Raw genomic sequence first — 72,089 nt, 5'->3', positions numbered from 1 at the left:
CGTAGAGACTGTCCAGTTTGGCCAATGTACATGGCAGAGGGGCATTGCTGGCACATGACGGCATATATCACGTTGGTAGATGTGCAGGTGAACGAGCCTCTGATAGTGTGTCTGATGTGATTAGGCCCTATGATGGTGTCTCCTGAATAGATATGTGGACACAGTTGGCAACGGGCTTTGTTGCAAGGATAGGTTTCTGGGTTAGTGGTTCTGTTGTGTGGTGTGTGTGGTTGCTGGTGAGTATTTGCTTCAGGTTAGGGGGCTGTCTGTAAACAAGGACTGGCCTGTCTCCCAAGATCTGTGAGAGTGATGGGTCGTCCTTCAGGATAGGTTGTAGATCCTTGATGATGCATAGGAGAGGTTTTAGTTGGGGGCTGAAGGTGATGGCTAGTGACGTTCTGTTCTTTTCTTTGTTGGGCCTGTCTTGTAGTTGGTAACTTCTGGGTACTCTTCTGGCTCTGTTAATCTGTTTTTTCACTTCAGCAGGTGGATATTGTAGTTGTAAGGATGCTTGGGGAAGTGTACCAGATTGCATTTGGGGATCTTCGCTTTGCATCTGGTACACTTTCCCATAAGAGTCCAAACAGTTCAGAGATGAAGGATCTTTCCTTGAATCTATACTTATAGCTTCTTCTTGCAGAAAACAAGCTGACAGGGTCATTTCCCATGTGGGCTTTCCCTTTGATGACAGAGAGTGAGGAATGCATTTAGAGTCTTTGACCTCCAATCATGACACACAACGGCCACTTGCTTTGAAATCAGCACTTTTCTGTTGAAGTTCTTCATTCGCATTCCACAAGGCTCCTTCTGCATTTGATGGGTTATTTAATTACAGGGGTACACACAGTATAAATGTTTGCAGTACATTATGACTGGATATAGATAAGTGATAACAATGCATTTAACATCTCATCATAAAGTTTAAACATGCTTATACATTTAACTATTACTTTGATCTATACTAATATACAAGTGAATTGACCTGGAGCTTTGTCATGAGCTGACACTTGGACTGCCAGTGTCACAGGTTTTTCAATCCAAAAACATGGCAGCATAACTTTTAGCAGTGCCTGCATGTTCACTGGGAAGGTGTGTTGTCATGAGTTCCATGGCACTGATGAAGTCCTGAAGACTGAGGAGAGTGCCAGCTGCAAACAGCACAATTGGGCCAGGAGAAGCTACTAGTGGATTGATGAGGGCCAAGAACAGTAGTGGGATAACGGAAGACAAGATATAGCTAGGGAAGTTTTATTTGTCTAAACTTCTAGCACAGCTAAGCACCTTGCAGTTTTCTGAACACAACATAAAATAAATAATTATTAGCGCTAGAGAGGTCTTGTGGAGGAATTGCATCTGCACACATGAAACTCATTAGAGAGAACTTCCTGTCCCTGAATAACCCTGCATAAGACACTGAAAAGGGGAATGAAACTGGCCGCTGTGAGTTACACTTAATGTGACAGAAGTGAGATTATTATCTCAGTTAATTATCTGGCATTTAGGATCATTTAACCTTTTTATGTATTTGCACTCTTTTGGGGGCTATCCTAGCTAACCAACCCAGAGATTCAATTGATTCAGAGTGAAGCAGCTCATCTTCTGATTGGGGTGAACTACTCCAAGCACAAAATACACCATTGTTTTGTGTTCAGGACTGGATCTGTTCACTTATGGAGCAGTTCAAAGCTGTAGTAACCTGCATGTAATCTAGAGGGAAGTGTTTGGAGGAGTTACCGGGACGCTGGTCTTTGCGCACGTGGCTGGAATGCTAGCTGCAGTTGCAGTGTATCTGTAAACAGTTCTCCTTAAGAGCCAGTCTGGTTTTAGAAACATAGAATCCTCTCATGTTGTTACCCAGCACAAAGAACAGGAAACAAAAGGCATGATGATCTGGGATACAATTATCCAAGGGATCATTTCCCCCTCTGTTCCCCATGGAGATGGCAATTGAGATATGCACTATCAATTCTCAGACTAAAGCTTTAAGGATGGTTGAACAGAATGGCCTGCTCCTAAAAAGACCAGGAGGCCTGGACCTAACCATCCATGTTCAATTAGCTTCCTCACAGCTAATGGGGGCAGGACTAACTGGGCCTCATAAAAAGGCAGAGAACATAGTTTAGAGGAGGAGCAACAGGGAGCAATTTAGGCTTCTGAGGCCTAGAAGGCAAGCCTGGAACCTGCAGGGGGACTCCTGGGAAGGAGATTAGAAGTCAGTGCAGAGACACTGGAAGGGTGCCCACAGGGTGGGCTGAAGAGGAGCCCAAGCAGGGTAGAAGAACCTTTTGTTTGTTTGAACTTCTCTTATTCTGGAAGGGGATTGACCTCTCAGAGAGACCCAACAAAGGGCCAGGAGACATGGAAAACCCTGGTGAGGGAAAACTGAGGCAGGGAGGGTTGTTTGTGTTTTCCTTCTCTTTGGCCCAATGAGTGGTCTACTATAAATACTTAAATAGCCATTGGACTGGAGAGAGAGAGAATGATGGTTGTCCAGTGTTTGGGGCACCCATCTGAGAGGAGGGGAACCCTGGCTCTGGCCGCCTTTTCCTTTCATTATTTATCCACAGTGGAACAGCTTCAGCAGGAGAGTGAGCTTGAGGGAGCCCCCACATCAGAATATCCTATAGCTGAGTGATTAGAGCACTTTCTAGTGAGGTGGGAGACCCCTATTCAAATTTTTCTTCCCCTGGGAAGAAACTGAACTTCATATCCCAGGTGTGTGCTGTAACCACTGAGCTGAAAGATATAAGGTGGGCACCACCAACTCCTCCCTCTAGTCTTGCTGGGGCCCATTCTGGTAGGCAGCCCCTGAGTACATCTACTGGATTGGGCTATGCACTTGACTTAGGTTTTCAGCTGCCTATGTTCCCCAGTTCATGAATCACTTTGGGGCCCGGGTGGGAGATGGGCATCCAGATGCCTGGAGGGAGGCAGAGGCTGAAACATAGGTATCTAGGGAATGTTTACCCTGAAAACTTTGGTGCTGAGTGAGTTTAGGATGGTGCCTACAGGGTTCAGCAGGAATTTTGTGGCTCACCGTGGAGCCATAACTGGGACTTAGGCGTCTAACTACCTTTGTGGATTTCACCCAGAGTGTCGTGCTCAGCCAGGAAGGGGCACTATGGGGCTGCTATGCCTGTGACAGATGACATTTGGAAATGCACTTTGTATTTGGCCTAACTTGGCTCCCATTAATTCAGTGGGGTTGGATCATTAAGAATAAGAATGAGGTCAACAGTGAGCACTTCTGGAAATCTTACTCCAAAAGACTAGAAGCAGGTTAACAGCTAAGCATATGAGCCAATACAATCAACTTTCCCCTCAGCAGTTCATCAAAGCCTGAATCTGGCAAGTTTCACTGTATGGTGTATGTTTGTTCCACATAACCATAATTTTGAACATATTTGAGTTGTCTGGGTATCCTTGGAAGATCATGTTAAAGGGGTAATATTTTAATGAAGTCAGTTGCATGAGCATCATGATATTTTTCATCTGGTTGCTTTAAACTGACTGCGAGATAGTCTAAAACTACAGTAATGATTTTGTTGCTACTAAAGCACAGCTTTTGGCTGATGTATAAGTGTTTGCCTCATTATGGATGCTCCCAGCTCTGATAAGGCATGCTGTATTCAGAGGTCTCGAGACACGGAAACTACTCAAGAAGAGTGAGACTCAGAAAACTCTCCCCACTGTTGTATTTTTAGGCAGGAAAAGTGTTATGAGTGTAGGAAGTCCAGGAGCTGGAGTTTTTCAGGCAACCAGTCCCAACTGATTGTTTATAAAGCTGAAAGGCTAAGTAGACTGCTGCTCTTAAGGTCAGTGTGAGATAATATGTTTATTTTAGGGATTTATTTGTAGCCTTCCCAGAAGAGAAGAACTTTATTTGGAGACTACTTGTTCCTGAGAGGAGAATGGAAGAGCCCACATTATGACTTTTCCTACACTTGACTCTCCATGTTTGTGGAAGTCTACATTGTGAGTTTCTGTGCAATTATATACCTGCTTCTGCTTCCATCAATCTTGCCCCTTCCATGAGTACTAACTTCAATTAAAAATAAACCTGATAAAACCATACATTCAAAGTGGTATGAATGACACACACAGCCCTTACAACAGGATTGAAAAGGTATTCATTTCTGCAAAAGGTACCTATTTAGTGTTCCTTACTGAAGCTGTAAGTGTTCTATAAGTTCCTGCATTCCTTTCCCCTGAAAATTCCCTGCTCAGCTTAAAGCAAGAGGTGAAATGTCTCTAACTATTTTTATTGCACTGTGTTTGCATAGTTTTTTTTTTTTAATTTCATCCTTCTCCACCGTTGGAGATCAATCTGTGCTTTAAATTTGAATTAAAGGCGAAAGCAATCTCCCAGGCAACCAACTGTATAATGTTTGCCTTCTGGAAAAGAAAAGAAACCATCCTTTGAATCTCTTGCTCTCACAAAAAATACAGTGTTCATTGTTTATACAAAGATGCCTGTGGTGTTCAACTCTACTTCAGAAAAATTTTCTTCACTGGCTACAGGAAATGCTTTATCAGCTGCACTTGGGAAATATGATAAAAGAGGTCGGCACAAAAAAGGCTGTATGCCTAAGATTAAAAAAAAAAAAACACAGTGCTTCCATTTTTCTTCCTGTTTGACTTTTCTTTCTCTGCAATATGATGTACTTGTGTACACTTCTCTTTCTAATAAACTTCTTCCTTCCAGCTAACTTCTCTCATAGTCTAATAGCTATATATTTAATGCTGAATTTGCCATGGCAAAAAGATAATATAAAATATTTCTGTATAGAAGGCAAATCTTCTTGGTGAGGGGCGGGTGGAATTGTTCTGAACTTCAGTTCTAACCTCTCAGGTTAGAAAAAGTTCATTATTTAAACAAATAAAGACACACCCCTTTTCTCCCCCAACTCCCTGCCCCCTTTCTGAAATCCATCACAGTGTGTCACAAGATCTGGCCATCTATTATAGCTCAGATCCTTGCTTTCCTGCCATGAGTACAGGGGACTGGACTAAATGACGTCTCAAGGTCCCTTCCAGTCCTACAGTTCTATTATTAAGATTTTCAGGGGAGATGCTCTTGGGTGAATTGCACTGGACTAGGAATCAGGAGATATGGATTCATTTCTAGGCTCTGTCAGAGACTTCCTCTGTGATCTTAGTCAAGTCACTTAATATCTCAGTGCCTCAGTCCCCATGAGGATAACAATACTTGAGCTTCTAATGTCTTTGGGGCAGGGATCTTCTCATGTGTGTATACACCGGGCCTAAAATGGGGCTCTGATTTCATCTGTAATTTTTAGATACTACTGTAATACAAATAAAACATTTTGTGAGTTCTTTAAGTTTAGGGATAATTAGGCATTTTGAGATGATGTTTTAAGCAAATGAAGCCCAGCAGCAAAAGACAGTTAAATAGAGCAACCGACCAGAAAAATCATAATAGGAACTGAAACAATCATCCACTTTAGCTCTGTTAGGACGTTTTTTGCTACTGCTAGTTTTTAGAAATGACCTGGAATGGAAAAGCTTTGCTGCCAACATTTTTTCCCAAGGTTTTAATTTTTTTTTTTGCTGCAAAACCACACAAAGTTGAAAGCAATACAGTCCTGGCCAGCTGGTGAACTGATCCTAGGGATACAGACAAGCTTCTACATCCAGAAACTCATTACCTGCCTGCAAATACATTAAACCTCAGAAACAGGAAGGTAACACTGGAGCCAATTTTAAAATAACATTTCCTCAAGTTGTTTTAACATTATCAAGCATAGCATTTTAGGGTCCTGTATGTTAGTGTTCAACTGCACCATACAGATCTGACAATGAAACAAAGATTTATCATACCTTCCTTTTATCATAGAATCATAGAATCATAGAATATCAGGGTTGGAAGGGACCCCAGAAGGTCATCTAGTCCAACCCCCTGCTCAAAGCAGGACCAAGTCCCAGTTAAATCATCCCAGCCAGGGCTTTGTCAAGCCTGACCTTAAAAACCTGTAAGGAAGGAGATTCTACCACCTCCCTAGGTAACGCATTCCAGTGTTTCACCACCCTCTTAGTGAAAAAGTTTTTCCTAATATCCAATCTAAACCTCCCCCATTGCAACTTGAGACCATTACTCCTCGTTCTGTCATCTGCTACCATTGAGAACAGTCTAGAGCCATCCTCTTTGGAACCCCCTTTCAGGTAGTTGAAAGCGGCTATCAAATCCCCCCTCATTCTTCTCTTCTGCAGACTAAACAATCCCAGCTCCCTCAGCCTCTCCTCATAAGTCATGTGCTCTAGACCCCTAATCATTTTTGTTGCCCTTCGCTGGACTCTTTCCAATTTATCCACATCCTTCTTGTAGTGTGGGGCCCAAAACTGGACACAGTACTCCAGATGAGGCCTCACCAGTGTCGAATAGAGGGGAACGATCACGTCCCTCGATCTGCTCGCTATGCCCCTACTTATACATCCCAAAATGCCATTGGCCTTCTTGGCAACAAGGGCACACTGCTGACTCATATCCAGCTTCTCGTCCACTGTCACCCCTAGGTCCTTTTCCGCAGAACTGCTGCCTAGCCATTCGGTCCCTAGTCTGTAGCGGTGCATTGGATTCTTCCATCCTAAGTGCAGGACCCTGCACTTATCCTTATTGAACCTCATCAGATTTCTTTTGGCCCAATCCTCCAATTTGTCTAGGTCCTTCTGTATCCTATCCCTCCCCTCCAGCGTATCTACCACTCCTCCCAGTTTAGTATCATCCGCAAATTTGCTGAGAGTGCAATCCACACCATCCTCCAGATCATTTATGAAGATATTGAACAAAACCGGCCCCAGGACCGACCCCTGGGGCACTCCACTTGACACCGGCTGCCAACTAGACATGGAGCCATTGATCACTACCCGTTGAGCCCGACAATCTAGCCAGCTTTCTACCCACCTTATAGTGCATTCATCCAGCCCATACTTCCTTAACTTGCTGACAAGAATGCTGTGGGAGACCGTGTCAAAAGCTTTGCTAAAGTCAAGAAACAATACATCCACTGCTTTCCCTTCATCCACAGAACCAGTAATCTCATCATAAAAGGCGATTAGATTAGTCAGGCATGACCTTCCCTTGGTGAATCCATGCTGACTGTTCCTGATCACTTTCCTCTCCTCTAAGTGCTTCAGGATTGATTCTTTGAGGACCTGCTCCATGATTTTTCCAGGGACTGAGGTGAGGCTGACTGGCCTGTAGTTCCCAGGATCCTCCTTCTTCCCTTTTTTAAAGATGGGCACTACATTAGCCTTTTTCCAGTCATCCGGGACTTCCCCCGTTCGCCATGAGTTTTCAAAGATAATGGCCAAGGGCTCTGCAATCACAGCCGCCAATTCCTTCAGCACTCTCGGATGCAATTCGTCCGGCCCCATGGACTTGTGCACGTCCAGCTTTTCTAAATAGTCCCTAACCACCTCTATCTCCACAGAGGGCTGGCCATCTCTTCCCCATTTTGTGATGCCCAGCGCAGCAGTCTGGGAGCTGACCTTGTTAGTGAAAACAGAGGCAAAAAAAGCATTGAGTACATTAGCTTTTTCCACATCCTCTGTCACTAGGTTGCCTCCCTCATTCAGTAAGGGGCCCACACTTTCCTTGGCTTTCTTCTTGTTGCCAACATACCTGAAGAAACCCTTCTTGTTACTCTTGACATCTCTTGCTAGCTGCAACTCCAGGTGTGATTTGGCCTTCCTGATTTCACTCCTGCATGCCCGAGCAATATTTTTATACTCTTCCCTGGTCATATGTCCAACCTTCCACTTCTTGTAAGCTTCTTTTTTATGTTTAAGATCCGCTAGGATTTCACCATTAAGCCAAGCTGGTCGCCTGCCATATTTACTATTCTTTCGACTCATCGGGATGGTTTGTCCCTGAAACCTCAACAGGGATTCCTTGAAATACAGCCAGCTCTCCTGGACTCCCTTCCCCTTCATGTTAGTCCCCCAGGGGATCCTGGCCATCTGTTCCCTGAGGGAGTCAAAGTCTGCTTTCCTGAAGTCCAGGGTCCGTATCCTGCTGCTTACCTTTCTTCCCTGCGTCAGGATCCTGAACTCAACCAACTCATGGTCACTGCCTCCCAGATTCCCATCCACTTTTGCTTCCCCCACTAATTCTACCCGGTTTGTGAGCAGCAGGTCAAGAAAAGCGCCCCCCCTAGTTGGCTCCCCTAGCACTTGCACCAGGAAATTGTCCCCTACGCTTTCCAAAAACTTCCTGGATTGTCTATGCACCGCTGTATTGCTCTCCCAGCAGATATCAGGAAAATTAAAGTCACCCATGAGAATCAGGGCATGCGATCTAGTAGCTTCCGTGAGTTGCCGGAAGAAAGCCTCATCCACCTCATCCCCCTGGTCCGGTGGTCTATAGCAGACTCCCACCACTACATCACTCTTGTTGCACACACTTCTAAACTTAATCCAGAGACACTCAGGTTTTTCCACAGTTTCGTACCGGAGCTCTGAGCAGTCATACTGCTCCCTTACATACAGTGCTACTCCCCCACCTTTTCTGCCCTGCCTGTCCTTCCTAAACAGTTTATAACCATCCATGACTGTACTCCAGTCATGTGAGTTATCCCACCAAGTCTCTGTTATTCCAATCACGTCATAGTTCCTTGACATCACCAGGACCTCCAGTTCTCCCTGCTTGTTTCCAAGGCTTTGTGCATTTGTATATAAGCACTTGAGATAACCTGTTGATCGCCCCTCATTCCCAGTATGAGGCAGGAGCCCTCCCCTCACTGACATTCCTGCCTGTGCTTCCTCCCGGTATCCCGCTTTCCCACTTACCTCAGGGCTTTGGTCTCCGTCCCCCGGTTTTAGAACAATGGTTTAAAAATAGATAAATCCTCTTCCCTTGCCTGCAAAATCAATGTTGTCTCAAATACCCTGGCTATGCACCTCCTTCTTTTCCTTTTTAAAGCTTTCTTCCATGCTGGTATGTTTGTAACCCACATGTGTGCATTGCAGCATTAAGCGGTATAAACATGAGAAGAAACAGTAGAAGGTCGCATAGTTCTTGTTATTGGTTTGGGGGCCTCTGTGTGCCTACAGCGGTTCTAGAGACAGGTTGGATGACTACTGCATGGGCCAGAATCATCCACAAATTGGGTGTGGTGCTCATTAGGCATGCTCATTAGGGATGGTCGTGAGGCACGCTCCTTTGAAGCGACTTAGGTGATTTCTATTGTTTGCAAGCAGCCTGGCAGGATGCACCCAGGGTCACTCTTAGGGCAGGTCGACACTTAAAATGCTGGAGCAGTGCAGCTACTGCAGCGCTTCAGTGAAGATGCTACCATGTCAATGGGAGAGCTTCTCCTGTCCGCATAGTTAATCCACTTCCGTCTACACTTGGGGTTAGGTTGGTATCACTGTGTTGCTCTGGGGTGTGGATTTTCCACACCCCTGAGTGATGTAGTTATAATGATGTAAGTTTATAGTGTAGCCCTGGCCTGAGATTGGAACCAATGGGAACTCAAGGGGAGGGGGAGGAGCTTATAAATAGGAGGAGTGGGAGCCAGGCTAAAAAACTCAGCAGTGGAACATCTTTGCAAATTGCAGACTGTATTGCAGAGACTCAAAAGGAATTTGAAGACTGAGTTTATCATTTGTTTACCAGACTTTAAGGAGCTAGTGTGCCCTACTGAGGGCTTGGCCACCATTCCACAGAGACCTAAAAGGATAAATCCTCCCAGAGAAGAGCCCTAGGAAAGCATATGCGTGTAATTATATTTTGCATTTGAACTTGTGATAGTAACAAGCACTAATCTTGGTGGAAAAAACTCTGGCAGTGTCTTTAAAAGAGTTATTGACAATATTAATGATTGTTCCAAGGATTATAAGTAAACTTTTGTATAGTAAAGGTTTTCCTTCAGAGATTGTCGCTGTTCTTCTATCAGAGCTTTAACTCTCTGTATACAAAAAATAGACTCACAAAGTTCTGAAAAGAGTAAACTCTGGTCTCTACGACAGCAGTAGGGGAAAGAAATATTATAGCTGACCTTGGAATATTGCTTTCCCCAAACCCATCACACGTGGAGGGACTCCCCGCCCCAGAGAGCACAGCCCCAGGATGTGCAGAAATCATTGTCTTCTTTACCATGAATGCCACATCCTGAGCAGTGTGCAGCAGAACCTCTCACACTTGACTTTTGAGAGGGGTTCTCAGGCCTCCAAGCCCCTCAGTTTTTTAGTGAGTACTGGTATTAAGCAATTTATCATCTGTCTGGATGAATGTCCACAGGGTTCTGGTTGCATCTGTTGCTGTTCATTTGTGTCTATATAGCTGTTATTAAGGGTTACAGCCTGAGCCAGCACATGCAGAAGTCTATGGGAAGACTGCCACTGGCTGATCAGGTGCTTACGGATGAAATATGGGCTGCAGTATATTCAGTATGCAGAAGACATCCGGCTTTGTATCTCCGTCTCATCTAAATTGGTTGGTACACTGGAAAGATATATCCAGTTTCTGTAGAGATTAATGAATAGGTGATAGCTTGGTGGGTGAGGCTTAACTTAGACAAAAGTGAAGTAATATAAATGCTTACCAGTTGAGGGAAGTTATCAGACGAATTAAGAGAGGTTCGTTCAACACCGATTGGGGAAACTTTCACACCATTTATGACACAGGCTCACAACCTGGGGTGACTTGCCTCATGGATATCCTAGAAGCAGCCTTTGCCAAGAGCATGTGTTCATCTGCACTTAGATAAGAGGTGTCAAGGTTCCTCCCCCACTCTGAACTCTAGGGTACAGATGTGGGGACCTGCATGAAAACCTCCTAAGCTTACTTTTACCAGCTTAGGTTAAAACTTCCCCAAGGTACAAATTAATTTTATCCTTTGTCCTTGGAATATCCACTGCCACCACCAAACTCTAACTGCGTTTACTGGGAAATGTAGTTTGGACACGTCTTTCTCCCCAAAATCCTTCCAACCCTTGCACCCCACTTCCTGGGGAAGGTTTGGTAAAAATCCTCACCAATTTGCATAGGTGACCACAGACCCAAACCTTTGGATCTGAGAACAATGAAAAAGCATTCAGTTTTCTTACAAGAAGACTTTTAATAGTAAATAGAAGTAAAGGAATCACCTCTGTAAAATCAGGATGGTAGATACCTTACAGGGTAATTAGATTCAAAACATAGAGAATCCCTCTAGGCAAAACCTTAAGTTACAAAAAAGACACACAGACAGAAATAGTCATTCTATTCAGCACAATTCTTTTCTCAGCCATTTAAAGAAATCATAATCTAACACATACCTAGCTAGATTACTTACTAAAAGTTCTAAGACTCCATTCCTGGTCTATCCCCAGCAAAAGCAGCATATATACAGACACAGACCCTTTGTTTCTCTCCCTCCTCCCAGCTTTTGAAAGTATCTTGTCTCCTCGTTGGTCATTTTGGTCAGGTGCCAGCGAGGTTACCTTTAGCTTCTTAACCCTTTACAGGTGAGAGGATTTTTCCTCTGGCCAGGAGGGATTTTAAAGGGGTTTACCCTTCCCTTTATATTTATGACAAGAGGTTATGACCTTTTTATTTTGGATGTGGAATGTAGTATAGTTATCCTTCCCTTTGTTAAGATGTATCACTGCAATACAGCCTGTGTGGCCAATACCAGAAGTCTCTCTTGAAACAATACGTATTGCTGAATGAGGTTACTCACTTTCACAGTGGTATTTTCCACAGACTATTACACCTGCACTCCATGATCTGTACTACCTGCCAACTCATTACACAGGGCATTTCAAGGTGCTGGTGTTAATTTACAAAACCCCAGATGTGGGATTTTCAACAGCACTTAATATTGGCCTGCTGCTGGTTCCATTGAAAAGTCAATGGAGTTTTCCCATTGATTTCAGTGCAAGCATAGTTAGGCCAATACTGAGTTCTATTGAAAATCTCACCCAAAATGTTTTGGATACTGGCTACCTCAGAAACTGTCCCTTCAACAGGTGCTTCTGCTGCAGTTGAGATCAGCTGAGGTGCTCAAGTTTGCATACTGATGTGTTAATAGGTGGGGGGGTGCTGACAAAACATTGTCAGTGAAGCATCCTCAGCTCTGGAAGTTATTTTGCCTTTTAGGGCATGTCTACACAGTTTGTACTATGGAGGGTATGAAAAGCAGTATGCACCAAAAGGCTGTGCTGTTACTCCCCTGTGTGGATGCAGTGGGTGGAAACTAAAAGGTTCCTAGTTTGCATTAAAATAGTCGTCCTTGGACAGGAGGCAGTATAGACATGCCCTTAGTCTGAACTTCAGAAGACATTGCAAGACCTGTCTGTTTTCTCAAGGTGTGATGGGGTTTATTAACCCTGCACCAGATTAAGCAGCTGGTCTGGGCCCAGGCAGCCCCACCCTGCCACACCTGGGACACATCTGGCTTGGAGGAGGAGCTGAAAAAGAGAGCAGGCCAGTTCGGTGGAGGTAAACAATAGAAGGGAACAGAACTGTGCTTTTAGCAAGGAGTACTACAGGAGCTTTTGTTCCCTGAGGCTGGTCAATACTGAGCTGACCAAGCCCACAAAGGATGAAGTGCTGATTGTTCCTGAATGTCAAAAACTTGGTTTTGTGTTGCATTCTTTAATATACTCTGTGGGGAAAAGCAGACTGTGGGAGAAAGTGATTCAGAGAGGCAGCTGCTTAGCACCCAAGATTCATGACTTATCTCCCCTCCATTGGGCTCTGGTTTGGAGCCCGGTGGGTCCAGGCTGTCCTAGCAACCTCTAAAGAGGAGGCAAGGATAGGTGGGGAACCAAGCTGGGAAAGGTTCTGAATGGACAAAGATCCAGACTACAAGTCCCCGACCTAAAGAAAAAGCTCTAAAATCCTGGCAGGCATCTGAAGACTTTGCCATTATTGGACTTTCTTTTGTGTACCCTGAAATGGGTGGACTAGAACATGTGACCTGGCTGGAAGGCTGAGCCATGGAAGGACTAGATCACAGCATGATCAGTGAGGCTATCAACAAGGGTGCCAGAAAAGAAGAGGACCTGTCCTCCCCTGCCTGACCACTGCATGGTTTCTGCAGTGAATGATCGACCTTCACACTTTGCTTTCAAGAACGAGATGGGTTAAGGAAGATATAAGTCGGGATTAAAATGAGCAATATATATGAATCCTTAGGGTATGTCTACACTACGAAATTAGGTCAAATTTATAGAAGACGGTTTTCTAGAAAGCGTTTTTAATACAGTCGATTGTGTGTGTCCCCACACAAATGCTCTAAGTGCATGTAGTCGGCGGAGTGTGTCCACAGTACCGAGGCAACCGTCGACTTCCGGAGCATTGCACTGTGGGTGGCTATCCCACAGTTCCTGCAGTCTCCGCAGCCCATTTGAATTCTGGGTAGAAATCCCAGTGCCTGATGGGGCTAAAACATTGTCGCGGGTGGTTGTGGGTACATATCGTCAGGCCCCTGTTCCCTCCCTCCCTCCGTGAAAGCAAAGGCAGACAATCGTTTTGCGCCTTTTTTCTTGAGTTACCTGTGCAGACGCCATACCATGGCAAGCATAGAGCCCGCTCAGCTAACTGTCACCGTATGTCTCCTGGGTGCTGGCAGACATGGTACTGCATTGCTACACAGCAGCAGTTTATTGTCTTTTGGCAGCAGACAGTGCAGTATGACTGGTAGCCGTCATCAACGTAGTCCTGGGTGCTCTTTTAGCCGGGCGCCTGGGCAAACATGGGAGTGACTCAGCCGGGTCATTTCCTTTGTTTTGTCTCATGGCGATTGAGTCCTACTGGCAGTGCACTGTCTTTTAATCTGCAGCCTGGAGAAGATGGCCAGTAGTCATACTGCACCGTCTTCTGCCAAGCACCTAGGAGATGACGATGGCTAGTGGTCGTACTGCACAGTCTGCTGCCAACAAGATGTATAAAGATAGATGAAGTGGCTCAAAACAAGAAATAGACCAGATTTGTTTTGTACTCATTTTCTCCTCCCTCCCTCTGTGAAATCAACGGCCTGCTAAACCCAGTTTTGAGTCCTATCCTTGAGGGGGCCATTCAGTTTCTCACAAAGCCACCCCCTTTGTTGACTTTAATTCCCTGTAAACCAACCCTGTAAGCCATGTCGTCAGTCGCCCCTCCCTCCGTCAGGGCAATGGCAGACAATCGTTCCGCGCCTTTTTTCTGTGCAGACGCCATACCATGGCAAGCATGGAGCCCGCTCAGATCACTTTGGCAATTAGGAGCACATTAAACATCACACGCATTAGCCAGCAGTATATGCAGCACCAGAACCTGGCAAAGCGATATCGGGCGAGTAGGCGACGTCAGCGCGGTGACGAGAGTGATGAGGACATGGACACATACTTCTCTCAAAACACGAGCCCTGGCAATGTGGGCATCATGGTGCTAATGGGGCAGGCTCATTGGAATGCCGATTCTGGGCCTGGGAAACAAGCACAGACATGTGGGACTGCATAGTGTTGCAGGTCTAGGACTATTCCTAGTGACTGCGAAACTTTTGCATGCATAAGGGCACTTTCATGGAACTTTGTGACTTGCTTTCCCCTGCCTTGAGGTGGTGCAAGAATACCAAGATGAGAGCAGCCCTCACAGTTGAGAAGTGAGTGGCTGTAGCCCTGTGGAAGCTTGCTACGCCAGACAGCTACCGGTCAATCGAGAATCAATTTGGAGTGGGCAAATCTACTGTGGGGGCTGCTGTGATGCAAGTAGCCAACGCAATCAAAGATCTGCTGATATCAAGGGTAGTGACCCTGAGGAATGTGCAAGTCATAGTGGATGGCTTTGCTGCAATGGGATTCCCTAACTGGTGGGGTCATAGACGGAACCCATATCCCTATCTTGGCACCGGAGCACCAAGCCACCGAGTACATAAACCGCAAGAGGTACTTTTCAATAGTGCTGCAAGCACTGGTGGATCACAAGGGATGTTTCACCAACATCAACGTGGGATAGTCGGGAAAGGTACATAACACTCGCATCTTCAGGAACTCTGGTCTGTTTCAAAAGCTGCAGGAAGGGACTTTCTTCCCAGACCAGAAAATAGCTGTTGGGGATGTTGAAATGCCTATAGTTATCCTTGGGGACCCAACCTACCCCTTAATGCCATGGCTCATGAAGCCGTACACAGGCAGCCTGGACAGTAGTCAGGAGCTGTTCAACTACAGGCTGAGCAACTGCAGAATGGTGGTAGAATGTGCATTTGGATGTTTAAAGGCGCGCTGGCGCAGTTTACTGACTCGTTTAGACCTCAGCAAAACCAATATTCCCACTGTTATTACTGCTTGCTGTGTGCTCCACAATATCTGTGAGAGTAAGGGGGAGACGCTTATGGCGAGGTGGGAGGTTGAGGCAAATCGTCTGGCTGCTGGTTACACACAGCCAGACACTAGGGTGGTTAGAAGAGCACAGGAGGGCGTGGTGCGCATCAGAGAAGCTTTGAAAGTCAGTTTCATGACTGGCCAGCCTACGGTGTGAAACTTCTGTTTGTTTCTCTTTGATGAAACCCCCCGCCCCTTGGTTCACTCTGCTTCCCTGTAAGCTAACCACCCTCCCCTCCTCCCTTTGATCACTGCTTGCAGAGGCAATAAAGTCATTGTTGCTTCACATTCATGCATTCTTTATTCATTCATCACACAGATAGGGGGATAACTACCAAGGTAGCCCAGGAGGGGTGGTGAAGGAGAGAAGCACCAGGAACGGTGGTGGAGGAGGGAAGGACAAGGCCACACAGCACTTTAAAAGTTTAAAAGTTTAAAACTTATTGAATGCCAGCCTTCTGTTGCTTGGGCAATCCTCTGGGGTGGAGTGGCTGGGTGGCCGGAGGCCCCCCCACTGCATTCTTGGGCTTCTGAGTGAGGAGGCTATGGAACTTCGGGAGAAGGGTGGTTGGTTACACAGGGGCTGTAGTGGCTGTCTGTGCTCCTGCTGCCTTTCCTGCAGCTCAACCATTTGCTGGAGCATATTAGTTTGATCCTCCAGCAGCCTCAGCATTGAATCCTGCCTCCTCTCATCACACTGCCGCCACCTTTCAACTTCAGCCCTCTCTTCAGCCCGCCACTTACTCTCTTCAGCCCATCACCTCTCCTCCCGGTCATTTTGTGCTTTCCTGCACTCTGACATTGTCTGCCTCCACGCATTCATCTGTGCTCTGTCAGTGTGGGAGGACAGCATGAGCTCAGAGAACATTTCATCATGAGTGCATTTTTTTCGCCTTCTAATCTTCGGTAGCCACTGGGAAGGAGAAGATCCTGTGATCCTTGAAACACATGCAGCTGGTGGAGAAAAAAAAAGGGACAGTGGTATTTAAAAAGACACATTTTATAGAACAATGGGTACACTCTCTCATGGTAAACTTTGCTGTTAACATTACATACATAGCACATGTGCTTTCGTTCCAAGGTCGCATTTTGCCTCCCCCCACCATGTGGCTAGCCCCTCCCCGTGGCTAACAGCGGGGAACATTTCTGTTCAGCCACAGGCAAACAGCCCAGTAGGAATGAGCACCTCTGAATGTCCCCTTAAGAAAAGCACCCTATTTCAACCAGGTGACCATGAATGATATCACTCTCCTGAGGATAACACAGAGAGATAAAGAACGGATGTTGTTTGAACGCCAGCAAACATACACTGCAATGCTTTGTTCTACAATGATTCCGGAGTATGTGCTACTGGCCTGGAGTGGTAAAGTGTCCTACCATGGTGGATGGAATAAGGCTGCCCTCCCCAGAAACCTTTTGCAAAGGCTTTGGGGGTATATCCAGGAGAGCCATGAATGCCAGGGCAAATTGATCATTAAACATGCTTGCTTTTAAACCATGTATAGTATTTTAAAAGGTACACTCACCAGAGGTTCCTTCTCTGCCTAGCGGGTCCGGGAGGCAGCCTTGGGTGGGTTCGGGGGGTACTGGCTGCAGGTCCAGGGTGAGAAACTGTTCCTGGGTGTCGGGAAAACCAGCTTCTCCGCTTATTTGCTGTGAGCTATCTACAACCTCATCATCATCATCTTCCTCGTCCCCAAAACCTGCTTCTGTGTTGCCTCCACCTCCATTGAAGGAGTCAAACAATGCAGCTGGGGTAGTGGTGGCTGAACCCCCTAAAATGGCATGCAGCTCATCACAGAAGCTGTATGTTTTGGGCTCTGACCCAGAGCAGCCATTCGCCTCTCTGGTTTTCTGGTAGGCTTGCCTCAGCTCCTTAAGTTTCACGCGGCACTGCTTCGGGTCCCTGTTATGGCCTCTGTCCTTCATGCCCTGGGAGATTTTGACAAAGGTTTTGGCTTTTCGAAAACTGGAACGTAGTTCTGATAGCATGGATTCCTCTCCCCATACCGTGATCAGATCCCGTACCTCCCATTCGGTCCTTGCTGGAGCTCTTTTGCGATTCTGGGACTCCATCATGGTCACCTCTGCTGATGAGCTCTGCATCGTCACCTCTGCTGATGAGCTCTGCATGGTCACCTGCAGCTTGCCACGCTGGCCAAACAGGAAATTGAAATTCAAAAGTTCGCAGTCCTTTTCCTGTCTACCTGGCCAGTGCATCTGAGTTGAGAGTGCTGTCCAGAGCGGTCACAATGGAGCACTCTGGGATAGCTCACGGAGGCCAATACCATCTAATTGCATCCACAGTACCCCAAATTCGACCCAGCAAGGCCAATTTCAGCGCTAATCCCCTTGTTGAGGTTAGAGTAAGGAAATCAATTTTAAGAGCCCTTTAAGTCGAAAAAAAGGGCTTCGTCGTGTGGACGGATGCAGGGTTAAATGTATTTAACGCTGCTAAATTCGACCTCAACTCCTAGTGTAGACCAGGGCTTACAGGTAGTAGGGATGACAAGTTCATACTGTATTGTTGATTTATTGTGTATGATTTATATCTGTAAAGTACATATGCTTAGGGCAAAAAGATGGGGCCTCTTAAAATCCAAATAATAAATATAAAAAGTGTTCCAGAATCAGTCACCCTACACTGCAGAATTGTAAAGGAAACAGCAGAAGATATTGAAATAACAGTGGAGATTTTCAACTCCTCACTGAACACTGGAAAGTTACATAGTGAGAAACAAGAAGCAAACATAACTTCAAAAAGGGATCAAATGAGGAAGAGATACTATAGGTCTACAACTCTGATCTCTGCACCATGATATATTGTAGAGTGTTCCATTAGAGTAAAGGAAAGAGCAACACTTGAAAAGGTACAGATTGTTCAAAGACACCAGCATAGATCAAGAAGCGGAGGTCATGCTTAACAAATTTGATGAGCTTCTTGGAGGAGGTGACAAAGAAAGCTGACAGGAACGAAACAGGAGACAAGCTGTTTTGAAAGCCTTCTGGATGTCAATATACAGTAGTACTGAAAAAAAGAATTAAGAATTAGCATGGCAGTTTAGTAACTGAAGAGAGAGAGTAGTGGTAAACGAATTCAGGATTATTCAGCAGGGAAATAACAAGTGGAACAATATGATACAAACATTGCAAACAAAATTGGATCAGTGATCTGAAGTAAAGGTTTCAGCAGGGAACTGTTCATATGCAGATGATATATAGTGTGGAGGCCTAGTTCACTCAACATTTAAGAAATGTATAGCAATTGCATCTACGTAGTCAAATCAAGGGGGTTAGTCTAACTCACTTAACCATTCAATAGCTGAGTGAAAAGCATTGTACACGTCCAGGAGGGAACCAGCTCTTGCCAGTGGATGAAGCCTGCAAATATGCGACCTACATCTTCTAACTGGCCACAGTGGCAACAGGATGAGTCACAAAGGCCCCACTTATAGTCATTAGCAGCACATCTGATCATTCCACATTAGAAGTGATTTGACCTTTACCCAGAGATAGTATGGAAACTCAAAACCATGGGGCTGGACTGTTGGAGCTGCACAAGATAATACTATTTTGAAGCTTATTCTTGCCATCTAATATGCCACCTGGACGTGATATTGAGATTCCTTAGGGGAAATGTCCAAAGAGGATATCTTGAGCTAAGACTGTGGCTTGCTGGATTAAATACATATTTAAACAGGGGTAGATGAGACATGTCTTGCACCTTATGGAACAAATTCTGCAAGGTAACTTGTTGCTTGGGTGTGGTGGTGCACACCTGTAATCCCAGCTACTTGGGAGGCTGAGGCTGGCAGATCACTTGAGCTCAGGGGTTCTAGGCCGCGATGCACTATGTCAATCAGGTATCCGGTGCCACTGACAGTCTGGCCAGCCAGTGGCGGACTGAATGGCTAAACCAACATGAATGACTTCTGATCAGTGCTCTCTCCGTGGGGGGCTCAAGGACTGATCAGCCAAGGTGACTTGTTGCCTGATGTCTAAAGGAGCAATGTTGGGAAGAACTGGTAGCCAGTCAAGCTGGTATATCTCATGGTACCTGTTGTGTATACAGAAGTAGGTAGAACTAATTAGTTTGGAGATCAGGTTGTTTCTTCTCTTTATTTCTAGTGAGGTGAGGTCTTAGTAAGGTATGCCTTGATAATCAAAATATGGTCCAGTGTAACACCTAGGTACACAGGCTTTAGGTTGTGGTCAAGCCTATGACTATTTAGGAAGATGGGAAACTGTTTGTGGGCCTTTGTGTAGTATAGATGGAAGCAGAGGGAAACTGACTTTTGGTATTTGGGTTAAGCCTCCATCTTTTACAATAAAGGGCCATCATTTTCATGTCAGCGTTTGGGACTTCTTCTAGATGACTAAAATCCTAGTTCTGTACTACCTCACATATATTGTCTGCATAAATCAAATACCTGGCCGTGGAATTAGGAAGGTCATTTGTGAATAGGTTGAAAAGTGTCTGTGTTAGAACTGAGCCTCAGGCAGACAGTTGCTTGGGGACCTCCAGGATGTGGTAGTATTACCAGGATGAAGTGATGGTACTTACCAGCTCCACTGAGAATGGCTTCCAGACCAGGCAGAAGACAGGCACATGTGATCTTTCTGCTGCATGTGACATCATCTGGCAAACAGGCATACTGTACAAACTTTCATTGGTCCTACCAAAGTGGGTTGTGATGGCTGTGGAACTATTGCTGAGAGACTACCGATTCCAGGTTTCACTTGGACCAAAGAACAGTTCCTGGGGGGCTCAAAGTTGAGTAGTGGACCACAACAAGGACCTTCAAAAAGGGCGTTATCATGGGCATCTTAGGCATATACAATGCAACAGATAATATGTCATGATGTGGAGTTTTATCATACATTTGAAAGAGCGTATTACCTACGAATGAAAAAGTCAGGAGTGATTTATTTAAACCATCCCAAATGAATGTGGTTAAAGACTTTATACCACACCATGTATTACGTGTGTGCAGAAAAACTGTTTGTTTTAGATTATTTTTAAAGAAGAGGTTTTGATTTTTTTTTTAAATTCTCTGACTATAAAAATCAAGTGCCTCAGTTACCAAAAGCTCAACTATGGAATTTAGAGGGAGATTTTTATTTTATTTTATTTTTTAATTTTTTAAGAAAAAAACTCTAAATATGATCAAAACTAGCTTTGATATCTACATCTATATATATCATCTCACAACTTCAATCTCTAACTCTTCCATGCCTGGAAGCATGCACTGTTGACCCATTGGAAAGATGTGAATTGAGTATAAAACTCCCATTTCTAGTGCTGCAAGAACCCAAGATGCTGGGGTTTAAGGTGGTGGCATTATTTTAATGTATGAAAAAGCTGATTTAGGTGCAGGGGTACTCTTGCATAGCAATTTTTTGAGAGAAATTCCAAGGTTAGGGAGAAAATGGGGAAATGCTTCTGGAATGGATGACTTTTTTAAAAAAAGCTGTTTAAACTATTAGATTTGTAATCCCAAGAGAATTTACTTAGAGGGCAAAGCACAGGTCAAGTGGACAAAAGTCCACTTATGTGGTGGGGGACTGCCCTAAAGAGGAACTTTTGAAGACTTTGATTTGGGTAAGCTTTTTGTTTGGTGGGAGAAGAGAAGAATTAATTAGTCAATGAGGCTTAAAATTAATGTCTGATAGCAGATAAGAAGGCAAACAGAACTCACCAATACAGCATACATCAGTGATTAGTGTACCACAGCATGAAGGCTGTTGAGTTCTGGGCTATTCTGTATAATTTAGGGCATTATATTATAGGAAAAGCATTGAATACTAGTGTACTGAAAACAAGAGAGCTTTTACCACTGAGACACTATGTGATACTGGAAATATCTTTCTGTTTATTAGTGAATTCAACAGTGAAAATACATTGCAGTTTACACTCGAAATAGTGTTCACAGAACAAAATGCAGTTTGTAGTTTGAGACAGACATATACAGACATACTCTAACCCATCACATGCTGGATTTACAGGTTTGAATCAATATAAAAGAAGCCATCCTGACTATTTGGCACATATTATTCAGCAAATAGGTTTCTTTATCAAGTGACATTTCTGTATGACAAGCTAAGGGCTTTTTCAGTGGAAGTTGGGATCCATTTTTAAAAATATATATATTTATTTTTTATTTCCTCAGATGCAAAGAAGAACAAACTCTATGACACAGACAACTGCTAAACTTAGTGTTAAAGCATATTGAACATATAGTGCAAAGCCCATAATTTAGAGCTCTTCATCTGAAAATGTTCTTTAAACAGTATAATTTTGTGGGCTTTTGGCTATACATATTGTAGAAATATAGAGTTAAATGGTCTTTTATTAGAAAAACTCCAGCTTTCTTCTTCACATTCTATTCCAGTGCAACATATGTGCCTTCCAGCCATGCTGGTCCTCGCAAATTAAAAAGCACTGGCCTTAAAGGGACATGTCATTACTTCTGTCCCACTTTGCTTTACAAATCCTTCTAATTTTCTATTCCTAGTTTACTGTGACTATTATATCTCATCATTGCTTTTCCTTGCTTGCAGTGGTCACACTCAAGAGATTGCTTTTCCACTTGTATTGGCAAAGGTTTCAAGGATTCTACTTTTCAGAAGTTTAAGCAGGTCTGCTATGATTTGGTGCCATTTTACTACGAAAAGTCTTTCTAGTTTTATGGTGGTTGTACGCTACCTTTTCCCCAAGGAACTTTCTTACTTCCTTTGGTGTCTCTAATGGAGCAGGAATGGAAGGCAACATGGATTTGTCTTCCTGGTTCAGTGTTTTCTCTGTCTGGGGGCAGAGGCCACTTCAGGCCATTTATAAAGTTATTTTCCCCAAGTTTGCTGCATATGAGGGGTTTTCTAAGTAAAACAGACAGACAAAAGAAAGGTCCTTTCCTCTCTCCTTCCCTTACAAGAGAGGGGAATCTGACTGAAAGCAAAGAAAGGCAAAGGTGGCCCGGCTCTCAGGCAATCTTTCTGGGTTCAGCTCTTTGCATTTAGGGTATCAGAGGGTCTGTTGTCTTTTATTAGGTTCTATCTCCAGCCTCTTCTCTTGGGGCATCCTGCTTTACAGTTGGTCTTTGTAGCTTCAGGGGTGATGAGGCCTGCAGTTCTCCCCCTCCTCGCTAACCTTTCTCTGTCAGCATCCCTGAGGTGGAGCAGCCCCTCCTCTTGTTCACTGCCACTTCCTGCAGCAGGTTTACATCTTTTATGCTCCCCCTGCTCCAGGCAGTGCAATCCTTACAGGTGCTCTTCATTAGTACTGAATAGGCCTAGAAGAGTTCGTTAGTCTCCCCACCACCAAAATCAGAGAGTGCCCCTTCACATGCTGTTATGTGGCCAATGTAATCCCTGTATTCTACCAGCAAATTGCCCCTTGCCCCATTTGTCTATGCTGACTATAGACTCTTCACTGTTGTCTATTTGAACAAGGAAGGTAGCTTAGGTGAAAGTGAATATGAAATGGTAAGAGTTCATGATTCTAAGGGATGGTAGCAGGGAAAACAGCACAATAAAGATAATGGATTTCAAGAAGGAAGACTTTAGCAAACTCAGGGAATTAGTAGATAAGATACCCTGGGAAGCAAGTCCAAGGGAAAAACAGAGTCATTATTAAGGGCACAAGAACAAACTATCCCATTTCATAGGAAATAAAGGAAGTATGGCAAAAGACCACCCTGGCTTAACCAGGAGATCTTCAATGCAGCAGATGATATTTCCAGTTTATGTGTGTTCTCTTTACAATGTCCAGATGGTGGACATGGAAAGGAAACTCCCCATCATGGGAGACGACATACAATCAGCCTAGCACACACGGGTGTCACCCTTCCATATGGCCCCTAGGAAGAAAGGCATGTTTGGAGCAAGGAGAGGGGTTGCAGTGGGGAGGGGACATGGCCAGCTTAAAGTTTAAAGAAAAAAATTGTGGAGAAAAAATTTCAGACTGTTTTGATCACAACAAGAAATGATTCTCAATCCTGGTCAACATTATTCTCCACACTGGTCACACATGTTCAGAATCTCAACTTCTCGCTACTCCTTCTAGTATGGAAACTATTTCTGCTGGTGTAACCCACTGATGATCATGTTACAGATCCCCCTTTTGTGCCTGATCCACAAAGGATGGGAGTGTAGTACAGTCCTAGCTAGGGGGCTTTGGCTCTTGAGTTCAAGCCATACCAGCTTATACTTTTACCTCTGGAGGTTCCTGATATGTCAGCCAAGATGGCGACCGTCGTACTAGCTCTTGTATTTTACCAATTTACCATCTTCATTCTGTGTTTTAAAACTGCTGTAAAAGCATGGCAACGAGGTTATTGGAGAAATATAGAAAACTGACATGTTTAAAAATGAGATGTCATTTTAACAATCCATTATTATTTAGGAAGTGTTGGAAGCTGAATATTATTGGTTTCTTATAATTAGTATATAGTTTGTTATACAGCATCACCTATTTAATCAGTTAAAAATATTAGGAAATCTTTTTTCAGATCACATATTGGTGTAATGCAGTGGAACAAATTTAACAGTTTGCAACAGCAGCTTTACTAAAGTGCAAGCTTCACTTTTTTGTTTAATGCAGATGCATTACATGAATTATTGAATACAGCCCTGATTCTACAAATGATAGCTCCCACGCAGAGCCTCATTGGCTTAAATTGAATCTGTGTGGGTGCAGCAGTCTGCCCACACACTACCAATTGCAGAACCAGGGTTTAGGGGCCTGTTCCTGCAGACACCAAGCACGTGAATACCTTTACTTTCACAAGTGATCCCGTTGAGGTTAAAGTTGCTCATGGGTAGCTCTGCATGCAAACAAAAAACAAACTGGTGCCAGAAAAGCAAAAGCATCAGTGCTTAAAAATTTTAAAGGAGAAAAAATGGAACTGAAGGGGGGAAAATGTTAAAATTGATATATAGTTTTAAAAATCCCTCTACTAACCTACATGATACATCATGCTGCAACAGTCAGACAATCAGTCACAAATATATTCACACTTATAAACTTGCTGGTAATTGTGTGTCAATATGTAGATTTGTGACTGTGATTAGTGAATGGTAGCCTGGCTCCATTAGTAGGTAATTTAAAACTGAGTAAAGACACACAATAGTAGCTTGATGATAAAATTCTTGACTGAACAATTCCACCGTCTGTGATGTATTACACTGGTATTGAGGCTGATCAAAACCCCAGGTATATCAATTGCAGATGGAATAATTTTTATATTCTAAATTCCTAATGACTGGATTATTTTGTTTCTGTCCTAAACACCTTGTGCCTCTCTACCTTTCTAGCTACTCTCTTGTGGAACCTCTGAATTCATAATGAAGGTGTTGCCTCAAGAACTCAACAGGTGAGAAACATCAGATGCTATTATAGTTTATAATTGTTAGAGTCATGCCTGCCTTAGTTTCACATCACTTTTTTGTGTACTGATACAGCAGTGTCTGGTACACACAAAGACCATTTTGTAGCTAAAGGATTATGTTTAAAGAACTGCACCAATGCTGACATTGGGCATTTTTTCAAGATCTAATTCCTGTATGTTCAAATAAACAGAACTTATAACCTTAACTGTAACACCACCATATGGTGAATCTCAATAATTTTACAGATAAGATACCCAAATTCATGTGATTGATTTCATAATACATCATTCAATTTACAAACATTCATTAAATAAATCACACTTGCCACTGTATATTTGGAAATGAAGATTGGAGCAATCTCACAAAATGCAACACATTTTTATCTGTACATTGATTCTTCCAGATAACAATTGTTCTCGTAGACCTGATATTTCTATGGCATATCCTAGTGTAACTAAATATAATATGTTATGGATATCAGGCATACATCACTGACACTACAGTGGGATCAATGCCTATCTCCTCTAAAGATGTGCATCTCATCTATTATTGTCTGTTAGGTCTCTGTAAATACCCAAACATAGTATACAGAATATTGATGCTATAGAATAGTTTTAAATGATTATTTCCACGGCTAAATTAATCCCCTGGTTGTAGTAATCTTTTAAACAACTAGTCATTTTTAAACAACTAACAAAATCATCTAGAACACAGGACTTAGTAGTGATGGGGGACTTCAGCTACCCAGACATCTGTTGGGAAAATAACACAGAAGGACACAGATTATCCAACAAATTCTTGGAATGTATTGGAAGCATTTTTTTTAAATAGAGGAGAAAGCTACTGGTGGAGAGGCTGTTCTATATTTTATTTTGACAAATAGAGAGGAACTGGCTGAGAATTTGAACAGGGAAGGTAGCTTAGGTGAAAGTGAATATGAAATGGTAAGAGTTCATGATTCTAAGGGATAGTAGCAGGGAAAACAGCACAATAAAGATAATGGATTTCAAGAAGGCAGACTTTAGCAAACTCAGGGAATTAGTAGATAAGATACTCTGGAAAGCAAGTCTAAGGGAAAAACAGAGTCATTATTAAGGGCACAAGAACAAACTATCCCATTTCATAGGAAATAAAGGAAGTATGGCAAAAGACCACCCTGGCTTAACCAGGAGATCTTCAATGATCTGTAACTCAAAAAGAGAGTCCTACAAAAAGTGGAAGCTAGTTCAAATTATAAAGGGTGAATATAAATAAATAACACAAGTATGTAGGGACAAAATTAGAAAAGCCAAGGCACAAAATAAGATTAAACTAGCTAGAAACATAAAGGATAACAAGACAACATTCTACAAATACATTTGAAGCAAGAGAAACACCAACGACAGGGTAGGCCCATTAGTCAAGGGGGAGCGGGGGGACAATAACAGAAAATGTGGAAATGGCAGAAGTGCTAAATGACTTTTTTGTTTCAGTTTTCACCAAAAAGGTTAGAAGTGATTAGACATCTAACATAGTGACTGCCCCTGAAAATGAGGTAGGATCAGAGGATAAAATAGGGAAAGAACAAGTTAAAAATTACTTATACAAGTTAGATGTCTTCAGATCACCAGGGCCTGATAAAATACATCCTAGAATACTCAGGGAGCTGACAGAGAAAATATCTGAGCCCTTAGCAATTATCTTCGAAAAGTCATGGAAGACAGGATAGATTCCAGAGGACGGGACAAGTGAAAATATAGTGTCAATCTATAAAAAGGGAAATAAGTACAACCCAGTGAATTACAAACCTGTCATCTTAAATTCAAAACCTGGAAAGATAATGGAACAAATAATTAAGCAATCAATTTGCAAACACTTAGAAGATAGGTGATAAGTAACAGTCAGCATGGATTTGTCAAGAACAAATTGTGTCAAACCTAATAGCTTTCTTTGATATGGTACCAGAGTAACAGCCGTGTTAGTCTGTATTCGCAAAAAGAAAAGGAGTACTTGTGGCACCTTAGAGACTAACCAATTTATTTGAGCATGAGCTTTTGTGAGCTACAGCTCATTTCATCGGATGCATACTGTGGAAGCTGCAGAAGACATTATATACACACAGAGACCATGAAACAATACCTCCTCCCACCCCACTCTCCTGCTGGTAATAGCTTATCTAAAGTGATCATCAAGTTGGGCCATTTCCAGCACAAATCCAGGTTTTCTCACCCTCCGCCCTGCCAGGAGTGAGTTTGTGTGTGTGTGTGTGTGTGGGGGGGGGGGGGGGGGGGGCGGAGGGTGAGAAAACCTGGATTTGTGCTGGAAATGGCCCAACTTGATGATCACTTTAGATAAGCTATTACCAGCAGGAGAGTGGGGTGGGAGGAGGTATTGTTTCATGGTCTCTGTGTGTATATAATGTCTTCTGCAGCTTCCACAGTATGCATCCGATGAAGTGAGCTGTAGCTCACGAAAGCTCATGCTCAAATAAATTGGTTAGTCTCTAAGGTGCCACAAGTACTCCTTTTTTTTTTTTTTTTTGATATGGTAACAAGCCCTGTGGATAGGGGGGAAGTGATAGATGTGGTATATGTTGATTTTTTTGTAAGGCTTTTGATACTCACATGTCCTTGTTATAAACAAACTAGGGAAATACAACCCAGATTATGCTATCATAAAGTGGGTTCATAACTGGTTGGAAAACTGTTCCCATAGAGTAGTTATTAGTGGTTCACAGTCAAGCTGAAAGGCCATATCAAGTGAGGCTTCATAGGGATCAGTTCTGGATGCTGTTCTGTTCAATATCTTCATCAATGATTTAGATAATAGCATAGAGAATAAACTTATAAAGTTTGTGGATGATACCACATTGGGAGGGGTTGCAAGTGTTTTGGAGGATAGAATTAAAATTCAAAATGATCTGGATGAACTGGAGAAATGGTCTGAAGTAAATAGTATGAAATTCAATAAGGACAAATGCAAAGTACTCCACTTAGGAAGTAACAATCAGTTGCACACATACAAAATGGGGAATGACTGCCTAGGAAGGAGTACTGCAGAAAGGAATCTGAGGATCAAAATAGATCACAAGTTAAATATGAGCCAAATAGTGTAACACTGTTGCAAAAAAAGCAACATCATTTTGGGATGTATTAGAAGTAGTATTGTAAGCAAGACACAAAAAGTTATGCTTCCGCTCTACCCCACGCTAATTAGGCCTCAACTGGGGTATTGTTCCGAGTGCTGGGCGCCACATTTCAGGAAAGATGTGACAAATTGGAGAGAGTCCAGAGAAGAGCAAAAAAAAAAAATGATTAAAGGTCTAGAAAACATGACCTATGAGGGAAAATTGAAAAAAATGGGTTTGTTAGTCTGGAGAAGGGAAGGCTGCGGGTGGGGCGGGAGGGACATTATAACCATTTTCAAGTACATAAAAGGTTATTACAAGGAAGAGGGAGACAATTTGTTCTTCTTAACCTCTGAGGATAGGGCAAGAAGCAATGGGCTTTAATTGGAGCAAGGTGGTTTAGGTTGGACATTAGGAAAAACTTCCTGTCAAGGTAGTGAAGGACTGGAATAAATTGCTTAGGGTGGTTGTGGAATCTCTATCATTGGAGATTTTTAAGAGCAGGTTAGCCATGAGATCAGTACGAATCTTCAATGCATTTTCAATTAACAAATTTCCCAAGGTTGTGAGTGATTGTCAGTTTTGCCTTTTTCCTTGTGCTATAAACTGTAGTTTCTTTAATGTTGCCTTGATATTGTCATGAACATTAAAAGCGCATGGTTTTCATTCCCTATAAAGAGGTGGTCAGTTCATTGAGATAATGAACAAATTAGCTAAATAAGCTAGTCTTAACATCCATAACTCAACTACAAAGCATTCAAAACATTCAAAACTAAAATCACTAAAGAAACCTTTTACCTTAGAATGGAGTTCAAAGAGATGAGTCTACACCTTACCCCATGATAGCCATCTTACCTCTGTATGAAGAAGATTTTGATGATAGCTTCCAATTTCATTGCCAAAACTGAAAAGAAGTTTGAATTTAATACTTGTACTTTAATAAAATTAACCCTCTTTACAACTTGATTCAGAGTCACTTTCAGATTAACAACCTTTTTTTTAAACCCTACTGCCTCATGATAAATACCACAGTGAGTGAATTTAGCATTCGGCACCAATTCCTTATTTTTTGCCAATACACCCAACAAATTTCCCAGTCAAACAAAACAAATTTCCCAGTCATTAGTCGTGTTCTGTCAGTGTACTCACCCATGCAGTTTTGACACTCCATAACGTTTGCTGAGGAGCTCATTCTGGTTGTTGAAAATTTCTTCTATCATTGTACATCTTGATAGAGCGTCACGAAATGAGAACTCTCCTTTGTCATTTGATTCAAACCTTACATACATAAGAAGTTGAGCAAAATTAGTAATATTGGCACTTTTGTCTAACTGTAATAAAAAACCCACACCGATTTACACATTTTATGAGCATTTGCTTTACTTAAAAAGCCACGTCTTGAATTGTTCATGACTCTCTGTTGTTTAAAAAAAAACAAAAAATGGCGTCAACCTGTTTTGCAGCTTTATCCTCAATAATCAGCTACACCGTGTCTATTGCCAGAGGCAACATGAGAGTCTCACTAACTGAATGAGGTTTCCCACTTTGAGCAGTTCTCAAATATACCTGGTATGACATTCTAGGGCCTTCTCATTAATGTCAAAGAGATGTTGTTTTGTGACTTTCTTTCAAAACACTTAGCTTTTCTCTTTATAAAAAATACATGAGGTTTGTCTTTTAAAGAATTGTGCTTTGTATTGAGGTGACACTGAAGAAGGGAAGGTTTCATAGAATGATTGTAAAACAGTTTATAGGAAATGACTGAGCAAGGAACTGGTTCACTTTCTTCAAAACTTAAAGTATATATTCAAATGATAAGTAGTTGGTATCATGCCGTCTAACAATCTTGCATTGTTTGTTACTTGTAGCAGGAAGCCCACCAGCCATGCCTGTAACTTTTTGATTCATATCATGCTACTGCCTGTTTCATCAGCAGACCTTTGTTGTATTTCTGTATGTCCTCTTTTGAAGCTACTGTTAATTAGCCACTGATTCATAGTTGAGGTTCACACTTATATTCACAAATACAAAATAACTCTGTGAAGAGGAAAGCGAGGGAAAAGTGATTCCAAAGCATTCAGATGAGCAGGTAGAAGGTGGACAAGGATTTCTGAGTACACACACAATTTTTGTTGAACCAGGGCATGTGCCTCATTCCTGGAACGTATGTGTGCAGGCCCACATAAAGGTGGCCTGACTGAGAGTGATCTGCCTAGGGGAATTTAATAGAGAAAGGAGCTTGGCTGGGGGAATCTGGATGGGTGGGTTAGAGGGTTGTGGCTAGAACGCAGGGTGGCTTTGTGGCATTTGTACGAAAGTTCAGAGAACTCAATGGTGGGGAGCAGAAGTGTGTGTGTGGTATGGGGGGCAGGAGGGAATGGTCAAAAATCCAAGAACTTTTCAAACAGACTCTTATGGGTTTCAGTTTTTGACAACATTACATTTTTTCATGGAAAAAACATTGACAAACGTGAATTGCTTTTGAAGTCTTTAGTGGAGAAAAAAAATCTGTTTTTTGGACCAGGTGGCTCTTGCCATTCAAAGGACAAGGAAACTGTTATAGAGTTTAAATGACCTGACCAAGGCCACACTGTAGGTCTGTGGTGGAGCTAGGACTAGAATCCAAGTCTGACTTAGGCCAGTGCCCTACCAATGGACTCTTCATGTGCAATTGGCATCCTATCCAAGTCATTCTTAAAGTCTTACAGTGTCATTCTGTTTGTTTTCATATTTTCCATTTTTAAAATAATTTTATACTTTTAATGTTTAATGCTAATGAAAAGTGCCATCTCAACAGCCTTAGATTCAAGGCCTTAGAACACAAACCAAATATAGGCAACTTGGGGGAAGCTTTCTCCACCTTTCTCCAATAATGTGTCTTGATCCCATTTTAGTCAATATCTACTGTCCCAGATGAAACATTCTGAACTCTTGGAGGTTAATATATTCTGGTGTACCAATGATTAGGCCAGGCATACAGTGTACAACACTTTCTTCTAGCAGAGAAAGTTGTGCACACATGTGACTCTTCAAATACAATATCACAAAAATTAGGGGTCAGGAGCCGGGAATTGGGAGTGCTGGGGACCAGGGATTTCTTGTGTACAGCACAGGAAGGGGAAAATATTCAGTTCAGCTGGGATAAGAAAAAGGATGACCGAAAAAGAGCTTTCAAAAGGGTTGGATGACCTTCTCATAAGGCACCAACATTTAAGAGTTCATTAAATGAAAAGAACTCTTGAACCTTTAGATGATGACTTGTCATTAATTTTGAAATGGTTATCTGTTCTCTTCCCTGCTCGTCCCAAGAGCCTGCTTGCTTTCAATCTATCTGAATCCTAAACTAAGCACTTACAGCATGAATCTGAATTTTGTATTTTTTCCAAAGACACCAGTATATTCTTTCACTGGAAGCTCCATAAAGTATTGTAAGGACAGTACGGTTTTTCTGCCATTACAAAGTAACCCATTATTAACTGGAACAGTACAAATCATTTGGATTGTTTAGTCTGTGTCATCCATTAAAACTATAGTTGTCTATTCTGTGCAAGTGGACAAATGGAGTAATTAATTATTTACATAATATAATTAATTATTTACATAATATATTCTGTAATGATACATTTGGAGAAGCCAGAGAGTTATTTCCCAGGCACCTTTTGGTAAGAGTACATAATTAATCAAGGGGAGGTAGGATGCGTAGGCAGCCCTGGGAGACTAAGGTTATGTCCATATTTGGATCTGGAAGTGAATTCCCAGCTCAAGAAGACATATCCTCACTAGTTCTGATTGAGTTAGCATACTAATAATATAGTGTTGTTTCAATGACCCAAGAGGCAGGGTGGGCTAGCCTCCCCAACTATGTACCTCAGATCTTGGATGGTTAAGTATGCAGTGCAGCTAGCCTCATACACTCCCATGGTTACACGTTGCTTTTAGCTCTGATCACGCCAGCATAGGTAGGTCTCTTTGAGCTGGGATTTACACCTCCAGCTCAAAGTGTAGATATTCACTAAGAGTTTTTACTCCTATCGCTGGGAGAAGTGCTGAGTTTCTGTGCAAGCTCCTAACTGAGATAAAGCTTTTCCTGCTTTGCTTACCTTAAACTGTGTGACTAAGTCACTTATTCAGGAGACTTGCTTCAAGCACCCACAACACATAACAGCAAAATAGTGTTAAAATCACAATAATTTGTAGTTTTCATTTAACCTTAAACAAAACAGCTTAAAATAATTTTTTCTGCATTTTAAATTCATTTGAAATTCAATCTCAGGTAAGGCAATTAGCAAACCTAGGCCTATTAACCAGGTTATTTTGTCGCCAATGCAGGTTGGATCTAAAAACAGATAGTCCATATAAATGTTCATTTCCCATAAGACATAGTCCCAAGGTCCCATATTCATGATGTCCTCAGGAATCACCTTTTATTTTACTGATTCGAGGCAAGCTTTGAATTTCTGTCAAAGTTTGTCATCTTCAATTGTTTTCTCTTCAAGACTGCTAAAACCTCATCTCTCTCAGCAAACACCATAAGGTTTTGGGGGTATTTTTTTAGATCTTTCATTGTATCTATGATGTTGCTTTCAATTGGCAATGTAGTGAATTAACTTACATGTATGGATAACTCAGTTCTTAGTTCAATTCTGGGCACTGAGTTCGAGTGCACATTGTAGGATATAAAGCATTGCATGATACACATCAGGGTACAAACTTTGCTGTCATTTGCACTGTTGTAAATCTGAAGGCACTCTAGCGACTTCAGTGGACATCTTCAAGATTTACACCAGCATAACTGAAAGCATGATTTAGTCCATTGTCCTTAGTGTAATTTAAGTCAGTGCCACAATATCAGGCCATCAGAAATGCTGCATATACCATAATTCCTGAAAGTCATGCTTCATGGAATGATGAACTACAGTGGGCTAAATTGTATCACTTCCACACAGCTCTGCATGGATGGTAGAACTATGGCATCCCAGCAGGAGCACCTGTTAGACTCAGGAGACAGTCTCACCCTGAGCTGCTCAGTGTACACTTTACTCCGTCCATAAGGATGGAGTAGATTGGTGCCTGCACTGCACTGGCCCCATCTCTCCAAGGGTGTTCATAGTCAAACCCTACAGAATCTAGAGGTTGCATGTGTTTATGATATAACTCAGCCCATATATAACTTGAACCAGTTTACTGAATCTCAATTTCCTAGTCATGACTGACCAAAGTGCAGCCCTCATGCCAAACGAAGCTCTCCAAGCTGCACAAAACAGCCTATGACTGCTTGCCTTTAGAACATGTTGGTGCAGCCTCTGGAGACTATAAGTGATGGCACTTACCACCGTATCTTCATCCCAATGGCTTTTTGATGGGGACTGTTGTATCTGTGTCATTGTATTCAAGGATGACTGCAGTATGCTCTTTTGCAAATTAGGTGCATTATTTTGGCTCTTGACAAGTTGTCTCTTTTATACAAAGGTTGCATACCCCACTCTAGATTTAACTCCATCCAACCATTGTGTTCCTTGTGCCATGTCTGTGCATTAGCCACTGGAACTTTATGTTGTAGCAACAGTGTTACCCTGCATGTAATGATAGATATCGCCCCCTTCCCCATATCCCTTGCTTCTACTAACCTCTTGGTGTCTTAGCTTTCCACTGCATTGCCTCAGGATTTGTTGCCAGTCTGAATGAAGGTGATAGGTCATCTCAAGATGCATGCATTTTGGTTCTCTCCCATCTGGTATGAATGTATAGCCAAATAACTAACTCTCAGCCTCGAAACTTACCAAAACATGGCACAAGCTATTAGGGTATGTGAAAAACAAACAAAATGTGGAGCCCCTGTGTTTTGTTGCATCATAACCAACAGGATATCCTTTTAATGATAAAATCTCTTTTTTAAAATGATCCAGAAGATTAATAGTTGTTCTTCTCCACTGGCAGCAGTATGCATCCTGCTCTTCTTTCAGGAGTTAGAGGCCTGTGAAGGAAGTGGTAGGGGTGGCCAGGAGGTGTGCCAGTACTGTTTGGATAGGGAAGGAGGGAGCCAGAAGGCTAAATCACACTATGTTCACAAGAGCAGAGAAGGGATCAAAAAGAGCCTAGCGGCTCAGATACAGCTCTGTTCCCCTTTCCCCCACACACTTGTGAAAATGTTGGTGGCCTAACTTTCCTGTTCCCTCCCCTATCCAAAATTTCCTGTCAGCTCCTGGGAATCTTCTGCGTGCCTCCCAGACATCTCTGATCTTTGGAAGGTAAAAGCGAAGTGGAGTAGGGTGCTCAGAGCTGTCCAAGAAGGCTTTCCCTTCCCTCAGTCTGCTAGCAGCTCTGTCCAGGCAAAATGAGCTCCAATGTGATTTCCTTGCATGATGTAGTATATGCAGGAACTCTAGCTAAGAGCTTGTCTATACTTACAGCTAAACCGGCAGTGCTGCGATCGATGCAACTCTGTCAATTTAGCGGGTCTGGTGAACACAAGCTAAATTGATGCAGAGCGCTCTCCCATCGAATTCTGTACTCCCCAAGAGGCAGAAGGGTAAGTCAGCAAGACAGTGTCTCCCATCAACACAGCACGGTGTAGACACTGCTGTAAGTTGACCTAAAATATGTTGATGTCAGTTACGTAACTTACATAACTGAAGTATCATAACTTAGGTAGACTTACAACTTTAGTGTAGACTGGTCCTAAGTCAAGCAACTCAAATCTAGTTTTGTGGAGGCAAGATTTAACTTGTGTTTCTTTTTTCCAGAGCTTATTGGTACAGTTACAACGTTTACATATTATCATACAGTGATTGATTACCCTGTGCTTATGCTTTGCTATCAGTAATCATTTATTATTTATCAAAAATTCTAATTATGTGACTAATTACAGTGTAAATCTGATGTAGTTAATGCATCTGGATTTTAAAGATACCTGTACTAAGCCTGTGATTAAAGAGGTAATAAGTAGTTTATCCATGTAAATAGCTTCCCAGTTATGTGAGTGTTATATAGTTATCAGAAAACAGAACCTCCTCCCCAAACAAAACAATAAAAACCTTAATGTGATGTACTGCCACTGCAATAGAACCAGTCTCTGTACTATAAAGTGTAACTGGCAGTTTTCCACGGCACTGAAAAATTAATGTATGAAAGGATTCCGTATGTATTGTCTGTCAGTGACTTCCAAGTCAAATCTGTTTAAAAAATCTCTTTACATGTATATTAAACTGCCAGACCTACAAACTCACCCTGGGATTTTAAAGTCAAGTGGAGTTCTTTCTGGTTCACACATCACCAGCAATAAGAAATTCTGTTCATTTAGCTCATTCAGATAATAATGCCTGGGACAGGATAGAATCCTGCTCACTCACCTGCAGCTGAACTGGCTCTGCAGCAATAAAAGGAATAAGTAGGTTTTGTTTTGTTTTATTTGTTAGACACCAAAGGAGGCACAAAATAAGATTCTGAACATACCCAGCAAGCAGGTTTATTGCTTAAGATCATGCCACACTCACAACACTAATGGTCATTCTTACCTGTTCATTCCTCTCATATTTTCACACAGAAAAAAGCGTGATGTAAAATATATCTAAAAAATGCCAAGGTTTATCTCAAATGTCAACACTGATGCATTACAGGTCTTGAAAACAGAATGTCAGGATCTCATTAGTCCTCTTCACAGGAGACTGCAGTCTTGCTTCAGGCAAGGGGATAGCAAGGGGACAATTTAGATGACCACTCCAATACTAGTTTGGTCCCTTCTAGCCCCAACAATTCTGTTCTGAATGTTTATATTCCTTCAGCTGTTCTGTGATTTATTTTTTTCCTCCAACTTCTGAAATTAACATTTTATATCCTCCAGGCTTGTCTATGTGGACATTTAGTCGTGGCAGGTCAGGGTGTGACTCTGCAGCACACATCCTTGCCATGCGCTGACTAGCCATGTGGACCCTGCTACTGTGAATTAAAGATTCTGTGGTGCACTTTGACTATGGAATTTTTAGTGCATAATAGCAGGGTTGACACAGCAGTTAGTGCAGTGTATATGAGAGCTCTATAGATTCAGACCCTGCCTTGCCACTCACTAAGTTTCCATGTGGATAAGCCCTCAGTTCTCTATTCATGGGTCATCTTTCCATTCTTTACTTTAGAAGCTACTTGGATTTTTCATTGCCTGTGTCACCGTTAACTAAAATATGAACTTTCAGCTTTTGCATTTTAATAAAGACACTATAGATTTCTGGATTCCTATGTTGACATAGTTAACAGATTTTCTGCTCATTACTGGCTTATACTTCCTAACCATGTTCAACTCCTTGGGTGGTATTCCCAACCACTCTGGCTCCTTTACACTATGCAAGTGGGCTGGAGTGCTGTAATGCAGTGGTTTTCAACCTTTTTTCATTTGCAGACCACTAAAAATTTCAAATGGAGGTGTGGAACCCTTTGGGAATATTAGACATAGCTTGTTTTCCCCCCAGTGCTCCACAGACTACAGACTGCAAACCACTGTTAGATGGCAATGACAATGTTTTGCTGACCACTTAGACATAGTCTGAGGATCCTCAGGGGTCCGAGGGCCACAGGTTGAAAATCACTGGTATAAAGGTAGTTCCCGCAGCTCAGTCATGGTAGAAGTCAGCCGTAAGGTTGTCTCCCAAGGACCCCTTTGCAAGCCCTAGTGTAATGGTGGGGCCTCAACATTGCAGAAATTTTGGGCAGCACTGCAGTCAATAGGGCAGCAAGGTGAGGCTGTTGCAGTTCTGTAACTTAGACAGTCTGGAAGAGGGGGAGGGGACTGTTTACATTACATAAGGGGCCTCTCTAGCTCTTGGAACACCTCAGAGTTGGGAATGTGCAAAGGGAGCTTAAAGTCCCCTTAGCCCAGTGTTTTTCAAATGCAGCCACCATGGCAGCATGGAGCCACCAGGGACTTTTCTTGTGGCCATAGCCTCCTGCATGGTGATGGGGAGGGGGGGGAGAACCAGTCGCCCCCCTCCACCAGGGCCACCAGCAGTGGTTGGGTCCTGACCACCTCTGGAGACACAAAAACTGGAGGAGCAGGCAGCCAGTGAGTTCCCCACCTTCCCAGGGCTGGTTGGTCAGGCTTCAGCCCTTGGGTGGCAGGTGGCTGGCTCCAGCCACAGGGCTTCAGGCTTCATTCCCCGGGCATACGGTGGTGGGCTCTGGCCCCACGGTCACTGCCCTCCAGTGCCCCTGGCCCCCACTGCTTCCATATCCACCTCCCCATCCAGGGCTTGCTGGGACTGAGTAAGTCTGCTGTGAAAAGTGATATTTGTATGTTTGTTAATATCAGTTTTCACAGCAGACTTAGTAACTATCATGGCTTGAAAAAAAGGCAAAATACAAGAACCTACAAAATACCTTATTTGTGTTTCTATTCTGTTTAGATCCAGTAAAGAATAGAGACAATTGTACATTATTTTTATTATTGAATCTGGAAAAAAAATCCTACGTAAATAAATTACAATGATTTGGACATGGATATATGCATATTTATTTGTTTTTTTTTTCTAAATTTATACTGAAATACTTAAATTTCAGGAAAAATTATCAGAGCAGCCACCAGCAAGAGATAGTGGCTGCACTCTGAGGCCACCCAAAAATTGTTGTGAGAACCCCTGCCTTAGCCTAACCCTGGGCTGTGAGTTCTGCACTGTACCTCACTGAGGTTTTTTTTTCCATCCACACTGAGATACTTGATACATTTTTTATCTTCTGTTCTATCTCCAGGACCCTACTGCAATTGAAGTCAGAGGGATTTTTGTTGTTGACAAAGGGAGCAGAATCAAGCCCTATATTCAGTATGAACTTGTTGTGTCTGAAATGTTTCACTCTTCTGCCCCCTTTTATTTTCTTATGCATTTGAATGCCATACTTTTTAAAGGCATATCTTAAGAGTTCTTGACAGAAGTTTTAATATTTATTCATATTACTTAAAGGCTTATACTAAAATAATATTTTAATAAGAAATCATGAGAAGCCAGAAAAATGATGGCTTTAAATAACTTTGTGTTAGTTAGCCATATGCCACGAAGTTAATCATAATTTGAAAGAGCATTTACTTGTAACAAATAGCAGTATGGATGTTCTATAAATTAACACATACAGTTGTAATTTATCTGAAATGTGTGAGCTCATGAGGGAAATAGAGATGAAAACAATGAAGTAAAACTGACTGTTCTAGAAGATACACAATCTTAGAATAGTCTTATCTTATAGGACATGATCTTAATTATTATAGAAGCGCCTTAGCACGATAGAATGAAGGTATTTGTTTATTTAAAAACTTTGTTTTATTGGAGCAGCGGGTTAGGGATAAAATAAGATGACTCCACCCAGAACTTTCACCCACAGTTCTGGAGCAAATCCAAAAATGTCTGGTTAATTCTTTTGAATATTTTAGCTTCCTCTGCACATCTTGGGTTCAGCTAGTGCCAAAAGGCAACTATCCAAATAAGTGAAAGGGGCTCATCTCATGAATTTCCAGGACTTTTAGAAAATATTGTAATTTCATAGAAAAGCAGGTAAATATTGCACACTTGAATTTTTAACTCCACTTTCTGAACAGGTATAGTTCCCAAAACTAAATGGAAACATGAGTGAATATTGATTACCCATGAAAAACAGGTTTTTTTCGTGTATTCCAGTGGTAGTTTTTGTAGGCTGATGTCTGGCACTTATCCAAAGCAAAATGAACATCCATACCTTCTGAGCTTTTTCCACTGCTGTTACTTCTGTGCCTCAGCTTCTTTACATGTAATATTGAGATAAGGGCCTAAAATTGGTGTAACTCCATTTGCTCAATTATAAGTTGGACTGCTTAAGTGAAGGAAACTGAACATTTTCCATTATAAGACTTTGTTTTCATTTGCTGATAATTTTGCCAAGCTTTAACTGTTCAAGCTGAGATTTTTCCATGCTGCCTCAGGCCAAATATAAATTTTGGACGTTTCACGTAAAAGATCTTGGCCATTTCCTGGAATGAGATCAGGGAAAAATACAGAATTTTGCCATGGAAAAAAATTATGCAGTTTCATTAAAAATTTGTAGTACCTCCATGCTTTGGAAGAAGGGCTTGAAATTGGGCAGGAGAGTCATCCTGGTGTCAGAGAAGTGCTATAACAGTCCCTGTGAAAGTCTACCCAAATTTGGCCAGGTTTAAAGTCGCTGAAAAAATCTGTTTGCATATACTCAAGAGCGACTTGATAGAGTTTTGCAATTCAATTCTGTGAAGATTCTGGCTGCATCAAGCATGCTCCTGCCTAGAAGCAAAGGCTGAGCAGGGCTTTCCACGCAATTGCTTCTGGTGGCAGTTGAGAGTAGCATTGATGCTTGGTGCAGGGAATGAGAGCAAGGAGACTCTTTCGATATGCCCCCTCCTGACACCCACACAGCACAAAGGAGGAAGCCGTTTGACTCATATGCAGAGGGGTGAGGTGCAGTGGGTGTGTAGGAGAAGAGGGAATGTGGGGCATGAGCTAGGGTAGGGAAGACAGGCTGGAAGTGCAGGGGCAGGAAGATCTAACCACTAAGTCATACTCCCTTCCAAAACCTGGACTTGAACTCAAAAGATCTGAGTCTCTACATTCCTCTGCTGTCAGCAAATAGCTGTGAAACCCACGAGCAAATTGTGTGTGACAGAGAGAGAGATCCCCCTCTAGTGACTGTTGTCTACTGCTGACACCAATTACTCTATTAGCTCAAATGGTAGAGATCTGTCCTGTGGACCTAAAGGCCCAAACCTCCTTATGACTCAAGTGGAAGGTCAATATGATTCTACATAAGTTCCCCCACCCCAATTTGTTTAAAGAAAGAAAGAGCTTTAAGGTTACAAAATCAAGCTTGGAAATGCCAGAATTAAGGTTGTAGGGGTAACCTTACTTGGGCTCCCTTGTGCATATGCACTGATACAGCCTAATTACAGTGCACATTTTCCCCCCAGAGGGCCTCACCTTATTCAATGCATAGGATGGATGGTACTCTGGGAATGAATTAGGATGGCATAGTGAATGAGGCTGTTATCTGTAGGACCTCTGACTCATTTTTTGTACAAGTTGAAACATGTATATCTATTATGGTTGCCAGGAGAAATTGGGCCTAAACCTGCCAATAGCTAGCAGCTCTCCCGCTCAACTGAGGGTAAGGGGCCATTGAACCCAGGCTACAGGTAAATAATGGGGACAGCAAATGAAAAAATGGGGATGGGAGTGAAAGTCCTAGGGTGAAAATCAGGTAAGCAGAAGAGCATACCAAGCAGAGAACCCCCAACAGCCCCCACCGCTCCTTAGAGATATCTGAGGAGTCAGAGGACCCCACTCAGACGTGTGACTTAAAAAGGGATCAGAAGGAGACCCCACAGTCACAGAGCATCCTCCCCCGCATCCCAGCACTATCTCGACAACCCCCGGAACCTCAGGCTGAATGTCCAGGGACAACAGGGTGACCACCCTACCCGAGATAGTGTTGAGGTGGCTAAAGTATACCCTGTCCTCCCATTCAAGCTATCTGCTGGCTTCAGTGGCTGGATCAGTGTGCCTACTGCAGGAATATCACAGACAACTCCCTCGTTTGAAGGAAGGAGTTGCCTGACATGTGTGGAGACTCACCCTACAATTCTTGATGTTCAGCAATGCAAAGGTGGTATGTTTCATTTAGGGGGTTGAGGATCCTCATGGCCAGGAACACCATCCACCCCCATGGAGCCACACAGCAACCCATGGTTGATCCTGAAAATGGAGGCTGACCCCTCCTTCCCACTAGGCTATCCATGGGGGAGGAGGGTGCAAACAAACATAACCTGGGGGGGGGTTTAAAGAAATAAATCAAGGTAGGCGCAGGACACGATAGCCAGTGTTAGGGGGGTGGCACTGGGTGTACTGGGTGAGGAGCAGCTGTAAGCGTGAGGGGGTGCAGTGATTAGGGCATGAAACAAAATGGTTCGGGTACAATCAGAAGCAGTGTGAAAGCACAGGTGCACAGGGCTTGGTGGGTCAGGGAACAAGATGGCAATGCAGGGAACAAACAGGAAAAATAGGGGAAGGGGCTGGGCTTGACTTGCTGGTACCAAACAACGAGGAGGAAAAGCTTGTCGCTAAAAGCTAGCATGTGTAAACGTTCTTTTTCAGCACTTTGTCGGCACTTTTGTCGACAAAATACTTCCAGCCGCGCGAGCTGCATTAGTTTTGTCAGCAGGAGAGTGCTCCTGCCAACAAAGCCACATTTACACTGCCAGTTGCATCGGCAAAACTTTTGTTTTTGCGGGGGGGAGGGACTTTTTTAAGTACCTGCAAAAGACAAATATTTTGCCAACAACTTTGCAGTTTAGACAAGCCCTAAACCAGTTAAGGTTCTTAGAGGCTCAATAACTGGTATATAGCTATATGATCCTTGTACAGAAGATGCTACAGCAACACAGAATTATTAGCCTTATTTTTCATTGCTTCACTGACATTTGTCATTAGTTTAATTTGTATTTACCATAAGCATAGCACAAACACAATTTTTAATTTCAAGTTCCTTCTATCCATGTTAGACAGCTTCAGCAATCAATATCTGCTCTGCTTTAAATGAGCAAGCAGATTGCTTTGTCTTCACATAACCACAAGACATATATAAAAAGCAATGTGTTTTATGAAAAATATATTTTGATGATGCCTGTGGAATTCCTGTTTGATATGATGTTTTCATACATGATTTCTGGCATTCTGCCTGCAGCCCAAATATAATTTGTATAGCATTCATCAGGATTTTTCTAACTTGCCTATACATTTTCTAAAAATGAGCAAGACACTTTAAGACCTGCATTCTCATATTGTGCATTCCACAAGAACATCTGTTTCATAAATGATGTTAAGGGACAAGTCAAAATTCTGAAAGCTAGCATCACTTAATGATCAATTGCTTCTTGACACCTGAATTCCAGGTTAGAATTAGCTGTAAGGCTTTGGGCAAACAGGAATGTGAAAGAATACAGACTACGATGCAGAGATTAGTTCAAGTTTGCAAACTAGATCTGCCTGTATTGTATGCCCACAATCTCAAAGGGAGAAGTGACTTTTTAAAGGGTTCTAGCTAAAGTAAAGCCTGTTTTGTGCATTGTGGAGAGAAGAACCCCATAAGAGAGTAGGTTAATACAAACAGGTGCTTGGGAGCAGGTAAGCATTCCTTCGTTGCTTAGATGAGATCCTTCTGTGTTGTACAGGAGCAAAGTCACACTCTGAAGACCTTTTCTGGACTATGTAAATTGTTTTATGAATTCCAGCTTTCTCTGCTCAACCTCATAACTTACCACCTTTTATAGCAGAAAATTGTCTTAATGGAGAGGGTCATTTGCATCTCGAAAAGTTTCTTGGGGTTAAAATATAAATTGCTCTTCTTAAAAGATTGTGTCTCTGTTGCACAAGCAGTAGGCATGGAAGTGCTGATGACAATCAGGGCTGCAATCCGTGACTGATTCTTGCCCTTTCTGGCCGGTGAAAGAGCCGAGATCATCTGGGGTCTTTATTAAACAGATAGTCAATACCCAATCAATAAAAATGATGAGACTTCAAAGGCTCAAGTGTCAAAACAATATGCAGATGACACACAGCACTATCTGTCCTTCATGCCCTAAACAAACTACAACCAGTACAGAACATAGAAGCACACTTCCTCACTCATGTGTTACCTGAAGAATGTCAAACCTATCTTCTGCTCTCTACTCTGGCTCTCCATAGAATATTATGCCACGTAAAATGCTTTTAACAGTCAAGGTCAAGGATATTCAAGATCACTTCATGTTATGGATGATTACCACAGTTGTCAAGTCTGCTCTTAAGAAAAACCAGCACAAATGAGTTTTCCATCACAAGGACAAAGCTAAAAGGGCAGAGAATTCTTGGAGATTGGTCAAAGAATTTTGAATTCATTTTTACCAGGAACTAAGAATTACTTCGGACCTCACCATTTTGTGTCCCAGGTTCAAAGCATGTTTCTATGAACTAGACTTCACTAAAAAAGTGCATTTTATCCCCTCCCCACTTCCTTACCTTACCACCTATGGGGAAAAATGAACTATGTGTGGTAAGATGGGTCACTGTATTTAATACACCTCTGAAAATGAACACAGATGCTGGGCTAATAATTGTAGTAATAAGCCAAACCAGAATAGAATGTAACATGCAATAGTCTAACCAATACTAAAGAGACCATTATTCGGCACTCAATACATTTCTATGACCAAAATCTAGCTTCCCTTTTTCTAATGATCTAATTAATAAGATAGCAAAACTATCTCCAATGACACATAAAGGTTGACAATATCTTGAATCCTGACCAGTAGTGCTTCAGACAGCAGTTCAGCCTCTGTTAGATGGTTTCCCGCCCACAAAAAGAAGTACACCCATACTCATTCTGCTTGATTCCTCAAAAGCATTTTTTACTACTGAAAACCACCTCCTTGTCCCGTCCTCCCCCGCCCCGCCACTCCAAGAGGTTAGAAGAGAATGGGAAATGCCCTGAAACAGTTCATGTCTTTTCTTGCAGACCAAACTGAGATGTTGCTTCCATCTCCAGAACTTGCTGGTAGACTCCCAGAACGCTCAGCCTTCTCCTTCAGCCTGTGTGTCTCATTTGATCTAGAATAAGAAGCGTGGGCATCATTCTGATAATTCCCAGCTCTACATCCCCTACATCAAATGCATCAGCACCATCTCCCAGCTGTCTCAATGCCTAGCCAAATGTAGCACATGGAGATAAAGCAGAAGTCTAATTCTGAACCCAGGCATCCAGAGGGGTTGCTAGTGGGAAGAAAATGTGCCACCTCTGTATTCATCTTCTATAGGGGGCATCATTAACAATATAGGTGCGGGTCCACAGCCTTGGGACATTCTAGAGTTCTTACTGCTGCTGCGTCCCCAAATGCCCACAGTACCCCAAAAATGCCCATAACTATCTGCAACTGGCCAGAAGACTGTGCCCCATCCTATTAGACACAAGCCCAGCCACAGGGACCCAAAGACTTATTTAGTTTAACTCCTATCAAAGAATGAAGTCATGTGTCCTAAAAAAGTACCATCTAATATGAAATGCGTCAGCTCATCTAAGCAGCACAGGTCACTGAGGACAACACCACGTGTCTCTTCCATCTGCACTGGCTCCCCATGCAGTAGAGTACAGGTCAAGATCTCTGTCCTGCTGTTCAAAACCCTTTCTATCAGTGCTTAATTTGTGTGGGGCTGAGTCCCGGCACCTGTAGGCATGGAAGTTCATAGCCCCAGTATCTCTGTGGTCCCGGCCAGCAGCTGCTGCTCTCTGGCTGCCTAGCTCTGAAGGCAGTGCCACAGCCAGCAGAAGTGCAGAAGTAAGGTTGGCAGTACACAATACCAAGCCACCCTTACTTCTGTGCTGTTGCTGGCGGTGGAATTGTCTTCAGAGCTGGGTTCTAGGCCAGCAGCCGCCACTCTCTGGCCACCCAGCTCAAGCCTTGGCACCTCCTTCATTACAGCATTAAGCATTACTTTCTACCCAAGCAACTGCTTCTCCCACCATGCCAATGATATGAAATGAACAATGGACACTCACATGTCCAAAATGGGGAGGCTTGTAAGCATAATGACAACTTTTGCAGGAGATAAACTTAGGCTATGGAAGTCACTTACTATGAGAAGAGGAGGGTAATCACTGCCTTGGCTATGTTTACAGCTAACTGCCAGATTTCTTTCTTTGATTTAGCTTTCCCAAAATAGGTATCTGTTTCTAAAGTGAAAACAATTCTAATCAAGCATTTTATACTGCCCTTTGAAAAGAAAGAGAGTACCTTTTAAAAAAAGGATTACACCCCCTGTGTGGTGGTAAGCTACTACAGCAATAAAATACATACTACTGCCAATAAAATAGCTTGGATAGGTAGTGGACCTGACAAGGTGCATCTCCCGCCCCCTCTCCCCATGAGTCAGCTGAATTTACTCAGTTGCCTTGTCATAAATATAAAGGGAAGGATAACCACCTTTCTGTATACAGTGCTATAAAATCCCTCCTGGCCAGAGGCAAAATCCTTTCACCTGTAAAGGGTTAACAAGCTAAGGTAACCTTGCTGGCACCTGACCCAAAATGACCAATGAGGGGACAAGATATTTTCAAATCGGGGGGGGGGGGGGAAAGGCTTTTGTCTGTCTGTGTGATACCTTTGCCGGGAACAGATCAAGGATGCAAGCCCTTCAACTCCTGTAAAGTTAGTAAGTAATCTAGCTAGAAAATGCATTAGGTTTTTCTTTGTTTTGGCTTGTAAATTCGCTGTGCTGGAGGGAATGTGTATTCCTGTTTGTCTGTCTTTTTGTAACTTAAGGTTTTGCCTAGAGGGATTCTCTATGTTTTGAATCTGATTACCCTGTAAAGTATTTACTATCCTGATTTTACAGAGGTGATTCTTTTACCTTTTCTTTAAATAAAATTATTCTTTTAAGAACCTGATTGATTTGTCATTGTTTTTAAGATCCGAGGGTTTGGGTCTGTGTTCACCTGAATCAATTGGTGAGGATATTATTCTCAAGCCTCCCCAGGAAAGGGGGCGTAAGGGCTTGGGGGGATATTTTGGGGAAATAGGAACTCCAAGTGGTCCTTTCCCTGTTCTTTGCCTAAAACACTTGGTGGTGGCAGCGTTTTACCTAATCCAAGGGCAAAGACTTTGTGCCTTGGGGAAGTTTTTAACCTAAACTGGTAAGAATAAGCTTAGGGGGTCTTTCATGCAGGTCCCCACATCTGTACCCTAGAGTTCAGAGTGGGGAAGGAACCTTGACAAGCCTCATCCTTAGAAATTAGGTTTGAAATGCCTACTAACTGAGTCAGTCAAAAGGTTCCTATGCAGTTTCTGAGGTCCTGCCACAGTGCTCCATAAAGAATAAGTATATATACACTTTTTAAGCTGAATTTTCTTCTTCTTCCAGTCTTTCCCACCCCAAGATTTTCTTAAATTGCCCACAAACTACTATGGATTCATTGATTCCAAGGCCAGATGGATTTATTGTGATAATCTAGTCTGACATGAGAGCCATGAACAGAGGCAGCTAACAGGAGAGTTTCAGAATGTATTGCTCTGGACTCTGCACTTGTTGGTATGGGACTTTGTGACTGGTTTTCTTGGTCTATCTGTGGGTTGTTTGTTGTTTTGCTCTCTGTGTCCTGGCTGCATAGTTGGCCCATGCACTCCTGAGTATGCATCTGAGAGAGTTCTGTTTGTTAGTGCCTTGGTAAACCGTTGTTGGTGACCCTTGGAGAATTGATCAGTGCCTTGGTAAAGGCCATGAGATGGTGGTGATGTGCAATAGAAGTGCTGTGTTTTCTTTCCTGCCTGAAGCCAGAAGGGACTTCCTGTGTATGAAGTGCAAGTTGATGACTGCGGGAGGAGGTCCTTGTATTGGAGGGGCAATTGAGATTCCGAGATGTTAAGGAGTTCCTAGACAGACAGGTTCAGCAAACATCAGTACCCCAGATTCAAGGGAAAAAAGAGCTGGCCACCCAGGAGTCAGAGAGAGAGAGGAAGTCAGAGGAGGTTGTATGGTTTGTAACCACCAGGAGCAAGAGGTCATGGTAACATTCTACACAGCTGGGGATAGATGAGGATGGGCAGGCTGCGGATAGCAGAGTGAAGTGGACCAGGAGGAATTCCACAGAGCTAGAAGTTTCCAGTTGATACCAGGTCCTTATTGTGGAAACTATTTAACCCCAAGAGTATTGGGTTAAGCTTTTAAACCGGTAATATTTACCATTTAGCAAAACATTTGTGTGCATTTCTCCCAACAATCATTTTTAGATCTGGAAGGCCAGTACAGATGAAGTATGTATTTATTTATATTGCCTTCATGCACATTGCCAGAGCTTTCATTAAATGTCAGAGGACGATGAGTCAAAGACAATTTGATTTATGTAGACAAACTCATACAGAAGAATTATAGTAAATTAATTTTGTTGTACAGTCACATTTATTTTTACATATTCTGTGCCATTTTCAACCTTGCTAAATATGCACAACATTACTTTCAGTACGCTAATCTATGAAGTGGGCATTTCCCTTCATTCTGCATAGATTTCTTTAGTCTTCTGTATTACTTTGAAGGAGTAACTATTGATTCTGACTTGGATACAAATGGTTCCTCCCATTTTCAGTGTGAGGATTCCAAATTGGGGGGGGGGGGTGAAAAGCAGATTTTAACACTTGTTTAAAATTATTGTTAAAAATTACTTGCACCTATAAAAACTTGCTTAGCCTCAAACATGAATCTATACAGGAAATGTAGGGTTTTGTTTTGTAATTTTCTTGATGTGGCTCAGAATTAGCATTTTAAAAAATGAAATACACTGTGTGTGTGTGTATAAGTATTTATATATGGGATGTATAATTGCTTTCAGTATAATAGATTCATAGATTCCAAAGGCAAAAGAGACCATTCTGATCATCTAGTATGACGTACTTGTATAACAGAAGCCATAGAACTTCCCCCAAATAATTCCTAAAACATACCTTTTAGAAAAAAATCCATCTTGACTTAAAAATTTCCAGTGGGGGAGAATGCACCATGATCTTTGGTAAATTGTCCATCATGGTTAAAAATATATGCCTTTTTTCCATGCTGAATTTGTTCAGCTTCAGTGTTCAGCCATTGGGTCATATTATACCTTTCTTGGCTAGATTGAAGATCCCATTATCAAATATTTGTTTCCACAAGTAGGTACTTGTAGACTGTAATCAAGTCACCCCTTAATCTTCTCTTTGTTAAACTAAATAGATTGAGCTTCTTGAGTCTATCACTCAAGAATGTTTTCTAGTCCTTTCTAATCAGTTTGTATTGCTCACCTAACTCACTCTTGGTTTTACTAGTAAGTAATGCAGATCATTCCAACTGACTGGAAATAAAGTCTTTGTGCCATTTCATGAACTTTTATGCCACGTTACAGAAAGGATTAGTAGGAATGCTTTGGAATTAAGAGTTTTAGAGGGATTATTTCTTGTATCCTTCCACTTGCCATGAATGTGGGCTGTGCAGGTCTCAGATGGAGTCATCAAAACCTCTGAGTGACTAACTTTTCTGTACATGCAATATTATGGTCTGAGATAAGAGAAACCTTTCAAGGATTAGAAGTAAATACCATGTGTCTCTTTGGGAAATGGGGACTCTCCTTTCCCGCTAGTATAAAACTACATTTTAGAGCACTGCAAAGGCAGAGAGATAAACAGACTTTAAAATTGTATTTTTACGTGTAGAAAAACCTGTCAGTGGCACAGGATTGAACCTTGCATATTCTAGACTTTGCATCGGGATGGGATTTTGGTGGAGGACGTGGTAGAAGAAATTCCTTGCCAAGTTTATTCATTTCCCCCTTCTCCTGCCCTCTTCCCCACAACGTGTTAGAAACTGCTCAGGAGATTGGACTATTATAAGAAGTCATCAGGAAATGAGTTAGTGAGTAGTCATAGGTAAGTGGAAATGCCAAAGCATGTACCTATCCAGTTTATCACTTCCACCCACTTACTGTGTACATATATACACACACACATATGTTTATATATATATACACAAGATTTAACAAAATTCACTCTGTGGGTGACTTTGGACAAGTTACTTAACCTTTTTTGCCTGCATTTATTCATTGACTTTGGTGGGGTTGTACAGGTTGTAAGTCAGTGCCAAACATAACCTCTTTAACTTGTTAGGGTACTGTGAACTATTTTTTGCAAGGTGCTTTCAACTTTTCATATGAAAATCCAATTTTGTTTTTATGTACATTAAACAGAAAACATATTGCATAAGTGTTCCATGATTCTGACTTCTTGAAATGTACATGAGAATGAACCCACTGTTTTACACTGAGCAACCTTTTCTATATTCGGCCACAGGCCGAGTCATATTTAATGACAATTATAGCACACTTATACACTAATTTATACACCAGTTTATGAAGACTGGTGAGAACTACTTACCTGTTGTTGCTTTTTTTCCCCTTCCTCATTTCTGAATTATTGTAATCACCCAAATCCCTTGAGGTAAACTCTAAGAAGTGTTCCATGCTATTACTGTTATACTGTGAATTTCCATTTAGTGCTGGAGTAGTAGAATACAAATGGGAATCCTAAACTTCAGGTTCACCTTTTTCCTCCCCTTCATTGATAACTCTGGTCTGTTTTCTGTTCAGGTTCCTAAAGAAAGCTTGCCAGATTATTGTTTGTTCAAAATTTAATGAAAATGCTAATGTTGTTCCCAATCCTAATTGTCTAGCTGGAAAGGGCAAACATAATTTACATTAATTTGAGCACCTTAATAACTAATTAAAATCTCAACCTTGTGGCTATGCTTTCAGACATCTTTGCACTTTAATGCGACAACAAAATATTATTAGTCACTCTCTTGTGTGAAATTTTGTCTTGATTTATTGACACTATAAGGGCATTTTACAATCTGAAGCCTAATCAACCTTAACCACAGATTTTGTACTCTGCATGGCTCAGAGCTTTCACTCAATGGCTCATTGCAAAGTATTGCTTGTCACTGAAGCTTTTTTCCTCCTAATTCACTGCTACAATTTTCGATTAAGCCAGTTTTTGCCTGTGCATTGGTCAAGAATTTTAAGGATTTAAATCTCATCTAATAAAGATCAGAAGAACATACTTAAAGGATATCTCTGAATGAATATTGCTTATTTGTAGAAGAGAAATAACATAAGAAAAATAAATTGGAACTGAAGTTATCAGAGTCAGCTGTAATTCTCAGTCTGGTAAAGCTCATGTTTCTAACTATGTTTGAATGTACAGCTCAGAAGAAAGTGGGGAAAAAAGCCTACATTGATATTTTCTTTATATTCTCTAGACCAGGGGTTTCAAAATTTGGTTCGCGGCTTGTTCAGGGTAAGCCCCTGGAAGGCCGCGAGATGCTTTGTTTACCTGAGAGTCCGCAGGTATGGCCGCTCATAGCTTGCAATGGCCACAGTTCGCCGTTCCCGGCCAATGGGAACTTTGGGAAGCGGTGCAAGCCAGGCCACAGCTTCCTGCAGCTCCCATTAGCCGGGAACAGCAAACCACAGCCACTGGGAGCTGCGAGTGGCCATACTTGCGGACACTCAGGTAAACAAAGCCTCTTGCAGCCCGCCAGGGGCTTACCCTGGACAAGCCACGAACCAAGTTTGGGAACCCCTACTCTAGACATAAATTCTAGAATAGGCATTGTATGTCATCCATCTATTCTGGCATGAGGTTCTAAACATCTCAAGCAGTCCCCCAGTTTAATAGATTATTCTGATTTTAGAAGCATGTGAGAATATTTATTAACTACTCCAGAAGCTCTCCCACCAACATAGTGCTGTCCACTCTGACACTTATGTCAGTGTAACTTATGTCGCTCACCCCCATGAGCAACATAAGTTATTTTGAAATAAGCTGTAGTGTAGACATATCCTTACATTAAGTGGACTTAAAACTGACTAACTGATATATTACACAAAATGTAATTGTAAACAAGGAATCATCATGAAGAGGGTATGTTTCTAGTGACCTCTCACCAGGCCTGGTTCTTGGCCCTATACTGTTTAACATTCTTTATCAATGACCTGGAAGAAAATATAAAATTATCACTGATAAATTTTGCAGATGACAGACAGAGTGGGGGAATGGTAAATAATTAAGATGACAGGTCACTGATACAGAGTGATCTGAATCACTTGGTAATCTGGGGGCAAGGAAACAAGTATGGCCAAATGTAAATGTATACATTTAGGAACAAAGAATAGAGGCCATTCTTACAGGATGGGAAGAGTGTCTCTGAAAAAGACTTGGAGGTCCGGCTGGATAATCAGCTTAACACAAGTTCCCAGTGTGACAGTGTGGCTAAAAGTGTAATATGATCCTTGGATATATAAACAGAGAAATGTTGAGTAGGAATAAAGAGGTTACATTACCTCTGTATCTGTCACTGATGCAACTGCTACTAGAATGTTTTGTCCAGTTCTGGTTTCCCCACTTCTAGAAGGAGGTTGAAAAATTGGAGAGGGTCCAGAGAAGAGCCACAAGAATTAAAGGGTTAAACACCTTATAATGATAGACTCAAGGAGCTTAATCTATTTATCAAAGAGAAGGATGAGTGTGACTTGATCACATGGGGAACAGAAGTTCAATAATAATAGGCTCTTCAGAGTATGAGACAAAAGTATAACAAGATCATATGGCTGGATGTTTAATCTGATTTAGTCTAGCTTTGAATCAAGGCACAACTTTCAACCGTGAGGGTAGTTAACTGTTAGAACTGTTTCCAAGGTCTGTTGTGGATTCCTTAATCACTCTCCATACCACAGTCATACTTTAAAATCCTTCACACACAAGCAAGTTAAGCAAAATCAGTCCAGCAGTTTCTGAATTACGCAAGGATGGGGGGACTGGATTTCCCCAGATGTTAAAATTTCCCAAAATGTGTGTCTATATAACACCACAGATAAAGCTATAAACTTCAGACTTGTTTTGCTTTACTGTCCTCCAAATCTTGGTCTTCTTCTATGCGGTAGTAAGAGTCCTGGCAGCCCTTTATCACTATGCTAAATGACTGCATTAAAACCACCAATCATGAGGATAATGGGATCAAAGCAGAATAGGAGCAGTTATGAGCTGTATCTGCTCCTCAGGCATGTAGTGCAGAGTGATTCCAATGGGTGGGAACCTGCTGCCACAAAGAAAAGGGGGTCCAGAGCATTTTTTTAAAAATAAGTCTTGGGGACTGTATCCTCACAACCTCCAACTGTCAGGAAAGAGAGGAGATACTTTCCTGATGAGATTCAAAGCCATTTGACAGGTGATTTTTATAAATACATGTCCAATAACAACAAGATGTATGGCCTCCAATAAATCTTCACAGCAACCATATTCTGCCATTTGTAATGTGTGCACAAAATTTTTATGGAGAAGTGGGAAAAATAAAAATAAAATTCGGGCACTGAAGTAGGAATCACTTTTGTTTGTCTTTTTTTATTCTCCAACCCTTTTCAGTGTTATGAATTCTGTCCTATCTCAGTGCCAATTGTTTCTGAATACATTTCTCTGTCTTTTTTTTTCTTTTGGGTGGGGTGGGGAGAGACAGCATTTCATTTCTTCTCCTCACCCAGCTCCATACTTTATTTTCTCCTTCATATTTTCTGCCTAGCCCACTTACCCTTGACACTCTTCTGTGGTCTGTCCCCTCTTTTTTTCTCCCCTGTTCAATTCTTTCCATCCATCCCACCATACTCTTTTAGCCTCTGTGCTCGCCTTGTTATTCCACATCCTCTTCCCTGGACCTTCCTATCTCATCTGCTTTTTTGCTGGTGCTCTCAAGTCTCTTTCCTTCCATTTCTTTTCCACTCCCTCCACAGTGCCTTCAATCACTTTTTTTCTTCCTTCCCCCATCGCCAGGTTCCCCCTTTCTCACCCAGCCAATCTCATGTGCCTTCTTCTTCATCCAGCTGCACAGTAGTATTTTCACCATTAGTTAATCTGTTTTTAAAGGTTACAAAACATTAATTTTGTAAGGTAATTGGAGAGAGCTGTAAAGTCCTCACACCAGAGGAAATCTCTTTCCTTTCCAGTATAAAAAGGGTTTTCTTCAGGGTAATGTTTGTCACTTGTGGCCATTGTTGTTGGGGGAAAGAATGACTTCATTCTAGACAAATTAGAATATTGGGCCAAAAGAAATCTGATGAGGTTCAACAAGGACAAGTGCAGAGCCCTGCACTTAGGATGGAAGAATCCCATGCACTGCTACAGACTAGGGACCGAGTGCTTAGGCAGCAATTCTGCAGACAAGGCTGGATATGAGTCAACAGTGTCCCCTTGGTGCCAAGAAGGCTAATTTTGGGTTTTATAAGTAGGAGTATTGCCAGCAGATCGAGGGATGTGATCATTCCCCTCTATTTGGCATTGGTGAGGCTTCATCTGGAGTACTGTGTCCAGTTTTGGGACCCACACTACAAGAAAGATGTGGAAAAACTGGAAAGAGTCCAGGGGAGGGAGAAGGTATTTGTGTGTGCTTGGTTTTGTATTGGTAGTATTTGTATGTGTAGAGGCTTGTAGGGGCTTTGTGCTGGGAGAGAAGCTGAGCCCTGATTAGGGGGCGGGGCTTCACTGACTAGGGGTCCTATAAAGGTAGCAGCCAGTCAGGCAGCGGCACAGACAGCTGCAGCGGCACAGGAGCTAGCAAACAGAGCTGTAAACAGGGGAGTTTGTCTTGTGGTGCTCGTGTGGGGTTTGGTTTTGCTGTGGGTGGTGGTGTTTTGGTGTGGTTTGTGTTTCCCAGATTAACAGGATTTAGGTGGAAAGGATATGACAGATACAGAGGTGGCAGTGGGAGTGACCCATGTAGCAGATGACACAATGAAGATGACTGGATGTGGAAGCTGTGGTATGTACATGATCCTGGAGGGGGCACCTGGTAAGAGTTTTGTCTGCATGAAGTGCCGTCTGATAGAGCTGATGGAGGAAAAGATCCGAGGTTTGGAGATGCAGGTGGAAAGTCTGGTAGAGTTTAGGAAGGGGTTTGAGCAGATTATGGAGCAAAGACATGAGGTATCTGAAGGGAAAAGCTCAGACTTGCAGATGGAAGCAGGACTAGGGAATTCTGAGGGGAGACTGGGTGAGGAAAGTGGTCAGTGGAAGCATGTGACTAAAAGAACTAGGCAGAGGAAAAGGCGGGCTAGTGAAGGAGAAATAGAGCTTAAGAATAGGTTTGCAGAGTTGGAAAATGAAGAAGGGGCTCAGCAGGTAGTCACTGAGGGTGACAGGGCAAGGAAGAAGAGAAGAGAGGTTAGTCCTATAGGAAAAGGGGAAGAGTTAATGGAGATTACACCAAATATGAGCCCCAGGAGGATACAGGATGGGTTAAAAAGGATTACAAGGGAGAATGGGAATGGAAAGAACTTGCAGCCAGAGGGAACAGGGGATAGACTGGAGAATAGCACCATCACTAGGAAAAGGCAGGTCTATGTGATTGGGGACTCTTTACTGAGAAGAATAGATAGGCCTGTAACCAGAGCTGATCCAGAAAATAGGAGGGTGTGCTGTCTTCCGGGTGCTAAGATACGGGATGTAGACCTGAGGTTGAAAAGGATTCTAAAGGGAGCGGGAAAGAATCCCCTAATTATCCTTCATGTGGGAACAAATGATACGGCTAGATTCTCGCTGGAAAGTATTAAGGGAGACTATGCTAGGCTGGGGAGGACACTTAAGGAAATTGAGGCTCAGGTGATCTTTAGTGGGATTCTGCCTGTTCCTAGAGAAGGGCAACAAAGGTGTGACAAGATTATGACTATCAATAGATGGCTTAGGCAGTGGTGCTATAAGGAGGGCTTTGGGATGTATGGCCATTGGGAGGCATTCATGGATAGAGGACAGTTCTCTCAGGATGGACTTCATCTGAGTAGGGAAGGAAATAGACTTCTAGGATGGAAGCTGGCACAACTGATTAAGAGAGCTTTAAACTAGGAAATTGGGGGAGATGGTTGGGAGATGTCCAGGTAATCTCCACGCCAGAATTCAGCATAGAGTGGAAAGAAAATGAAGTAAGAGTGGATACAGCTGTAGGTAGGAGGAAGGGCAGTGTAGATACAAGTCTAATAGGTTATACTGGTAGTAAAATAACCGTGCCTAATAGGGTACAGAATGTGAGTGAGGCTAAACAGCAAAAATTAAGATGTTTGTACACTAATGCAAGGAGCCTAGGTAACAAAATGGAGGAACTAGAGTTACTGGTGCAGGAAGTGAAACCAGATATCATAGGTATAACAGAGACCTGGTGGAATAGTAGTCATGACTGGGCTACAGGTATTGAAGGGTATGTGCTGTTTAGGAAAGACCGAAATAAAGGTAAAGGTGGTGGAGTAGCACTGTATATCAATGATAAGATAGAATGTAAAGAAATAAGAAGCGATGAAATGGGTATGACTGAGTCTGTCTGGGCAAAAATTAAATTGGGGAAGAAAACTATTAGAGCCTCCCCTGGGATAGTGCTTGGGGTGTGCTATAGACCGCCGGGATCTAATTTGGATATGGATAGAGCCCTTTTTAATGTTTTTAATAAAGTAAATACTAATGGAAACTGTGTGATCATGGGAGACTTTAACTTCCCGGATATAGACTGGAGGACGAGTGCTAGTAATAATAATAGGGCTCAGATTTTCCTAGATGCGATAGCTGATGGATTCCTTCAGCAAGTAGTTGCTGAACCGACTAGAGGGGATGCCATTTTAGATTTGGTCTTGGTGAGTAATGAGGACCTCATAGAGGAAATGGTTGTAGGGGATAATCTTGGCTCAAGTGATCATGAGCTAATTCAGTTCAAACTGAATGGAAGGATTAACAAAAATAAATCTGCGACTAGGGTTTTTGATTTCAAAAGGGCTGACTTTCAAAAATTAAGGAAATTAGTTAGGGAAGTGGATTGGACTGAAGAATTTATGGGTTTAAAGGTAGAGCAGGCCTGGGATTATTTTAAATTAAAGCTGCAGAAGCTATCGGAAGCCTGCATCCCAAGAAAGGGGAAAAAATTCATAGGCAGGAGTTGTAGACCTAGCTGGATGAGCAAGCATCTTAGAGAGGTAATTAAGAAAAAGCAGAAAGCATATAGGGAGTGGAAGAAGGGAGGGATCAGTAAGGCAAGCTACCTTATTGAGGTCAGAATATGTAGGGATAAAGTGAGACAGGCTAAAAGTCAAGTAGAGTTGGACCTTGCAAAGGGAATTAAAACCAATAGTAAAAGGTTCTATAGTCATATAAATAGGAAGAAAACAAAGAAAGAGGAAGTGGGACCGCTAAAAACTGAGGATGGAGTGGAGGTCAAGGATAATCTAGGCATGGCCCAATATCTAAACAAATACTTTGCCTCAGTCTTTAATAAGACTAAAGAGGATCTTAGGGATAATGGTAGCATGATAAATGGGAATGAGGATATGGAGGTAGACATCACCATATCTGAGGTAGAAGCGAAACTCAAACAGCTTAATGGGACTAAATCGGGGGGCCCAGATAATCTTCATCCAAGAATATTAAAGGAATTGGCACAAGAAATTGCAAGCCCGTTAGCAAGAATTTTTAATGAATCTGTAAACTCAGGGGTTGTACCGTATGATTGGAGAATTGCTAACATAGTTCCTATTTTTAAGAAAGGGAAAAAAAGTGATCCAAGTAATTATAGGCCTGTTAGTTTGACATCTGTAGTATGCAAGGTCTTGGAAAAAATTTTGAAGGAGAAGGTAGTTAAGGACATTGAAGTCAATGGTAAATGGGACAAAATACAACATGGTTTTACAAAAGGTAGATCGTGCCAAACCAACCTGATCTCCTTCTTTGAGAAAGTAACAGATTTTTTAGATAAAGGAAATGCAGTGGATCTAATTTACTTAGATTTTAGTAAGGCGTTTGATACGGTGCCACATGGGGAATTATTAGTTAAATTGGATAAGATGGGCATCAATAGGAAAATTGAAAGGTGGATAGGGAATTGGTTAAAGGGGAGACTACAACGGGTCCTACTGAAAGGTGAACTGTCAAGTTGGAGGGAGGTTACCAGTGGAGTTCCTCAGGGATCGGTTTTGGGACCAATCTTATTTAATCTTTTTATTACTGACCTGGGCACAAAAAGTGGGAGTGTGCTAATAAAGTTTGCAGATGATACAAAGCTGGGAGGTATTGCTAATTTAGAGAAGGATAGGGATACCCTACAGGAGGATCTGGATGACCTTGTAAACTGGAGTAATAGGAATAGGATGAAATTTAATAGTGAGAAGTGTAAGGTCATGCATTTAGGGATTAATAACAAGAATTTTAGTTATAAGCTAGGGACGCATCAACTAGAAGTAACGGAGGAGGAAAAGGACCTTGGAGTATTGGTTGATCATAGGATGACTATGAGCTGCCAATGTGATATGGCTGTGAAAAAAGCTAATGTCATCTTGGGATGCATCAGGAGAGGTATTTCCAGTAGGGATAAGGAGGTCTTAGTACCGTTATATAAGGCACTGGTGAGACCTCACCTGGAGTACTGTGTGCAGTTCTGGTCTCCCATGTTTAAGAAGGATGAATTCAAACTGGAACAGGTACAGAGAAGGGCTACTAGGATGATCCGAGGAATGGAAAACTTGTCTTATGAAAAGAGACTCAGGGAGCTTGGCTTGTTTAGCCTAACTAAAAGAAGGTTGAGGGGAGATATGATTGCTCTCTATAAATATATCAGAGGGATAAATACCAGAGAGGGAGAGGAATTATTTAAACTCAGTACCAATGTGGACACAAGAACAAATGGATATAAACTGGCCACTAGGAAATTTAGATTAGAAATTAGACGAAGGTTTCTAACCATCAGAGGAGTGAAGTTTTGGAATAGCCTTCCGAGGGAAGTAGTGGGGGCAAAAGATCTATCTTGCTTTAAGATTAAACTCGATAAGTTTATGGAGGAGATGGTATGATGGGATAACATGGCTTTGGTAATTAAATATTCATGGTAAATAGGCCCAATGGCCTGTGATGGGTTTTAGATGGGGTAAGATCCAAGTTACCCGGGAAAGAATTTTCTGTAGTATCTGGCTGATGAATCTTGCCTATATGCTCAGGGTTTAGCTGATCGCCATATTTGGGGTCGGGAAGGAATTTTCCTCCAGGGCAGATTGGAAGGCCCTGGAGGTTTTTCGCCTTCCTCTGTAGCATGGGGCACGGATCACTTGCTGGAGGATTCTCTGCTCCTTGAGGTCTTTAAACTACAATTTGAGGACTTCAATAGCACAGATATAGGTGTGAGGTTTTTTTGTGGGAGTGGTGGGTGAAATTCTGTGGCCTGCGTTGTGCAGGAGGTCAGACTAGATGATCATAATGGTCCCTTCTGACCTAAATATCTATGAATCTATGAATCTATGAAACAAAAATGATTAGGGGGCTGGAGCACATGACTTATGAGGAGAGGCTGAGGGAATTGGGATTATTTAGAATCATAGAATATCAGGGTTGGAAGGGACCTCAGGAGGTCATCTAGTCCAACCCCCTGCTCAAAGCAGGACCAATCCCCAATTAAATCATCCCAGCCAGGGCTTTGTCAAGCCTGACCTTAAAAACTTCTAAGGAAGGAGATTCCACCACCTCCCTAGGTAACGCATTCCAGTGTTTCACCACCCTCCTAGTGAAAAAGTTTTTCCTACTATCCAACCTAAATCTCCCCCACTGCAACTTGAGACCATTGCTCTTTGTTCTGTCATCTGCTACCACTGAGAACAGTCTAGAGCCATCCTCTTTGGAACCCCCTTTCAGGTAGTTGAAAGCAGCTATCAAATCCCCCCTCATTCTTCTCTTCCGCAGACTAAACATCCCCAGTTCCCTCAGCCTCTCCTCATAACTCATGCGTTCCAGTCCCCTAATCATTTTTGTTGCCCTCCGCTGGACTCTTTCCAATTTTTCCACATCCTTCTTGTAGTGTGGGGCCCAAAACTGGACACAGTACTCCAGATGAGGCCTCACAAGTGTCGAATAGAGGGGAACAATCACGTCCCTCGATCTGCTGGCAATGCCCCTACTTATACATCCCAAAATGCCATTGGCCTTCTTGGCAACAAGGGCACACTGTTGACTCATATCCAGCTTCTCGTCCACTGTAACCCCTAGGTTCTTTTCTGCAGAACTGCTGCCTAGCCATTCGGTCCCTAGTCTGTAGCGGTGCATTGGATTCTTACGTCCTAAGTGCAGGACTCTGCACTTGTCCTTGTTGAACCAAAAGTCTGCAGAAGAGAAGAATGAGGGGGATTTGACAGCAGCCTTCAACTACCTGAAAGGGGGTTCCAAAGAGGATGGATCTAGACTGTTCTCAGGGGTAGCAGATGATAGAACAAGGAATAATGGTCTCAAGTGGCAGTGGGGGAGGTTTAGGTTAGATATTAGGCAAAACTTTTTCACTAGGAGGGTGGTGAAGCACTGGAATGTGTTACCTAGGGAGGTGGTGATATCTCCTTCCTTAAAGGTTTTTAAGGTCAGGCTTGACAAAGCCCTAACTGGGATGATTTAGTTGGGGATTGGTCCTGCTTTGAGCAGGAGGTTGGACTAGATGACCTCCTGACGTCCCTTCCAATCCTGATAGTCTATGGTTCTGATGCGTGAGTTGTACCCTTCCACATTGTGGGGCCCAACTCACATCGACTTCATAGAGCAGAAACATTGTATGGACAACCACCACTTGTTTGATACATCTTTGTCTCCTTGAGATCTGCTGACTGCTCACTTCTAGATGAGTGCATGGAGAACCTAGAAAGTGAAAATCCTGTGCCCCATTAGTCATTTGTAGCATAGATATGCTCTAGTTTAACTATAGCTATTGAACCTGAAGCAGGAATTTATTCAAGGACATTCTATGGCCTGTGTTCTACAGGAGGTCAGACTAGATGATCACAATGGCACCTTCTGGCCTTAAAATCTGTGAAAACATCTGTTCACCAGAAATCCATATCCAAGGCCCAGGCATCCACAGAGCATGCCAAATTTCTGTGGGTTTCCTGTATGGCTTTTGCAACTCTTTGGAATGGATAGGTGAGTGAGGGAAATGCATAGGCATGCTAAGAGGACCCAGTTTCCATCAGTCTTGGATTAAGAAGCTCATAAGCAAAGAACACCACCTCAAAGAACCCCCAGTGTGAAGGCTCAGTTGAATCCCACATTTGTGGATTTAGAGGAAACAGGGCTGTGTGGGAATAGTTCTCTTCTCTGCTACATGCTCTGGATTCGTGCCCTCCCCCCAAAACCTGAAGGGAAAAATCAGTGCAATTTACCAAGTTCCTCACCTCAGGTGGAGCCCCTTACGCACTGAGGAGGATTACAGAGACAGGCTAAGTTTGGAGGAGACCTTGGTAGCACAGCTCCTACTGGAGTCGTGCTGTCCATGGGAAGCAAGGGGATGGAGATGGGGTCAGGAATCCAGAAGAACAGGGGAAGAGGACCCTTTGTGTGGTGCTCAGATGGCTCAGTATGGGAAATTCTTAGTAGAACAGAAAATGCTTCTCAAATATAACAGATTGCTTGATACACAGTGGTTTGTGCATGGCTGCCTGAGCCTCTTCGATGGTGCAAATAGTATACGCTGGCCTCCTGACAATTATAACAAAATTCTAGGACAGGGATTGGAAACCTTTGGCACCCAGCCCACCAGAATAAGCCCCCTGGCGGGCTGGGCCGGTTTGCTTACCTGCTGCGTCCGCAGGTTCGGCCAATCGCGGTTCGCTACTCTAGGCCAATGGGGGCTGTGGGAAGTGGTGTGGGCTGAGGGATGTGCTGGCCACTGCTTCCTGCAGCCCCCATTAGCCCAGAGCAGCAAACCGCAGCCAGTGGGAGCTGCGATCGGCTGAATCTGTGGACGCAGCAGGTAAACAAACTGGCCCAACCCACCAGGGGACTTACCCTGGTGGGCTGCATGTCAAAGGTTGCCGATCCCTGTTCTAGGAGCTTTTGTCTATTTGTGTGATAAGTGAGCCCAAATTCCCCTACTAAGCCAATGGTGCACCTATTTTCACTAACCAATCCATTATCAATTCATAATTGTATCTTTAGAGGTCACGTTACATAAACTGTTAATCACCATCTCTTAAGCTTAGGATGCTAGTTTTGGCACCATTAAATTATTTTATTTTATATGTTTGAATTAAAAAGCCAGGCACATAGCAATATCTATCACTTATTAAAAGGAAATAATTTGCTATTTATGTCAAGTTGATTTGGTGAATCGTTGGTGTTTGGGAAACTTTTTTCCATTCCCAAAGATGCTCCTTTGGTTCATCATTTTTTGAAGTGGCCCTATATATAGCAGAGAAAACTCAGTTCTGCTACACAAGGACATGCAGAACAAATTCAGGGATTAAAATACCAGCAGTATTGAAATATATCATTATGCATTATTTATGAGAAGTGTTTTGATGATGCTTTCACACCTATTAAAGACTTATTTTTTTTCAGTGGTTTTTCCATCTGACCACCATCCTACTTAGGGCTTTACACAAAAGCAGTAATTCGCTTCACAGGCATTCAAACTCCATCTCAGACCAAAGTCATTTTGAACTTGTATGTCTCCCCATTTTGCATTAAATCCATTAGAAAGCAGAAAGCTAGCACAAATTCAATGTAGACATTTAAATTAGAAAATGTTAGTTAAAAACTGGGCCCTAGGTTTCCTCAAAATGCCCCTGACCCAGGACAAATATTTAGCTGAATGTAGCCTTAGACTGTTAGTTACTTGTTCTCCACAGTAGTCTAGCACACTTGAATGCTGCAAAAAATATTTGTAATGAATAATTTTCCTGGTTACTACTTGTTTGGTAGATCTATACACAGAATACTTAGAGTGACAGCACTGTACATGATGGGTTTTGTTAGGGTATGAGTAGCCCGAAATACCTGGGTGTGGTCTAACTTTAATCTTTCTAGCTCTGGTCCTGGAGCTGAGAAGTCATGTAAGCATGAGCTTTGGTGTGGATTGTACAAACCCACCTAGAACTATGGGTAATTACTGCTAGGACTTGCCTCTGGTGAATCTCCTGCTAGCTTGGGTATGTTGGCTTGAGCTGCAGTCACACCCAGTTACCAGTGTTACCAAGCTGCAGTAAATATTAATAAATTGGAATGGGAGCCTTGTAATATTACATTCACAGATATTGTACGTACAGCTTGTCAGTAAAGAGAGACACTAATGACCTTGCCATTGTAGAGTGTGATTATTTGGAAAAAATGAGCATGTGAGGCTCCTTCCCCTTCCACTTCCTGCCCATTCTACTGGGTGCCTGGCTGGATGTTTTCCAGATTCCTAACTCTCTAACTAGCCTCCGCCTCTGTTCCCAAAGGTTTTGCAAACCCAGACTGAACTTCAAACATACTGAATCTTAAGCCAAATGGGAGAGTTGTAGTGTGAATATTCCACTAACCCTTAGAAATGGTATACGTGCACCGGAATTGAAGAGTAAATCTTCTCGTGCCGAGGACCCAATTGTGAGACACTTAGGCTATGTCTATCAATACAGCTGTGCCACTGCAGTGCCTCTGATGAAAATGCTCTATGCTGATGGGCATAGAGCTCTCTCCTGTCAGCATAATAAAACCACCTCCAGAAGCGGCAGAAGCTATATTGGCAGGAGAAATGCTCCTGCTAATATAACACCATGCACACAAGCACTGGCTAGGTTGGTGTAACTAATGTTGCTCACGGGGGCGGTTTTTTCATACCATGAGTACATAAGTTATGCCGACATTGGCTGTAGCATAGACATAGCGTTTCTTTGGTGAATGCGTCTCATCAAAAGTGTTTCCATTTGCATAAAGCCATAGAGTCGAAGAATTGATTAATTTTTTACCCAAATCAAGGAAGGAAGCCTGATAACAAACACATCCATTCCGTGAAATTTTTTTATTTCTAGGGCCCAAAGAATCTCTAGGACTCTATTTCAGAGTAGCAGCCGTGTTAGTCTGTATTCACAAAAAGAAGAGGAGGACTTGTGGCACCTTAGAGACTAACCAATTTATCTGAGCATTTCCACTGCATGCATCCGATGAAGTGAGCTGTAGCTCACGAAAGCTTATGCTCAGATAAATGTGTTCGTCTCTAGGGTGCCACAAGTCCTCCTTTTCTTTTTTTCCTAGGACTTTAGACACCTATAAGGATGAACTAATTAACAATTACCTGTAGCAAGGTAAAGAATGGGGACAGTGCACTAGTTCACATGGCACATCTAAAATTCTTTTGTATTAGACTGTTTGGAAGACAGTGGCCTGGCATACAGAAACATCACACAGAATTTGTTAAACTTAAAGCATGGTTCTGGAACTTGAATCTTTAAAGATAACTTGGTATTGTACATGCAGTATCTCTGAGTTTTTATCGTGCACCTCAAGGATGATGCTTTTAATTACAGCATTACTGGCTGACACTCTGTGCAGGAAAGTAAGCACAAATCACTTTTTATGCAGTTTTCATAGTCAGTTACAGTTTACCTGATTTGGAGTAATGGCATAAATTATCTATAACTAAAATCATGGTCCACACCTGCAGAGCTATAATTCAAGCAACAATCCCACTAATTTAAAAGGCATTTTACCTTTACAGGCAGGGAATACAGAATCAGACCAGAAATCTGAATAGGAAACCATTTGAATAACCAAACAATTAGCTCTGGAACACAAGGTGCTGTGTATTACATAAACATGAAGGATTCACCCCCAAACCGTCATATTAACCAAGGTAAATGTATCTTTACAAATGCCTGCAACATTCATATTAAATCTGAAGTATAAGAATTTGAGCAATCCTCAATATGAAGGCATATTTCTCTTCAGTTTATTTCATCCGATTACCTTATTAGTACATCAATCTCTTTCAAGTAAAGCAAATGGTGGTAGGCAATTGTTTTTAAAGGGAACTTCCTTGATAGGTTAGGAACCAGAAGACCTGGTAGCCTAATATGTGAATAGCTTAATGTTTTTTAAAAATATGACCAAATTGATTTCCTCCTGTAACTCCCAAACAGGCTACCGAAAATGCTATTGCAGCTACCACCTATGTCGTACCTCTCAGCAAGTCAGTTTAAAGCTGTGGCAACTATGTGATGAAAAGCAGTGCAGCTAGGCAGCCTCCGTGTGGCTAAAGCTTTTTTGTTTCTTAGTGGTCTTGTAAGTCCCCACAGGATACAGCAGAGCACCAGGCTCAGTATTCACACTCACAAATCCAGCCTCATTCATCTTATAAGGCCCAATTCTGCAAGGCACCGAGCAGCCCCATTAAACCCAGTGGGATCCAGCTCACAGTGAGGGTTTACCGGAGATCTTCCCTTCATTTCTGAACTCCTCAAACACCAACTTCCTGCTTCAGTCCCATTCTCCCACCAGGAGTTTGTTTGGGCTAATTATAGAACCAATAAAAATTATGCAATACAAATTCCAAATCCTGAAATTGCATGATATGATATGTTTATCAATGGAATATACTCAGTCCTCTGCTGAGCAACAGCAGAGGTCAGGGCCTTTTGGGTTGGCTTCTTGTAGAGAGATCTCTAGTAGAGTGACTGGGTATATTCTTAGTGTAACTTTTTTTATACACACACACACGTCCCTGAAGAGAGGTGCTCAGACAGCATGCAGGAAATTCCTTCTTTCAGGAATTTCAGCCCAGAACTAGTGTCCAGTTTGCAAAACACAACTCTGCCTCAAGAACAGACTCTAATTAGATTAAGGTTGAGAGCAAACTCCCTTGCTGCTTGCCACAGATCTTCCCAAAGTAACTGGATCACAACAAAACCCTTGCAAAGACCACAGCCTTTTTCATCCAAGATTAAATACTTGCACACATCTAAGAAATATCTATGCCATCTGGTGACCTCTGTCATAACAATACTTGCTAGATTTCCCTATGTGGTTGTCATAGGGTTCGCGCCACTCACTGCTGTAGCATCTCCTTGTGGCTCATCTGAGTATTAGTTTACCACTGGTTTGATGCCTCCTCTTGTGATTGCTCAGCCCCTTGTCCCAATCTGTCACTCAGCATCCTCTCTCATCCCTATGAGCTGCAGCGTTTTCTCTTCATGGCTTGGCCCTCCACCAGGTCACTATAGTTTCCTCCCTTTTAGCTTATCAAAGTCTCCCTAAACAAACTGCCACAGTCAATTTTCAAAGTCCACTACCCTGCCCATGCCACTCCCTGCAGTGGCTGGTAGGGGAATCCAGGCCCACCCTTGTTAACACTGGATGATTTTGTTGGGGTGTCAGAAACTCCACTGATGATCTGGAATAGGCTTGTGCAACTGCTAACCAGAGTTTGCCTTTGGGTCCCATGATGGAGAAACTCAGCTTGCATTTAAATAATGTTTCTGGCCCTTTTTGTTGCAGAGATAGCTCTGACAATGTAAAGAGATGTAAACAGCCAGTCAGCAGGCGATTAATTCAGAAGTAGTGGGAGCCCCAGCACAGCGATAAAACACAGTAGTGCAGGAGGCAGAGAAATAGCAGGACCAAGTTGTTTCTGCACTGGGAGGGAACACGGCAGGTGCAGGCCAAGTCTACTACAGCTAGTTAGGTCAAATTTTTCTAACATTACATTCTGTTGTCTGTTTGATAAGGTAGACAGAATGAAGTAGCTTGAAGGAAACTAATGTGAGCCAGCATGAACTGAATAGCTAAGCAAATGCAAGGAAATAACCCATTTGTTTTCAAACACAGGTAGAACAGTCACAAATGCCAAAGACTATATGGTTTTCAGATGTATGTATATAATGCAGCACATAATTAACATTCAGTTTCTCAGTGTTTCATGAGGATATCTTGTTACACTGGGAGGAAGAGGAAAGTTGGGCTTGTGGTTTTGGCATAGGACAAGGAATTTGGAGACCTGGTATATAGGTTCCTGGAACATCCTGAGTGATGGGGAAGGGGATAATCACTATCCTCTGCCTTAGTTTCTGCCTCTTTCAAATGTATATAATACTTCCTCCCCTTCCCTACACAGGTGTTTTGAAGCTAACTTAATTTTTGCCAAGTGCTTCCATTTCCTCTGATGGAGGGTGCTGTATAAGTGCCACGTTACTGCGAAGTGATTTGTTTAAAAAAAAACAAAAAACAGAAAATGTTAATTGTTCTAGACCATGTTATTTCTGTACCAAAAGGGCTGAGATAAATATTTCATTCATCTGTGCTTCTCATACTCTGGTGTCTACCTCAGCCCTTGATTGCTGGCTCAGTGGTGCAGTATCACTTGGAAGGCATGTTCCTGATTGACCCTCTTTTCTGTTTTTGAAAGAAGTTTACTATCCTAGAGAAGGCAGAACTTCTGGTTAACTTGAACACCACAACCATGTATACTGTACATGTTTCTAGGTTATTTATCTAGTTTTTTAATATGGCCATACTATATCAGGACAGTGGTCAAAAGCATTTGATCTTAAAATGTTGACTGTCTCCTAGAAATGCAACAACAGCTGAAAATATTGGATGTATTTCTGGAAGCTGACCCTGAATAAATTAAACGTTTATCACCTGGCCACTAAAACATCTCCCCTTCACTCTGATGACATATCCTCATTTCCCTTCAAAAATACCCAGAGGATTAATCCCTACTCCAGCAAAAAAGATTATTTCCCTGATAGCTCAATTCCCTCCACTTTCAGGTGAGTTCCTCTCTACGTGGTGACTTCACTTTCTGAAAACTCCATAAAATGGAAGCCTTCCTGAAATTCAGTCAGCCATCCACAGCTACAGAACTGTTGAAGTGCCACAGGTATTTCTAAATATTTATTTTCATTGTAAGTTATTAAATCTTCTGTAAAATCTCCTCTTTACACTCTGATAGGGGAAAAATTAGTTTTCTTAGACTAATTTAATCCCTCAGAACTAGTACATTACACTGAAGAGCAAAAAACCTTTAAATTAAGAGTTTAGTAATCAAAACTGAACCATAAATATAGTTAATCACGATCCATTTATCCATGCGTTGCTCTGCCGCCATTTAGCACTACTGAAAATATTTTAATGCATTTTACACATTAAAACAAGACATTTTGCCAGTCTGCTAATGTACCATTATCTGACAATTACTTCAGTTGTGATTTTTTTGTTTCTTTCTATTATTCCATTACTTTAAGACATCTGATAATTTCTTTTCCTGAATGCTGTGCTGGGAGAGCAAGCCTGTGTCTTACTCTGGGTTGTTATAGCATAGGGAAATAGGAGTGTGTACTAATAGTACTGGTGATGTGGGGGTGCGGGGTGGGAATCTTTCTCGCTCAGATCCAGGTAGCATGGGAAAAGCTTGTATCTTAGAATTCAGTTTTTACATTTAAACAACTTGATTTTCAGATTTTTCTTCAATTTTATATATATATATATATATATTTATTATTTAGACTCTTATTTTTAGGAAGATTTTAAATTTTACTTAATTTCTCAACAAAGTAGGTCAAAGTACAAATAGTACTTTGTATAGTCATATTACAATGCAAAGGATCTCAGTCTGGTTTAAAGCTCCAAACCCTTATTGCTCTCACTCTTGTTTTAACTAAAGGGCAACATGGCAGGGTAACATACTTTGATCACACAGTAGATTTACAGTACTTTTTGATGTGTGTGGAGGAGCTTCCCATTTGCTGTGCTTTGGGAATATAATTCTATTACTTCTTCACACAAATGGCTTATTTCTCGTTACCACCACCTTTTTCATTACCGGTGAGGGGAAAAAAAACAAAACAAAACAGATTTCAGCAAAAGCCAAATCCACAAAGCTTTCACAAAAATCCCATCTAACTTTTCAACCAATTCTATTTATAGTTTCCCAAAATGGGAAGATTAGATATTGAGTAACAGTTGATGAGATTCCACGTGTCAAGAGAAAAAGGGTCTAATATTTATTATTTAAGAGAAGCTGGAAACTTTCTTCAAGTCAATGAAGTTACCGTGGATTCACACTGGTACAAGTGAAATCCAAATCTGAAATATAATACCTCATTATACTTTAGTTTCCAATTCTTGCCTAGTTTCCATATTCCTTCTTTTGGGAAATTTATAGAGAAAATGAAGAAGCTATTCTGATATTACTTGGAGCTTTCAGGTTTCCTTAACTTTCCTCCAGATAGCTTTGGAAGTGAGTATGTTAGAGACACTACATTGGTCTCACTAGTTAACTGTTCTCTTCTGGAGATTCATTAAAATCAAGTGCTCATGCCAATTCCTTTAGGTCAGTCAGCGGCCTTTGGTACCACTAAGAGTAGATTTTGACACCTGGCATGATTAATTCCAAAGTAACTTTACTGAAATCAATAGTTACACCAGAACTATATCAATGTGAATGAGATCAAAGGTGTCTTGTTTTTACTGGTAGATTTGCAGCCAAGTGGTAAATGGGACCAATTTGTAGGTGATAACCTCAGCTCTTTAAGAACCTCTAAATCCTTAGGTTGTCAAGTGAGGCAAAGAAAACTCAACATTTATCCCCTCTAGAAATCTCTGTTCCCATGACAGAGCATAGTTCAGTCTAAATCTGAGCCATCCTAACCACAAAGTAGACTGAAATTCCTACTGAAATCAATAAAAGACAGCCGAAATGTATTAGACTGTTCACAACAGTTCTGCTGACTAGGAGTCCACAGATGTTGTGGTGGAAGTGAAACTCCTTTCCTGCATAGTCCTGGCATTACATTTTAAAATATATACTGCTACTCGTATATACCCTCAGCTTCTGCCTTTAGTTGTGCTATAGTTGTGTTCATAAAGACATAGATCTCAGTGTGATTATCAGTTCCCTCTCAGAAGAAGCCCAAAAATTTACTAGAAGGGATGTACTGGTAAAAAATACACATAGAATCTTGCAAAGTCATCTATGTGCTAGGACTGGCAATAAATATATAAAAATGAGACGGACCAGTAATGACAGAAATTGATCCAACCCAAGAAACTCACAGCTGCATCTAGATTGAGATTTCACTTCTCCATCTTCCTAGCCCCTAGAATTTGAAATACTTGGATCTGGGCTTCTTTGGGGCCCATCACTGTGCTTGGAGATGCAGATATTTTGATTATTTTAAGAAGTAAAATCACTGACTGTTCTGTGCCGGTGGGTAGGTGGATGTGTGCAGTGCTTAATTTGTCCCAGGTTTGGCCAGGTCTGAGCCCCAGCACCTCTAGGCTTGTCAGTTCATAGCCCTGGTACCCCTGGGCTTGCCGCATCAGTTATGAAAGTTCTTAAAAAAAAAAAAATCGCTTAAGCCCTGGCACCTAATTGCTTGAGCTAGGGCACCTCTTTCATTTCAAATTAAGCACTGGGTGTCTGTTTAACACCCACTCAACCTAGAGGACAGCTGGCCTCTCTTGAACTAGAATATGTTTTTTTGTTGCAAATTAACTGAAGTTAATGTGCCATATACTGTGGGATTGCCTCTAGCAATTTCAGCTTTAGTGTGTGTGCACGTGTACATGTGTAAATAAACACTGGCTACATCCACTTAACCCGTATGCTCCTGTATATGCACAATCAGTTAACAACTAGCAGAGTATATTTAGAGAAGCTGTTTTAAATCAACTTTTAAGAGTTTAGTCGAGTCACTTAATCATTTAGAACTTTCTCCCGTATATATAGGAGTATGTACTATGTTTATTAAATAAACAATGCTAAGATTGTCATTGAGGTTGCAAAGTCAACCTCTCAAAAGCTAGACCAGTCAGAGTCAAGGTCTCCTATGCAACTAAGTCAGCATATGATACCGGTTTTTAATTACATGAGCACATTCTGTTTTTCCCTACAGGATTCTTGCCTCACTCAATGAACAGGATGGATAGTGCTCAGGGAATGAGGTAGCTTTTCAATATTTCTTCTTATGCTCATTCAGGATGTGCCCTTGTACTTTAATTCAGTACCTGAGACAGAGTATGGATGGTACAGTAAATAGTTCTCATGCGCTTTCCCTATGGCACTGATCACCATAGTATCCAAACATTCATTAATTAGTTTTCGCAGCATTTCCGTGAGGTACAGAGTGTTTCACAGATAGGCACAGAGGCACCCCATGCTCTGGGTGTCCCTACACTTCTGACTACTAAAAGCTGCAACTGGATCACTTGATGATTGCCTTGTGCTGTTCATTCCCTCTGAAGCATCTGGCACTGGCCGCTGACAGAAGACACGATCTGGGCTGGATGGATCATTGGTCTAAGTCAGTGTGGCCATTCTTACATTCTTAGGGAGAATAAGGCCAAAATTTGCAAAGTCCCATTAATTTCAGGCATGTTCAATGACTGGTCATTCAACTTGAAACAGCTAGGGCCTGTTTTTTTTTTTAAATAGTGCTTTGATTTCAATATATGTAGTTCTATAAAAATGATGGGTTTGGACATTGATTGATCCTGACAACTACCCTGTGAGGTAATGGAAATAACACTTACTTGCCATTTTACAGATGTGGCAACTGATACAGAAGGCAAAATGACTTGCCCAAGACAACACACAGAGTCAGTAGCAGAATTAGAACTCAGGACTGCCTGACTCCCAAATCTATGTTAATTCCTCTCATTCAGATTTCCTTACTTCCAGAGGTATTAAGCAACAGCTGCTCCCATGGATTTCAGCTGCATTGGTGAGTGCTCAGTACTTAATCATATTAGTCCCTGGGGTCTCACGCTGGGCATCCAGAAAACAAGATACAGTTAGTGGCCACCTGCAAACATTTTGATTGAAGTAACTCGTGCAGTTTCACTTAGGACTTTTACAGCACCGCCTTTTGGTGGCATTCATCTGCCTTGGTAACAAGACCATCTTCTCCTGCTGCACTCAGCAGATTCATTCACTTCACACCTTCAATTTATGCAACACCTCAGAGGTGTCCTTCAAAAAGTCTCACTGACTGTTCAGCCCTGATTCATCCCCAAAGCATTTTCATCCTGGCAACTGCTTGGGGCAGGGATCCTGTGTAAAAAGTAATGTGATGATGTAATTCAAGACTGCATCTCAAGATACAAAAACAAGGAGCCATATCAAGGTTGCACCAGTACTCAGTGCTTGATTATGCAACCTTCATGTTATTTTTTTTTAAAAAAAATAGGAAATCATATAAAGTAATAAGTTTTATTCTGTGTAGCTGTAAGAGTTAACTGCACACAGAAATATTTGTGAAAATGGAGCAATTTATGTGATGAAGCAAATATCATGCTCTTTTTCCTGGAGAATAATGAGACAATACTGACTTTTTTGGTAGAATATCAAACCCTAACCCAGTGGAACATTTGGGAACTAAAGTGGCAAGTTCCTTTCTTCTTCTTCCTGTTCTGAGTTGTGGGTTTTTTTTTTTTTTTTTAAGAGCTTATTTTTATTTGGGCCAATGTTCTCTTGCAGTCTTATATTGGAGTTTTAGTATTCACTCCTGTTCCTCACCAGAAATTGATCAGAAGATTGGAGCAGAGAAAAATATCCAGTACTTTGTGTATTTTCCTTTTGATTGATGGAGTGTAAAAAATCAGAAATGGACATTTATTTTTGTTTGAAAGATTTCTCAAGGCAATTAATTTAGGAAACAAGAAGGCCATAATTATAATATGATGAATGGTAGAGTTCCTTTCATCAGAAAGTGGTGAGAAAAAAACAAAATACTTATGACCGGATTCTGATCTCATTTATACTGGCTTAAATCCAGAATAAGTCCATTGACTTCAGAGGAGTTATTTACCACAATGTAAATTGAGAGTAAGAGCAGCCTTTAGTTTCTAACTCTAGTTAAGGAAGACACAAAGTTCTTGATACAACACTGTAATGGAACTCAGCCAGGGCTCATCCCTCAGCAGCATGGTGGGGCACCACACCACCTCACTACACTCTCGGCTGGGTTGGGGAATACCCAGTTTATGGCCCAGACCTTCAGGCTGGGTCCCGCAAGCAGTTCGATATAAGCCCAGGCCGTGGGTCAGGGCAGGGCAGCAAAGAAACAGTCAGGGGCTCAGGCCCTCAGGCAGGGACTGAGCAACTAGTTCAATATAGGCCCAGGCCCTGGCTTTAGCAACCAGGGGGAGGGGGAGACTGCCACCCACAAGGTGGGTGGCAGCGGGGGACACAGGCCCACCCACTCCACTGCATTCTAGCCCGGGGCTGTAGAAGGAGTCAAAGACCCACTGCTGTGTCAGTGGGGATCCTGGCCGCAACACGCTGACATTGGCTCTGGCAGTGCTGCAGCCAGACTGGGGTCGGCTACCCCAGGGCTACTTCCAGACTTCTCCTCGTAGAGTACCTGGGTAAGGGTGGTGTCCTCAGAGGGTTCCAGCACCATGAGCTCCTCTGGGTCACCAGCAAGGGGTAGACTTGGCAGCTCCTCTGGGTAGCTGGCAAGGGGTAGGCTCGGCCACTCCTCGGATTGGCCACAGCTTGCCAATGTCTCCCGAGCCAGGCATCTGGCCTCTCCAGCTGCTGCTGCACAACTGAGCTCCAGGGTTGGGCTTTTCTACTTCCTATCCTGTGCCTTGACCTCTGGGGGGCAGGCGCAGGATCCATTTGCTCCGCCCACTTTGGTGTCTGGGGAGGTTCTTCCCTTGGCGGGGTGGTGTGGCACCACACCACTTCAGTACAAACACATATTCAGGTTCTACAACTAAAGCTCAAAATTACAGAAAAGTTTGTTCCAAAAACCTTGCACTCTTGAACTGAAGCCAAGATTGTGATGTTTCTTCCAAAGAAGGAAGGTGTCCAAAATTAAAAGCAGCTTGAAAAATGGTATAATGCATTGGCCACTTCAATTTTGTCAGTATAGGTCTGTCTTCAGGTGGAGCCATAATTTCTGT

General features: G+C 42.2%; 1 long non-coding RNA gene across 1 annotated transcript; it reads left to right on the top strand.

Moving 5' to 3' along the window:
• Positions 1 to 47,221: 47,221 nt before the first annotated feature.
• LOC122464298 lies at positions 47,222 to 60,312 on the top strand. Its single transcript, XR_006288238.1, has 3 exons — positions 47,222 to 47,372; positions 51,081 to 51,087; positions 60,301 to 60,312. It is a non-coding gene; the product is annotated as an uncharacterized LOC122464298 (long non-coding RNA).
• Positions 60,313 to 72,089: the final 11,777 nt, after the last annotated feature.

The sequence above is a fragment of the Chelonia mydas genome, chromosome 2 (genome assembly GCF_015237465.2).
Source record: "Chelonia mydas isolate rCheMyd1 chromosome 2, rCheMyd1.pri.v2, whole genome shotgun sequence".
Classification (NCBI taxonomy): Eukaryota; Metazoa; Chordata; order Testudines; family Cheloniidae; genus Chelonia; species Chelonia mydas.
The sequence above is the reverse complement of the archived record's forward strand: the minus strand, read 5'-3'. Positions and strand labels throughout refer to the sequence as shown.